A 72089-nucleotide genomic window follows, 5' to 3' on the forward strand; every position below is an offset into this window, starting at 1 on the left:
ACTCCTATGGATATTGTTTACCAGCCAAGGGAATACAGGGGAATATTACCTGTGTCGTTAATGTCATGTTTTTTGTTCTGTGCTCCTTTCAGGCAGAAGTTCAGAAGGCTGTTTTTTGAGAGAATTCCTGCCTCTGGTGAAGATAAATCATATGCTATTGAGAGGGGAAAAGGGAGAGAGAGAGAGAAGGAAGACATTGTTCTACATCTTAGATAGGACAGCTCCCCTTAGAATAGAATAGAATGGTTTCAGCTGGAAAAGACCTTAAAGATCACCAAGTCCAACCATCTGTCCAGCCCTACTAGCCCTACTGGACCATGTCACCAAGCAATACATCTACTTGTCTTTTAAACACCTCCAGGGGTGGTGACTCAACCACCTCCCTGGGCAGCCGGTTCCAATATCTGACGACCCTTTCAGTAAAGAATTTTTTCCTAATATACAACCTAAAGTTCCTCTGATGCAACTTCAGGCCACGTCCTCTTGTCCCTTTCTCATGCAGAGCAGACTATTCAATCCTGAGCCCTTTATTCTGCAGTCCAGAATATTTCAGGACACCATTTTATGAAAGAAAGTGGAGGGGGAAAACCAGCTGCATTAAAGCTGTCATTTCAGGTCCAGTCTCAGTTTCAGCTGCTTTTTCATTGTGTTTCAGAGAAGGGATTGCATGTAGTTCAGTTGATAGGGCAAAAAAGATGCCGTATCTTGCCAGCATTGTTCTTCTATAACTGAGATTTTACTTGCTGAATGTGTAGTGCATTGCTCTGTCTGTCTATATCTCTCAGTATTTAACAAAACTAACTCTAAATGTGAGTGGAGCAACTAAGCAGAGAAAAAAATACCAGAAACTAAGTTTAACCAGTAAAATTAAAATATAAAGACTATGCTTTTTGAAATTAACACATACTGATTGGAGCCCCTATGTTCATAATACACGTGGAATTGTCCTTTAGTTTTCTTCTTTTCCTCAGAAGCAGGGAAACTTATCAGATGTGATCCAAATCAAATGGTAGTTATTATACATAAATACATCTGATTAAACAGTTTAAAAACTGAGACAATCTGTAATCCTAGATCCGATACTTTCTGAAGGCTAGATTCTTGAAGGTATTGGAACACATAAAATCCACTGATATCTAAAGAACTTTAAAGACCCAAGCATTTTCCCTACTGATGCATCTAACAGGAAAGGAAAAAAAGTGCATACCAGCAGGACAATGCACAGGAGTAGTCTGAAGCATGGTGATTTGTATTGTATGAGGTTTTGCTGTACCCTTTTCTTCCCTTCTACAGCAAGTCTTGTGATCAGAGTGGTGAGGATTTGACAAAGGAGATAAACAGACTAGATAGCATGATCTAGAAGAGAAGGTCTTGCTTTCTCATTGTGTCTTTCTCCTGGCCTAAGGGATGACCTTGCCCACAGCAATGCTTTTCCTAACACTTTGGTTACAGAGATAGTGGTTATTCTAAGCAACGATATTTTTCTTGCTGCATATATATATGCATATATATATATATAAACATTCCATACATATATATATATATATATATATATACATATATAGGGAATTTAATACAATGGGCTTTGGCCTCATATGAAACTCCTATATAATACTGTGACATGTAATACAAGTGCAATAATAGTTATGGTAATAGAAAGATATAAGGAATGTATTGCCAACTGTTATTGGCAGGAACTTTGAAACTAGCTAGAAATGATTATTAGTGACGTGGATTTTTTCCAGAAAAAAACCCCACTCTGTGAAGTTGGTTGAAATAGGACTATAATTTTCAGATACAGAACAGATGCTTATGTACTGGAGGATATGAAGAAGAAATCAAGGAAGGGTGGCAGAAGACCTGTGTGGATGAGCAGAGAGCTCATGTGTAAACTCAAAGGGAAGCAGAAGGTCCACGGATTGGGGAAAAAGGTCTGAGACTGCCAAGGAGGGCATGGTAGCAGAGCCTCCTCCTCCCCCCAGACAGAGAGCAGGAGGGGACAGCGGAGTGTGGTTGCAGTCGCCAGAGCATCAAATAAGAGAGACCAAAAGCATTTTAACTGTTTTATTGTTGATTCTTATCCGGCCAGGGAGGTGTGGAGGCTAAGCCACCAGGAGGGATCTGGGCAGGTGCTCCTTCCAGGCTGTTGCCAGTGTCTCACGCAAAGGAGCCTGGACGGCTGGGGTACTGGCACGTGACCCCTGAGGCAGGTGGACCTGCTGCCACCATGGGTGATGGTTCTGGAGGTGGATCCAGGTCCGTGGGCTGCACGCTGCTGTCTGGTGGATTAACAGCAGTCAGCCCCAGGCCATGCTGTGGTGGAACCACCCCCATGGGCTCCACTTTGTCCTTTGGTGGGCCGCCACACCCAGGCAGCAGGCCGTACCTCATCAGATAGGCACACCAGGGCCCAGGCTGTTCACCTGTGTGCTCACAGCCGTCGACTGGCTGGTGATGGTCACATGAGCACAGGTGGTGGCTCTCATGGTGGAGGGATGATGTTTCTCCTCCATTGCTTCATCTTCTGCAGGCTTCTGGGAAGCACATTCCTGTTTGGCAGTCACGGGAACTGTCTCTGTGCTGTCCCACACAGAGGCGAGCAGCCACCCACTGGGCTACTCCAGGGGTCCTCTGGCAGGCAGGAGTGCTTTGTCTCGAAGATGTCCTGAGGTGGGCAGCCCCCTGCCTTGCTGCTGTGGCTGATCCATGTCAGACAGAAATATTTCCGCCTCATGGTGCTCTGTGGTGGGCAGCCACCCACCTCGCTGTTCCATTGCTCCCTGGTAGGGTGAGACGTCTTGGCCCCTTGGCATTCCCTGGTTGGTAGCCACCCTCCACACTGTTCTGGGGGCTCCCTGGCAGGCAGACATGCTTGGGCCCTTACGGGCCTAGAGTCAAGCGCTGCATGGCTTCAATCAAAGGAGTGAGGTCAATTCTGGGCTTGTGATTGTTCCTCCTCCTTCTCCTCCTCCTCCTCCTCCTCCTCCTCCGCCTCTGCTTCCTCCTCCTGGGAGGTGCATTTTTCTGCTGCGCTTGCATGTAGCAGCTTTGTGGCCTGGCAGGCAAAGGTGGGCAGACATCCTCCTCGCTGCTCCATGCCCTCTTCCTTCCAGGCATGCTTGGCACCTGAGGGCCCCGAAGCTCAGCAAAGTAGCAGCTTCGTGGCCTGGCAGGCAAAGGTGGGCAGACACCCTCCTCGCTGCTCCGTGTCCTCTTCCTTCCAAGCATGCTTGGCATCTGAGGGCCCTGAAGCTCAGCAAAGTGTGGGCCACCTGCAGGGGCCCCCATATTTATTCGGTGCCATGGTGACGTTGATTGTGATGTCACATGACCAAATACAGCAGGTTTGGGCATGGCGGCACTGTGGCCTGAAGGATGTCCAACTGTCAGTGGAGGAGCAGAGTTGTGGGGGCAGGGGCTCGTACTGATACGAGTAGTTATTCCTTCCCAGGTGTAAGACTCCACACTTTATGTATTTCCTACCTAACTGTAGGGTGGCTTGTGGAGCTCCACCTGCAGACTTGCTCATCCTGCTTTAGAATGCAATGCAATGCTTCAGCTGAAGACCCCCTCATAGAGGACATAACTGAGGACTTGTCTAAAGATTCACCTAGTTATTGCCAATCTGCTACCTGATAACAGCAGTAGTGGTATCATTGCTGGCTCTTTAGAGATGGGAGTTGCATGTCCGGCAGTAGCTGCAGTGCAGACACTGCCATCAGGCACAAATTAAGATTTTCTTTTGCGCAACTATAGATTTGTTGTGGTTATTCCTGTTTTTGTTTCTTTTCCCCTCCTTCTATGACCGCACACAAAGATAGTCGGAATAGTTTTCACTTTTAGCAATGAACAGGATGCCACTTAGTGGGAATAATGCGGTACTGCAAGGAGTAGAAATGGCCTACCATGACGTAGCGAGGATCACTACTGGGTATAAAACTCTGTCACATAACTCCTCTCTTGCTGCAGCTGCACAGACACATACCACTGCTCAGTGGAAAACAACCAGTGGGTCGTAACAACCCCAGGCAATGCTAAAGGCTTGGGGCAGGGTGGCTGGAAAGCCGTACCGAGGAAAAGGATCTCGGGCTGTTGGTTCACATGTGGCTGAACATGAGCCAGCAGTGTGCCCAGGTGGCCAAGATGACCAATGGCATCCTGGCTTGTATCAGGAATAGTGTAGTCAGCAGGACCAGGGAGGTGATCATCCTCCTGTACACAGCTCTGGCAAGGTTGCACCTCGAATATTGTGTTCCATTTTGGCCCCCCTACTACAGGACAGACATCAAGATCCTGGAGTGTGTCCAGAGAAGGGCAACAGAGCTGGTGAAAGGTCTGGAACACAAGTCTTATGAGGAGCAGCTAAGGGAACTGGGACTGTTTAGCGTGGAGAAGAGGAGCCTCAGGGGAGACCTTGCTCTCTACAGCTACCTGAAAGGAGGTTGTGGTGAGATGGGGGTCAGCCTCTTCTCACAGATAAGTAGCAATAGGAGAAGAGGGAATGGCTGCAAGTTGTGCCAGAAGAGGTTCAGGTTAGAAATGGGGAGAAATTTCTTCTCAGAAAGAGTGGTTGGGCACTGGAAGTAGTTGCCCTGGGAGGTGGTGGAGTCACTGTCCCTTGGGGTCTTCAAGGAAAGGTTGGATTGAGATACTTAGGGACATGGTTTAGTTAGTAACATAGGTGATAGGAGAATGATTGGACTAGATGGTCTTGGAGGTATTTTCCAACTTTAATGATTCTGTGAAAATTATACTAAACTGATTTCTGCCATTGAATGCAACTCACTAATTTATTAAGTATTATTATCTATCAACTGTGGCAAAGCAATATTCTGCTTTAGAAAACAGAACACAGTGTCCATATTGCACATAGGCACAATGGGAAACAAGAACTAGAAATATTAGTAATAAGACTTGTAAGAGCTACTTTGGCAAAACCACAAGCTATTCATGTAGGTGAAATGTGGGGTGGAAATGTCCAGAAAATAGAAAGCAGGTACCAGCCCAGCATTTGGGAGAAAACAAGCCAATAGACAAACAGAAATTAGGCAGTGTTGCGAATAAGGTAAATTTATTTTGCAAACATGGTACCTATAAGAGGAAAATCAATAAAAATTCATGGAAAGGTAAATTTTTTCTGAGAAAAGTTCATGTGTTTGCTATCTTTGCCTGCATAAACTTGTTTTCTTTTCCCCACAAAATGATCCTACAGTTACTCTAGTAATTTCCTGACATTAGTTCTTGGTAAACAAAGAACAAATTGAAGAACACCTGCTGAAGTTGTATGTTTTCAGGCGGCTTAGTTTGATTAACTTCACACAGTGTGCAAGTTTTAAGAGCCATTAACAATTCTTTTTGCCAGCTTGTGGAAATTGAATGGAAAAGGCAAAACCTGAGTCCTTTAGTAGGAAAAACAGCTAAAGAATTAGAAACAAGTAAACTTATCTTCCACCACAGGGCAAAAAAAGAGAAGTTAATATGTTGGAAAAAATGAGAAGACCAACAACCCATCAAGAATAGCGTCACACCAACGTAATGTCCTTCTATAGCAAGTTAGCCAGTCTGGATGGACAAAGAAAACACAAATGTTGAGCATTTTGGATTTAGCAGACCTTTGACAATGTTTCAGTTGGGAGGCTCATGGACAAAGTATTTTTGTTGAAAAGATTGTAAGATTGATGCAAAACATGTTAGAGATCTACTTTCAGAAGACAAACCAGTTAATAAGGGCCTTCACTTTCTAAATGGATATGAAGATACATTAAAAGGGTTTCTGCTGAGGTCTGACTAGGTTCCGATATATATTAATACCCTCCATTATTATTATGCACACAGTAAAACAGGTGGCATCAACCTGGGAAATGCCACCTGTTGAACATCCATGTTAATATTCTAAATATTCCTGATGAACTGAAGAAATATTCTACAGGAGGGGAAAAATAAAAAAGGGATAAAGGTAAGCTATTACAATTAAACCTTGTAGGCAGAGTGCCCCGGGTACAGGAAGAACCTGCTGCAGCCAGGGAATAAGCACAAGTGTAGGAAAAGCTCTGGGAGCCACAACCAACCTCAAGCCAATCACAAGCCAAGACTGTCAAGATTTTGTAAAAAAGAAAAAAAAAAAGGCAAACAAAAGAGCTGTCGAGGCATTGTGTTCAGGTCACTGGATTACAGCTATAGAGGCGAAGGAAATTAGCTGGGCTTCTTTAGCTTGGAGGAGATTGAGGGGTGACCTTATTACTGTTTATAAATACGTAAAGGGCTAGAGCCAGGAGAACAGAGCCAGAGTCCTCTCAGTGATGGCCAGCAATAGGACAAGGGGCAGTGGGTGCAAGCTGGAGCAGAGGAAGTTCCATGTGAATAGAAGGAGGAAATTTCTCACTGTGAGGTGACGGAGCCCTGGCACAGGCTGCCCAGAGAGGCTGTGGAGTCCCCTTCTCTGGAGACACTCAAACCCACCTGGGTGCGTTCCTGTGGGATTTAGTCCGGGTGATCCTGCTCTGGCAGGGGGGTTGGACCAGATGATCTTTCGAGGTCCTTTCCAACTCCGAATGTTCTGTGGATCAGCCATCTGCCGTGTTCAAGGCAGCCGGGACGCGAGGTGCAGGGAGAGGAGCTCTCACCCCCCCTCCCCGGGCCTGCGAGCACCGCCCGCTCCCACCCGCCGGGAGGGGCACGGCTGCGGCACACGGCGGTCTGCACAAAGAGCTCCGGGCGACGCTTTCACCAGCTGCCCCCGTCCGCTCCCGGCCCCAGCCCTCGCGGGGTCACCCAACTGCCCCGAGTAGGTGCAGCAGCGGAAACGCCGCTACTCAGGACCCGGGAGCGGGGCTGGCCGGGTTCAGCCAGACCAGGGGCGCCAGGCAGCGCACAAGGAGAAGCGCGTCCGCCCCTGCGAGCGACGGCAGCCGGGAACAGCAGCGGCGCGTCCCCGACACGGCCTGACAAAAACCCGCCGCACCCCCAGCTCCACCGGCCCACGGCTGCCCGGACAGATCCGATAGCTCCGCCCCGCCGCTGACGGAGGCCGGCATGGGCCGGGCTTCCGCTGGGGGCCCTGCCGCGCCGGGCAGTCGCTCCCCGTGCCTCCGTCGCGCAGCCGCCCGGCCATGGAGCTGTGGCAGGTGCCGTTGCTCTTCTCCCGCTTGCCCATGTTTCCCTTCTTCGACTTGGCGCACTATGTGGCATCCGTCATGGCGCTGAAGGAGCAGCGGGGTGAGCGGGCGCGGTTAGCGGACTGGGTCTGAGCCACCCCACACCCCCGTGTTCCCGTCTTGTCCCCGCGTGCTTCCCTGTCCTTCCCGTGTCTCCCGCCGTGTACCCCCGTGTCCCTCCCATCGTGTTCTCCGTCCCGCGGTCCAGCTAGGCCAGGGGCAAGGGCCGCGCAGTCCCCTGCCGCCGGCTGCCCCAGCCGGGCAAGAGTGGCTGCCGCGCAACATGGCGGGGGGTGCCTGAGGGTAGCCGGGGTGCCGGGAGCGGGGCTGCCTGCGGGAGCGGGTCCGGGCCGGGGGTGCTGGGCGGTGCCCGGGCTCACCAGCCTTTGCCTGGGCTTTGCCACTGTGGAGCCGCAGGTGCCTCGTCCGGGCCAGAGTGTTGGAGCACCTCCGGGATCGCTTGCCTCCAGGCCTGCCCACCCTGCCAAACGCTACTGTGTGAGGGGGTTTCCTTCCCCCGCTGCTTCTGGATTGTGTGTATTTGGGGTGACAGCGAGCTCCTGTGCAGTACGCCCACAGAATCTCGGGTGGGTTGTGTTCGGTTTGGTGTAGTGAGAGGTTTGCCGGCTTCCCTCACGGCCCCAGAAGCAGAAGTTTCGGCTTTTATGCCGGAGCGTTGCAAAGACTTAACGGCTGCGTGCTGCTGGAGGTCTTTGCTGGAGTTGGCCTGCCTCTCCTCGCCCAGCCCCCGCCGGGTCCGGCTCCTGCATCAAAACCTAGGTGTTCTCTGTTAGTCCCTAGGCGTGCAAATAAGATTTTCTGCCCTCTTCATTAGTCCGTCGTAAATAATTGACTGCAGAAGCCACATGGGAAGCACCCAGCTGAACTTTTCCTCCCTTCTCAGAACTAGAGACACTGGTGAAATCAACCAGGAGTTTTGTTAGAAAACTTTTTTGCAGTTTAAGATTTTGGAGGTTGCAAGAGTAAAAGGACTGAGCCCCCTAAAGTTAGGTTTCTGCACACACAGAGAAGGAACTCAGGTCACAAGCCCATGACTCACTAAAATGCCCAGTAAAGGACACCTCTCTGAGAGGTGAGAGCACCGCTCCTCGGTTCATGGGTTTATATCCTTTACCCTGGATATGCAGGAATCTGTTAAGGCACTTCTGTCATCTAGGAAACAGAACCTGGGAATCTAATAAGCAGGGTGTGTGCTGGCGACTTTTCATGCTGTAGCTGTTGGTTGTAAGATTAAGCGAGGAAACCTTTTCACTCCCAGTGACAAGGTCATGGATTTTATTTGTGTGCACATAGTAACACTTTAATCTCTACATGCTCTTTCCTAGAAGAGGTTTTGCACTATGGTTGTTAGTCCCAAGCCCAGTTTTTAGTTGTGATAAATGTAAAGATTTGCCTTGATTTAACGTTTAGAGTAACTACCTGGGTGTGTCTTTGGACAGGTACCGGAAGTGTACATCCCAGCTGATAACGGAGCAGGAAACTAAACTGGCTTTCAGGATTATACTGCAGCTTTTGGAGCCTCTGCTTGCTTCAGATTTTTAAGGCTCTGTACTGTTTGTTTCATGAGACCTTGTTCTTTGGTGCCTCTGAATGTCTGAAGGTGAATTTTTACTTCCTGCTGAGTAAGTGCACTTAGCAGACTGTGTGAAGACTGAGGTGAAGTGCTTATGTACACTAGCATTTTGTTAACTACTGCTAAAAATGTTTCTGGGTGCTGACCTGTGGCATTGTGTAATATAATCATTCCATTCAAAATGGGGCTTTCTGTCTCAAGGTATTTGACGCTATTGAACACTATCTTTAAATTTTTGTCTGGAAAAGACATGAAGTGCCAGGGTGAGAGGAGTCTCTGCTACTATCAGCATAGTTTTGGTGAGAAAGCACTTCTCAACAGTAGAAATGCTGTCAGAAGTCTGGTCAGATCCGTGCTGATAATTTTTTTTTTATCAACATAATAGCTGGAAAGTTCAGGACTCTTGAGTATCCTCTAATACGTGAAATTAATAACTGTAATTTAGGGGACCGCATGCTGGTCTGTTGCTCACCTGAAGCAGTTTAGACTGCATATTAAATCATAATTGCAGTAGAAGTCATTATTAAATACTCAGGATGGATATATTATGACTGATTAATATTCTGTAGGCATTACTGTATCTTTTTGGATACTTAAAACTGTAACTATATTTCACTGGGGAGTACGTGGGTGACTTTAAGTGGCTGGCAATACAAGGGTTGTAGAAGAAGTCAAGTTAGAGCCACATTTATTTTATCCCAGATTACTGTCTCATTAAAAGGCCACCTCCACCCCCTCTGCTTAAGATCACATTCACTGTGGATAGTTGTATCATGGATGGGTGCACACTAATGGGGACTTTACCAGTCCTTTTAGCTCGATTTTCTTGCTCACTTGCAAGTACTGGTGAACTACAGCAGTGACAACCAACGTGCTGCCTTTAGTTTTAAACTAGATGTTCTTGGTTAGTGCATTTGGGATTGCTTAGGAGTTTCTCTTTTGTAACTCCAGTCAGATGTGGAAATGGCAATTTTCTTTTTGGGGGATGTAGGGACAGAAAAAGGTGTTGGGTGTTGAGGCAGTATTGTATTTTTCAGGAATATGTTGGGTCTGTTCTTACAAGTTTTCTGTGATGTTTCTGGTGATTTGAAGAAAACTTCTTTTTTTGGTCATAGTTTTGCTAAATTAAATCTGAATCTATAAATCCTTTAGCTTAATCTGTGTTATTACATGTAGCTGAATAGGGTTTGAAAAAGTGCTTCAAATCCTTCTGGATTGAGACTTAGGTGTGTCTGTCTGTGTCCTGATTGACTGTTTGGAACATGTTGGAAGGGTTAAAGCAGGCCTTATCCTGCTGGCAGAAATAAGTTTGCTGTCAAAAATTGGGGTATTTTATTACTATTGTCGAGAAACAACATTTAAAACTGTATTCAAAAATAGTCCTTACGTCTTGAAACCTTATCTTTACTTTCTAAAGTATACCATTTGGGGGACTGGTGGCCTTTGGCAGATCATAGTTTGCATGGTTGTATGATGCCTCATTAGTTTTAGAGGATGCATCACAGGACAAATATAAATGACCACTTGTTAAACAAGTGACCCACTTAAAATTGAGTTACTTTTCTGAAAGATTACATCCCAGTCGTAATTTAGGTAGCAATGCTAAGATGAGCTTTAAAAGAAGTATCAGCATTTTTTGCCCCATTGCCTTCTGTGTTGTTTAGAAAGCAGGTATGAATTGTTAAATACTGGTGTTTTAGTCAAGAAAACTGATGTTCAACAATAGAAAAGTCTTGAAGTCCCGTTGAGTTTCCCTTCTCTTGTTATTTTGCATGTAATAGCTTAATGAAGAAATGTACATGCTTTCTTGTAGAGCCTGCTCATAGAAGGCAATTTGGTAATAATAATAGTAATTCTTACAGGTTCCTCAAAACTGGAAACCACTTGCTGCCAATTATAGGGGGGAGAGGGGGGATGGATTTAAAAAGAGAACAGATAACTGATTTTAAAACAATTCCGACATTTCATTGATTTTTTTAAAAAAGTTTTTAATTTTTAAAAAATCTGCCTAATAGTATAGGAATTGAAAAAATAATGAAAATATTTTCATAAAGTATATAGGAGAGAAAGGAAGTTGTTCTGGAGATTATGTCAGATGTACAATAGAAATCAGTTCAAACATTTTCAAACCCAGTACACGGCAGTCTTCCATTTTGTCCTTAAAACTAGTTGTTACTAGCTGTGTTTCATTAATAGCTGTCAATGCCTGTGTGTGAAAAATAAAATACAGTGTGTTAAATTCAAAGACACAGCACTTGAAATGGTTTCCATTTGTTATGTTAGAAATCTGACCAAGCGCCCGCTGAAGAAGTTTTGTTAGTTAGCTCTCAGTCATGCTGCCTGCCTTTTGTGGAGAGGGAAGAGAGAGCTTGATACTCTGATGAAGGTTGCTGGTAGGATGTTAAGGTGATTACTTCTCTGCCAATGCAAGGTGAGAAGCATCATGCTAATGCAAGAGGTGTTGGTGTACACCCATCTGTCAGGGGGTGTCTGAATTTGAAGGTTGTTTTTTTTTTTTTTTTTTTTTTGCACCTGGTCTGGAGACTGGCAGTTCTTGGATGTGGAACCTCCTGACATGATCTGGTTACTGGTCTTGTTCCAACACCAGATTACTGTGCAGATTACATCCTGTATTACATCTGTCTGGGAGTTCAAAGATTGTGCATAACACAACAGCTGAACTATTTGCAGTACCCCCAAGTTCCAGTAGTGATTTGTGACTTATACCTCTGTTAGCTCATTGTCCTGTAAAGTTTGGGGGACTTTCTTCTCTAAATGGTCACTTTGTGCTATAATGCCACAGCAGCTTTAGTGGAGCTGCTCAGCAGAGAGAGTACTGCCGAGCGGGGATGGGGGACAGCATGTGCTCTCCTTGCTGCAAGAGAAGGAATTGAATCCTTTAGTGATAAAGTAGGTACACAGTAGCTCTTGTAGTGGGGCTGTGTCATCAAACAAGTGCATAGGTGTGAGAAGGATGTTACCATGGACCAGCGCACATGTACTTGATACAATTTTGCCTTTTTTTTTTTTATTCCTGAATGGCTGTCAACTTTTTTAGGGTTTGTTTATTTATTTTAAATTGACAGAACCTCAATGCAGTAAGCAAAACCCACTAATATTCTGGAAGTGTTCTACCCTTTTCACATGTGATAATGAAGATAGGTCCATATTGAGTTATACGGGTTCTGGATGTAATGGCCTACTTTGTATTTTTACTTTTGCTATTAGGTGACTTCAGCAGGCATTAGAATTTTGTCTTGTTTATTGTATGCACACACATGTAATTTATAGCTGCTTTGGAGAAGTGGTAATGTAGAGTAACATAGCTGAGCATAACCAATTTGGAGCACCAGGTTCTGCAGTATGGCAAATAAATTATGCAATAGTTAAAAAAAGTCTATGTTATTAAAACAAATAGATGCTATTTTATATACTGATATTTTATGATACTTAGGAATGCTTATTTTCATAAATTGGCTGTTACATGGGAATTTAGATAGTGCTGCAATATCTGATAGCTGTGCCAGCACCAAAACTGAAACAATCTTATTAATACTTTTGTATGAAATGAATTGTATTGTGAGAACTGTATTCTCTTTGATATGTTTGAACTTCTTGTCCTGGGTGAGAAGCTGCTTTTCCTACAGAAATGCCTGGAAAACCAAAAGCTTTTCCTCTGACAGATGACATATGTCATTTTGGGTCAGGCACTAGGTTTCATCTCTGCTGTAGTGAATGTCAGCCTTTGGACTGGAAAATGGAACTAATTCAGGCAGACAGAGGTCTGCACCTGTGTAAAGGGGAAAGTGGCAACACTGGACTTCCGAGATGGAAATAAGAAGTCAGAACAATTAATTGATGGTATTTCTGGCTCTAATAAAGTGATTTTTTCCCCCTGAAACTGGTTAAGGCTTCCCATTACTTCCAGTATAATCTTCTAATATTTTTCTTTTGGTGTAGTTCAATTGAAATTTAAAAGGCATAATTAAGTTTACAAGCCAAATTTACAATTATGGCTTTGGGTAACCTTTGTTCTCTGTTCAGGATTGCAGGTGAAACTGTTTAGTGTTTGTTTTGGATACTGCTTTAATTTTGGTCAGCAAACACAGTGAGCAAAGGCATTATGAGAAAACAAACAAGCAGTGACCTTGTTTTCATGAACATTCAAAAGCAGAAATGCAATTTGCAGAATAACCCCCAAGCAGTTACCAAGACCAATCTTGTCTAGGTTATCAAAGCCACTTGTGTATTTTTAATACACATTTGAAAGCCAGATTACTATGGACCTCTCAGCAATGCTCTGAAAGCTTTTCTTTCAGGGTAGCCAAACATTTACAATAAAACAACACACAAAAGATGTTCAGAGAACACAATATCAGTCTTTCACTTTTATTTCAATAGCATATACTTAAGTCAGTATGCTCTGAAGTTTTCTGCAGGATTTTTCATTATCTAAAGTAACAATGCTGGACTGAATGGTTTGAAAAATGCTGACTTTCCAAACACGTTATGATTCTCAAATGTTTATTTCTATTTATGCATCTTTTCCCTTTGTTTCAGGAGCTGTGGAAGTGGCAGTCTGCAGTCCAATTGCTTGTTGGTTTAGTGCTATGCTTTATTGCTTTGGTGGTTCAGTTTTGTCTTCTCTGATGCTTGCAGAACCTCCAGTAGCATTTCTGTCAAAAGGCACAAATATTCTACTGGCATCTTCAGTATGGTAAGCAGCAACAATTGAGTTACATGGTTGTGTTGGTTTTGAGGAAGCCATATCTCGTAAACTGCTATTACAAAATCATAGGACAGTTTGGGAGGGGACCTCAAAGATCATCTAGGTCCACCCCCCCTGCCATGGGCAGGGACACCCTCCACTAGACCAGGTTGCCCAAAGCCCCTACCAACCAGGCCTTGAAAACTGCCAGGGATGGGGCAGACACAGCTTCTCTGGGCAGCCTGTGCCAGTGCTTCACAGCCCTCACAATGAAAAATTTCTTCCTAATGTCCCATCTAAATCTACCCACTTTCAGTTTAAAACCATTGTTCTATCACTAGATCCCCTGATAAAAGAGTTCCTCTCATTCTTACCTGTAGGTCCCCTCTAGCTACTGGAAGGTCTCCTCAGAGCTTTCTTTTCTCCAGGCTGAACAAGGTCCACTCTTTCATAGGAATGCTGCTCCAGTCCTTTGGTCATCTTTGTGGCCCTCTGGACTTGCTCCAGCAGCTTCGTGTACTGGAGACCCCAGAGCTGGATGCAGTACCACAGCAAGTAGAGAGGCAGAATCACCTCTCTTGACCTGCTGGGTCACACTGTGTTTTTGCAGCCCAGGGTATGGATGGCTTCAATGTAAGTCAGAAGCTTAACTTTAAAATGCTGGGGATTTGGATCCTTTCTCTTCATCCAGAAAGTCACTGCACTTTACTCTATAGGAGTAAAATGCTGTTAAGAGAGTAACTCTTATGGGCTGCTGTATAACAAAATGCTCAGTCATTAGGCTGTGCTTGCCTTAAATTTTTATGGTATTCCTGGTCAAACAGTTGAAAACATGATCTTGAAATAAAGTGAACTTCAGTTTTTTGGATCTAGGTAAGTCATGAACCAAGTCTTGTTTTTCAGCAATAGCTCTGGGGGACCAGAACCTGGCAGCTGTTAAGTTTCATATTTTTCTGAAATTTGTGGTCAAAGACAGAGATGGTCCTTCCTCTTCTCTAGTTGCTACTTCCTGACACGATTATTTTTTTCTTTCTATATTTTGCCCTTTCAAAAATATGAATGGGCATTGTAGTGGAAGAGAGTAGAGGGCTGAATGGGTAATCAGGTATGTGAACAAGTCAGTCCTTTGGCCTGTTCTGTAATTCAGAAAAAGCTGTGGGGTAACTTTCATATATGTATGGACTTCAGTTGTTCCAGAAAGTGATCTTCTAAGGAGCCTTCAAACCTAACAGAATTTGTGAGCGGCAGTGTGGTTTTGAATTTAAAAGTCAAAGAAGAGTGTTAACTACTTGAAATCCTTTAGTATCTGTTGCTTGTAGCCCCTTACGTTTTGTAATTGGAAATTCATTAAAACGAAAGTGTTTGTATCTGCAGGTGTATATCTGCATACAGTTAGTCTTCCGGTCTTCGCATTGCAGCAGAAGAGACAGATTTCATTTGGGAAATGAATAATGTGCAGTAAATAGTGCAGTAGTAGCAAAGCTTATAGAATCTGCTTATGGCTCATAGTCTGGTACAGGCAACATGACTGCTTGTTTTAACAAATGTCTTGAGTTAGGCGTACACATAAACAGAATATGATTTCTCTTGAACTTAACGTGGTCAAATGCGATTTGCTGTGCACAAATAAAATGAGGATTTAATGTGGAGCTATGTATATTATGAAACCTTTTAAGCTTGTAGCTTTACAAAGTTCGCACTTTGTGGGTATAATGACATTAATTCTCAGTCCCAAATCATGTGAAACAAAATTCCCCAAGCCGTACATAAAACTGGAAAACAAAAGGGGTTGTGTGTGCTTGAGAAATGCTCCTAAATAGCCTGTAGGACAGTGACATCTACTGTTAGCAAGTGTTGCTTGCAGGAACGACAGGGAAAAAAATGCTGTGGTGGGACTACCAAGGCTAGTTTCAATCCAGTTACACGTGCTTCACAGTCCTAAACCCACATTCTGGAATTGTAAATCAGTTCTGGTTAGTGCTCTCTGAGTACATGGCTTGAATGGCTATTTGCAGTAGCCATTAAAATACATGTTTTCTGTATGCCTTTGACTGGTCTTGGTTGAATACAAAGATAATTGACTTTACAACAGCAGAAAAATGAAGGATGCAAGTCATTTAACAGTTAAAGCTAAGACTGAACATCAGAGCAGTAGTTAGCTATAATGTGAAATCCAATAACTTTTTAATATGTGAGGAATAGGCTGTTGCATACTCCAGTCTGGGAGGTCTTTAAGTGAAGAAGCTTTAGAAGTTTGCTGTGACGAAGTACTATATCCATTACAGAAAAAGAAGATACAGAACTAGGACAGGATTCTAGCTAAATTTTGCCTTTCTGGGCAGGAAGCTTCCTGGCATTCAGTAATAAAGGATTGGCAATTTTTTTTTATCTCCCTCAGAAATAAAACCCCAAACCTTAAGTGCTGTCCTGATTCTAATCTCTAAGCAAGAAGCATGACTCCTCCTGGTTGTGACATCTGCTAATAGCTCTAATGAAGTAAACTAGATACAAGAGGTATATCCCTATATTGCAGCCTAGTAAACAGGAGAAGGATACAACCTTAGAAATTCTTCGTAGACAGGATCGAGCTCAGAAGCCTAAACCAACAAGCATCTTTTATCTTTTTTCTCTTTTTAATATTTTCCCCTTTTTTATAATTTTTTCTTTTTCTCTCTCCCCTTTTTTCTTCCGCTCCACTATACCCTCCCCCTCTTCCTCCCTTTCCCCTCCTTTCCTCTTTTTTCCCTCTCCCTTTTAAATTTTCCTTCTCCTTTTCCCCTCTTTTTTTCTGTCCTTTGCATCTTTTAAAAGGCTTTCTCTGCTTTTACTTGTTACTCTCTTATTCCTGTGCTGAAATATTCTAGATAATTAATCTTAATTTTTGAGACATTGAATGTCTCTACATACTGAATTTTGTTTATAATTGAAGGGATACAATAAAGCACCACATAATTTAATATTTTGAAATTTACTGTCAGATTAGGATTTAATTTTTAGCCATCACTAAATTTATTCTATTTTAAAAGCAAGTTGATAAAAGATATTATTAAATTTTGAGTACTGTGCTTCTAACTCTCCAACAAAAGAAATGTGCTTGTAATTGACAAGCTGGACAAGTTATTGGGGGTTATTAAGATGTGAAATATGTTTGAAAATAGCTGGGCATTTCATCAGGCATGACACTAAGTAGTGGAGGCATTCTTGCAGTTATGTAATTCCATGTACCTATCAGTATGAAAGCATGTTGTCAGCATGTAATTTACTGCCCTGATGTAATACTATTGAAAACGAACAAACAAAAGCCACCACCAACAAAAAAAAGCCCACAAAAAACCCACACAAGTCAGTCAGACCCTAATCTAATAATGGCAATTATAAATGTAAGCTATCGAACAGTTGATAAAACTGTTTCTCATGGACTTTAATAGATTATTCTCTGGCACAATGAGGCAGTAAGAACAACTTCAAATAACATTGGGTTATTTTGGTGCCAAGACCTCAAGCATGCTCAGAAGCATTTCAGATCTGTTCTGATATGTCTACCACACAAAACAGTGAGTTATCTGTAGTGTATCATGCATTGTTAGTCATATTCCAAAAATATCTTCAAAGTTTGTTAGAGAGTAAATTCCTTAGCAAAAAAGTTTTGAATGTTGCTAACGGGCTTTCTCATGATTTTCAGGTACCTTGTGTTTTACTGCCCACAAGACATATTCTACCAGTGCTTTGCCTTTCTGCCTCTTCGGCTTGCAGTTGCAGGCATGAAAGAAGTGACTAGGACTTGGAAGATAACAGCTGGCATTGCACATGCAGACAGACACTTCAAAGATGCCTGGCTTGTCATGGTAGCTGTGGGCTGGGCCAGAGGTAACATGCATAACATCTTGTCCTGATGGATTGTGATGTTTTGGAGTGGTATTTAAGTGTCTAGCCTGTCAGCGTAACTGTAGCAACATTTCTTGTGCTGGATAAGATAGTCCTAACACAGTCTGTTACCTCTTCAAAAGAAAAGCCTGTGAGGCAGGTTTCTGCCTGGATTAAAGGTGACATTGAATGACTTTGGGGGAAGTTCATCTTATTTCTTCAGAAGATCTTCCAAGGACTTGTAGGGTGGGCAATGGCTGGTAGTAAAGAAATAGATCTAAATAAATAGCTTCAGTGCTTAGTTAACTTCCGGACAGAGTATTTCCTCAAGAGTTTTTCTTGCATGTGCTTCATGAGTCTGGAAGCTACTTTTGTAGCAGCTGTTATTTGTAGGGACAACCTTAGAACCACTTCAGGAAGTAGTAGCATGTCTTGTTTCTATTTGCTTGATTCTTTTCTACTTTGAAAAGCAAGGCATGTTAATGTGATGTTCTCACGTACTATTTTTTCAGGTTATAAGACAGATCAGTCTCATTGGCCAGAGTGGCTAACACCTTCTTATGTCTTGTATTCTTTTAATGTAAAAATACATATTTTCTTTGTTGCAGAGTGTCCTCATATAGTTTATAAAGACACTCTCTGTACTTACATGATGACATGAAGAATGGAATTATATAAACCTCATTGTAGATTTGGCGTTTGCCTGTAGTGATAAATGCATCAGTTCAGATGCTATCACATAAAGGTAAACCTGAGGTTCTTCTAAGTAGCTAAACCTCAGAGTTTTCATGTTGGTTGCTCAAGTCATGCATGTATAAAAGATTGGATTAGTCTGAGCTTTGGGTTCTACGTTTGGCACCTGATGTAACAATAGGATGTAATAATAGGTTGTACAATAATGGTAGCAGTCAGTGGAGGCCTATCATAAATCTCTGCAATTTCAGGAGCTGGTGGTGGCCTAATTTCCAACTTTGAGCAGTTGGTGAGAGGAGTGTGGAAACCTGAAACCAACGAACTACTGAATATGTCCTAGTAAGTTTTTCATAAAGATTGCAATGTGTTAACTGCTGTTTTGCCAACACCTTGTGTTGACATTCCCTGTAGTGGTTCAGATTAAGCAGAAAAGCAGCAGGATGCGATTGTGTTCCATGCTTTGGTGTGTATGTTGTGAAAAATTGGTTGATGATCTTGAGTAATTTTAGCAGATGTTTTAATCGCTTTAGGTTTACAGCACAAGAACTCCAAATGGGAAGATGAGTCAACAAAAATTATTTGGCAGAAAACACTGTTGAGTCAGTATGAAGCTGATGGACAGCAGTATTGACTTGATTTCTCTTGCCCAGATGTGGTCCTCTATCTAAAGTGAAAGGACAGTGGTGGCAGCAGTATAAAAGTGAAGTCTTTTTTGGTGCATGCTCTAAGCATTACTAAGATGACTTCTTTTTCAGCATCGTCACTCTCACTTTCTCTGCAAGTACTGTTTTCCTCCATAGATAGCAGTTACATGGAAAGGTGCAAGTTGGTTATTCAGTATAACAAAAATGTACCACAAGACAGAAGATGTTAATTCTGTTGCACAAGCAAAGAACGGGAATGTTACATGGTTCCCAGTTTAGTCTGTACAGTAAAATGAGAATTGAGCCTGGCTGGAAAGCTGCAAGCTGCTTTCTAAGTCAAGATAAGCTCACAATGGTAATTTCATTTTTCCCATCTTACTCTCAGGAATAAAATTATAACATGCTTTTCTGCAGCCACTCTTAACAACAGAGTAACAGAAAAAAAATGTAGGTATAAATTTCTTTGATGGTATTTCAACTTTTTGTGGCCTGTGTCAGTTGTTGGCTTTTTCTGAGGTTCCAGATATTTAGAATTTCTCTCCCTCCATTGGTGCCCAAGCAGCACTCTTGAAAGCAAACTTCCAGAAGGAAGAGGTCACTGTCAGTAATAACTAGCAGTGGATTTATCACCACAACGAAGACAGCTCAAAGATGTCAATCTTTGTGTGTCCCAGATCAACACGGCTGTGTTGGCAAAACCTGGTAATGTAGGCCTGGCTCAGGTAAAATACGAGCTGACTACAACCTTTGAACTGCGGGATTGTCACAGTGGACCAAAACTTGGACTGTGGTGCTCTTCAACATATTAAACACCTCCTCAAAGTAACTAACACCTGGAATGTAGGAGAGGAACCTATTTTTAATTCTAGTCTGAGTAGCGCAAGTTTTGTGATTTAGCTCTTTGGAAAGATATATTGGGAGTGAGCAAGCTCGCATGTAGAGTCTGAATAGAGGCATTATTTTGAGGAGGATTTGTCAAACATGAGTTTGCTGGGTTGATAAAGTAGTGCTGATCTTCATGCTTGTCCATATTGTGGACAGAAGGCATAGAAATAGTATATAAATAGTATATAAATTGAAAATATTAGTTTAATTATAGCTAGGTTTCAGGTCTTCTTGTTGTTACTACAAGTTTTCATTAGTTCTATTCAGAAGTAATTCTTTTGCACACGAGGAATGTTTATTCCTTTCCAGGCCATGGCAACTTTTACTCTGAAGAAAAGAAACTAACATTGTTTGTTTGATTTCCAGCCCTGTGAAAGTAACTTTGATAGGAGCGGTTCTTTTTACCTTGCAACGCAGCCAGTACTTACCAATAGCAAGACACAACCTCGTGTTTTTATACACCATCTTTCTTGTTGTCTCCAAGGTAAGAATATGAACCTATTGCAAATAACTGAACAACAGAAAACATCTTTATTTAATTATTTCAGAGCAAAAAGTCATAGAATCATAGAATGATTAGGGTTGGAAGGGACCTTAAAGATCATCAAGGTCCAAAACCCCCATCATGGGCAAGGACATCTCTCACTAGAAGAGGCTGCTCAAGGCCCCATCCAACCTGGCCTTGAAGACCTCCAGGGAGGGGGCAGCCACCACCTCCCTGGGCAACCTGTTCCAATGTCTCACCACCCTTGTAGTGAAGAATTTTTTCCTAATATCCAATTTAAATCTACCCCCTTCCAATTTGTAACTGTTCCCCTTTGTCCTATCACCACATGCCCTTCTCAAAAGTCCCTCCCCAGCTTTCTTGTAGGCCCCTTCAGGTACTCGAAGGCTGATACAAGGTTTCCCTGGAGCCTTCTCCAGCCTGAACAACCCTAACTCTCTCAGCCTGTCGTCATAGGAGAGGTGCTCCAGCGCTCTAATCGTCTTTGTGGCTCTCCTCTGGACCCATCCCAACAGTTCCATGTCCTTCTATGTTGGACTGCAGGTGGGGGTCTAACGAGAGTGGAGTTGAGGGGCAGAATCACCTCCCTCAACCTGCTGGTCACTTTCCGTTTGATGCAGCCCAGGGTATGCTTGGCCTTCTGGCCTGCCTGCATGCATTGTTGGCTCATGTTGAGCTTCTCATCCACCAGCTCCCCTAGGTTCTTCTTTGCAGGGCTGCTCGCTATCACTTTTTCTCTCAGCCTGCATTGATGACAAGGATTGCCGTGACCCAGGTGCAGGACCTTGCACTTGTTCTTGTTGAACCTCATAAGGTTCATATGGGCCCACCTCTCCAGCGTCTACACATCCCTCTGGATGACATCATGTCCTTCCAGCGTGTCAGCTGCACCACTCAGCTTGGTAACTGCAAGCTTGCTGAGGGTGCACTCAACCTCATTAAATATTCTACCACAAGTTAGATTACAGGTTGCTGGATGGGAAGGCCAGCTCCTACTGAAGTCTTAAACCTATGTCCAGTCTTCTGTACATGAACAGAACAGAAGACTATTCTACTAGCATTACTGTTCAATGTATGGGAAGGAAAAAAATAAGCGGGGGGGACGACAGGGGGAGGGATTTTGGCATCCAACAGTTGAGAATGCAAGGCTTGTGTGACCATATATCTCAACAAAGCATACACTTAAAGAAATAAACTCTCCTGTTCTCTGCCTTTTGTTAGTTGCTTAATATCGTCCTTTTATCTGTGCAGTCATCTGTGGGTTTGCAAAATAAACCAACCATCTAGCATAAAGTGTTCACAACATAAGCATTTAGGTAGGCAGAGAAAGTGGATCAAAAGCCCTTTGAAGTAGCTGTAACTACTTTTATAATAAAATAGATACTACTCAATTGAATCCTTTAATCCTTCCAGTCTTGTTCATTTTCAGGATGACGCCTGTCTTCAGGATTATTTGCTAATAAGAAAGTGTAGTCTCTGTGTTAGCAGAAGTCCGGTGATTTTAAGAGCTTCAGAGCTGCTATCGAACAGACTAGAGACGGTCTTAAAGTAGTGGTTGCCAGTCTCCTTTCTGTGAAGGAGCTGACAAGTTTAATTCTAGTGAAGTTGCTGTAGGGAGCCAAGACATTAAGCTGATGCTCATGGTTATCAACCTAAAACAATAAAGGCATTGTTGAACTCCAGATATCGGAAATGGAGCAGGAATGGGATGCTATTCTAGAACAAGTGAGATATTTCAGCTGTCTGCAGAAGCTGGCTGTCAGGCTGCAATGAAGTTCTTAAACTGATGGTCATACGGACAATCTGGAACTTAACAAATAACAGAAGAGTTGTGCATCTGCCATAGTCCTGTAGTAGTGTCTTGGTTTAGAAACCTGTAGAAAGCTGTAGTAACTGTTGCAGTATAGACTGGTCTAGTACCTGGATCTACAGAACCATTTTTTTCTGTTCTGATGCCAAGTTATGTATTCTAAAGAATCTCCACCTAAATGGTTTTTCAGTTTGTACAAAATGTAGATGCAGAAGTTGCTTTTCACCTTAGTTGTATGACATTAAATGTGGTTATTTTAGTAAACACGTAGGAAGTTTTTTGGCATGTTGTTTGTGTATAGCTGTATGAAAAGCATAGGTCACAGGGAAAAGTAATCTTTGATTAATTCAAGGTAAAATTAACCAATTTCTGTTCTCGGTGGTATGGCTTCATGGTCATGTAGAAAGTTAGAAATGCCATACATCCATTCAGATTTGAACTTGTTTTCAGTTGTTGTGAAGTCACTATAACTTTTATGGTAACTTGATCTTTGTTCTTCATAGGTAACAATGATGTTGACAAAGTCTGCAACTTCTCCACTTGCTCCCTTTGAGGCTGCATTAGGCCATATGTTCTTTGGCTTGCAAAAGACACCACCCAAAGCTAAAGTTGAAGGTGCTGCATCTTCCAATGGCTCTTCAGTCTGTGACCCGTCTTCTTCTGAACAGCACCGTGAAGGTGTTAAGAAAAGACAGACAAAGAAAACAGAATAAGCTTTAAATCACTGAAGGTCATGACCTTTGAAGATGTTTTTATTTCAGATTAGACTGGCTGAGAAGTTGGATTTTTTAGAGAAGTGCATGTGCAGAGAGAACAGGGCTGTATGCTACTTCAGTGGTGTTCAGCTTCCGAATGTGTTTTGTAAGCTACTGTTCAGATGTCTAAATGCACATGTTGGCTTTGTAAGGTAAAACCTACAAATTTTTATAGTGATTATAAGTTTACTCAATTTTGTATTTATTATAATTTTTAATGCTTACGTGCTAAAACAATAGTTTCAAAATGTGTCAATCATCTTTATTTTTTCTGACATATTGCTTATTTCACATCTTCCCATCCTCACCCACCCCCAATTCTTCTATTTTGTTTGTATAGAATGGATTTGCACTTCCAAGCGTTCACAGTAGCATGTCCCAAATAAGAAGGTCATCCTGTGAGTCTTAATCGCATTATACTGCAAAAAAACACAAAAAGCTACTGAACTAATGCCTTTAAGTAGAAAAATAACTGGATTACTGTTGTAATTCATGTTGCACTGATGTAGAATTTTGTTGTTTACTTAAGTAAATTTTTTCACATTTTTCTATTTTTTAAAATAAGAGTGAATCACCGAATCACAATTATCTGGCACTTTCAGAAATCTTTACAGTTAGCAAGTAGAAGTGTTTCAGTATTTTAATTGTTGGCTTACTTGGACACTTTATTCACAGACATTTGATACACAGCTGTTTTTGATGTTATATAGGTGTTTTACACATGCCTTGTAGTTATCTTTCAGTTTGATGTTGTTAGACATCTCCACATGTACTTCTGTGCAAGCATATGCATTTCTTTTTTTGAAGTCATACATCCTTTTAAAAAGAATACTGGACTGTACATTTACCGTGTGTCTCATAAGTTCGGCCTTATTATGCCTACTGTTAACAAATAACAGCACTAGTTTGTAGCCATTACCTCTGGTGCTACTGGGGAAGAGGCCTGGTGTCGCCAGCAGAATTTGGGGTTTTTTGATCATGAGTCAGTTTACACGCTACCAGGCCTGCTGAGAAGGTGCCCCTCTGGACCTGTTGTTTATGAACAGAGAAGGACTTGTGGATGATATCATGGGGGCTGCCTTGGGCATAACAGTCACGAAATAACATAATTTTTGATTCTTAACAAGGTAAGGAGGGGGGTCAGTGGCAGACTTTGGCCAATTTAGGAGGCTGGTTGACACAGTCTCTTGGGTGGCAGAGTAGTCCAGGAAGACTGGACACTCTTCAGGGAGGACCTCTTAAAGGCACAAAAGCAGGCCATGCCCATTTGCCAAAAGACAAGCTAGCCGGGAAGAAGACTGGCCTCGGACTTGAGTACTGTGTTCAGTTTTGGGCCCCTCACTACAAGAAGACACTGAAGTGCTGAAGCATGTCCAGAAAAGGGAAACAAAACCAGTGAATGGTCTAGAGAACAAGTCATCTACGGAGAAGCTGAGGGAGCTGGTGTTGCTTAGCCGGGAGAAGAGGAGGCTGTTCTTGATCTCTACAACTTTGCCAATAATAGAAAACTGGGGAGAGTGGCAACAAGTTATCCATGAGCCAGCAATGTGCCCTGGTGGCCAAGAAGGCCAGTGCTGTCCTGGAGTGCATTGAGAAAAGCATGACCAACAGGTCCACCAAGATTCTCTTTCTCCTCTACTCTGCCCTGGTCAGGTCCCACTTGGGGTATTGTGTCCAGTTCTGGGTTCCCTGGTATAAAAAACACAGGGATCTCCTGGAGAGAGTCCAGAGAAGGGCTACAAAGATGATTAAGGGCCTTGAGCATCTCCTCTATGAGGAAAGGCTGAGTAAGTTGGGACTGTTCAGCCTTGAGAAAAGAAGACTAAGGGGGGACTTTATTAATGTTTATAAATATCTGAAGTATGGGATGCAGGGGGAATCAGCCAGCCCCTTTTCAGTGGTCTGTTGGGACAGGACAAGGGGCAATGGCTGCAAGTTGGAGCACAGGAAGTTCTGCACCAACATGCAGAAGAACTTTTTCCCAGTGAGGGTGACAGAGCCCTGGGACAGGCTACCCAGGGAGGTGGTGGAGTCTCCATCTCTGGAGATATTCAAGACCTGTCTGGATGCCTATCTGTGCAATATGAGCTGGGGAGCTGCTTTGGCAGGGGGGTTGGACACGATGATCTCTTGAGGTCTCTTCCAACCCCTATGATTCTATGATTTCTGGGCTCCTCAGTTCAGGAAAGATGGGGAACTACTGGACGGAGTCCAGCAAAGGACTACAAGGATGAGGAGGGAACTGGAGTATCTCTCATACAAAGGAAAGGCTGAGTCAGCTGGCTCTGTTTAGCCTGGAGAAAACCGAGACGGGGTCTGATCTGCACTTATAAATACGTGAAAGGTGGTTGTCTAGAGAATGGGGCTAAACTCTTCTCCATGGTGTCCAGTGACAGTACAAGGGGCAATGGACACAAACTGGAATGCAGGAAGTTCTGTCTGAACACAAGGAAAAATTCCTTCGCTCGGAGGGTGGCAGAGCACTGGCACAGGCTGCCCAGAGATGCTGTGGATTCTGGCAATATTAAAAACACAGGGGAGTTGGACTAGGTGATCTCCAGAGGTCCCTTTTTTTGGAGATATCAAAAACCTGTCTGGACATGATCCTGTGCAATGTGCTATAGGTGATCCTGCTTTAGCAGGGGGATTGGACTAGATGGTCTCCAGAGGCCTCTTCCAATCCCTACTGTTCTATGAATCTGTGAACTATGTGAAAGGAGGTTGTAGCATGGTAAGCATTGGCCTTTTCTCCCAAGTACCAAGGAGCAGTACAAGAGGAAAGGGCCTCAAGTTTTGCCAGTGGAGGTTTATATTGGCTGTTAGGAAAAATGTCTTCAAGCAGTGGAACAGGCTGCCCAGGGAAGTGGGTGAATATCTATCCCTGAAGGTATTCATGAAGACCTGTAAATGTGGTGTTTAGGAACATAGTTCAGAGGTGGATGTGGCAATGTTCGGTTCATGGCCAGCTTTGATGATCTTAAGAGTCCTTTCAAACCTAAGTGATTCTATGATTCTACTGTATTACAGAATCATGGGGTTGGAAAAGACCTGTAAGATCATCAAGTCCAACCATTCCCGTCCTAAGCTAAACCATATCCCTAAGTACCTCATCTACCCTTTTTTAAACACACCCAGGGAAGATGACGCCATCCCCTCCCTGAGCAGCCTGTTCCAGGCCTTGACACCTCTGTCAGTAACAAATTTTTCCTAACATCTGATCTGAACCTGCCCTGGTGCAGCTTTGTGCCATTTCCCCTTGTCTTATCTCCTGTCACCTGGCTGAAGAGACCATCGCCCACCTCTCTACAACCTCCCTTCAGGTGATAAGGTCTCCCCTCAGCCTCCTGTTCTCCAGGCTCAACATCCCCACCTTCCTCAGCTGCTCCTCATAGGATTTGCCCTCCAGCCACTTCCCCAGCCTGGTTGCCCTTCCCTGGACTTGCTCAAGGACCTCAATGTCCTTATGGTGAGGAGCCCAGAGCTGGATACAGTACTCGAGGTGCAGCCTCACCAATGCCAAGTACAAGGGGCACAATCACCTCCCTAGACCTACTGGCCACACTGTTTTTGATACAAGCCAGGATGCCATTGGGCTTCTTGGCTGCCTGGGCACACTGCTGTCTCATATTCAGCCTGCAGTCAGCCAACATCCCCAGATCCTCTGCCTGACAGCTCTCCAGCCAGTCTCCCCCAAGCCTGTAGTGCTGCATGGGGTTGTTATGTCCCATGTGCTGCACTCTGCACTTGGCCTTGTTAAACTTCATCCCATTGGTCTCAGTCCATCAGTCCAGTCTGTTCAGAGCCCTCTGGAGAGCCTCCCTACCCTCAGGCAGATCAACACTTCCTCCCAGCTTAGTGTCATCTGCAGACTTACTGAGGGAGCATTCAATCCCTTCATCCAGGTCATTGATAAGGATGTTGAACAAGGCCGGACCCAGGACTGAGCCCTGGAGGACGCCACTTGTGACCGGCCTCCAGCTGGATTTTTGGTTCCATTCACCACCACCCTTTGGGCCCGTCCATCCAGCCAGTTTTTAACCCAGCTGAGGGTCCACCTGTCCAGGCCAGTGACAGCCAGTTTCTCAGTCAGAATGCTGTGAGAAACCGTGTCAAAGGCTTTACTGAAGTCCAGGCAGACCACATCCACAGCCTTCCCCTTGTTCATTAAGCAGGTCACCTTGTCATAGAAGGTGATCAGGTTAGTTTGACAGGATCTACCTTTTGTAAACCTATGTTGACCAGGCCTGATCCCCTGGCCATCACACATGTGCTGCATGATAGCCTCCAAGATGACCCTCTCCATGATCTTCCCTGGGACTGAGGTCAGACTGACAGGCCTGTAGTTCCCTGGATCCTCCTTCTGGCCCTTCTTCTATGTGGGTGTAACATCTGCCAGCCTCCAGTTGAGTGGAACTCCTGCAGTCTGCCAGGATTGCTGATAGATCATGGAAATGGGTTTGGCAAGCACATCTGCCAGCTCTTTCAGTACCCTCAGGTGGATCCCATCTGACCCCATTGACTTGTGTGTATCCATGGGAGCTTTGTTATTCTTCACCTCCCTGTCAGCCAGTTCCTGAGAATGAGTACTCAGGGAATATCCATCTTTACTGTTAAAGACTGAGGTAAAGAAGGAATTAAGGATCTCAGCCTTGTCCTCATCTCTTCTCACTGATGTTCCCCCTGCATCCAATAAGGGCTGGAGATTCTCCTTGCCCCTTCTTTTACTGTTAATATACCCGTAGAAGGACTTTTTATTATCTTTTACAGAACTGGCCAGTCTAAGTTCCAGTTAGGCTTTAGCCATTCTGACTTTCTCCCTACATGATCTCACTACATTCCTAAAGCCATCCCAAGACACCTGCCCCTTCTTCCAAGTCTCATATTTTTTCCCTCTTTTTGCTTATATCTTCCCAGATCTCTCTACTCAGCCAAGCTGGCTTCTTTCCTCACTGACTCCTCTTCCAACACACTTGGACAAACTGTTCTTGTGCTGCCAAGATTTCCTTCTTGAGGAGCATCCAACCGTCTTGGGCTCCTTTGCCCTCAAGGGCTGCCTCCCATGGAATCTTACCAAGCAGCTTTCTGAACAGACCAAAGTCAGCCCTATGGAAGTCCAAGGTGGTTATTCTGGTGTCTCCCTTCCTTACTTCTCCTCCTACTAAGAATTCTAACAGTTCATGATCACTGTGCCCCAGGCATCTTCCAACCTTCACAACTCCCCCTAGGCCTTCTCTGTTTACAGACAGTAAGTCCAGCAGGGCACCTTCCCTGGTTGGTTCACTCACCAGCTGGGTCAGGAAGTTGTCTTCCAAACACTCCAGGAATCTGCTAGACTGCTTCCTCCCTGCTGTATTGTACTTCCAGGAGACATCTGGTAAGTTGAAGTCCCCAATAAGGACAAGGGCTAGTGATCATGAGACTTCTCCCAGTTGTTTAAAAAACAACTCATCAGCTTCCTCCTCCTGGCCAGGTGGTCTATAGCAGACTCCCATCACTATATCTCCCTGATTTTTCCCCAGAGACACTCAACCCTGTCTTCACCATAACCCAGCTCCAGGCTGTCAAAGCGTTCTCTGACACACAGGGCTACCCCACCTCCTCTCCTACCCAGCCTGTATAGTTTATAACCAGCCATAGCAGCACTCCAGTCATGTGAATTATCCCACCACGTTTCTGTGATGGCAATCACATCATGGTCTCCTTGACTTACAAGGACTTCAAAATCCTCCTGTTTGCTGCCCATGCTGCGTGCATTGGTGTAGATGCACTTCAGCTGATCTATTGATCTTGTTACACTCCTAAGGAAAGCCTTGCTTCCCAAGAGGCAGCTGGTTAAGTTACCTAGCCCATCAGTAATAGTTACATTTCTACTCTGAATTAGCACACTATCCCCCTGATTAACTAGGGTGGCTGACCAGGGGTCATTGCCAGCACACCATCCCTCAGTAACTGGACCAGCACTCCCAGGCTCTTTTCCATCTAGCCTGGCCCTGTCCCCCTCCCCCTTCTCACCTAGTTAAAAGCTCTATTAATGAGCCCACCCAGCTTCTTTGAGAGTATCCTTCTGTCCCTTGGGGATAAGTGCTCCTCATCCCTAGAAAGCAAGGCTGGTGATGCTCAAGCCAGCCCACTGTCGAAGAATAGGTATTAACTCCTTGGTTCTTCTCATTCCACCCCTCCCCATTCCCTGTAGTAGGAATGATGGAGGAAAAAACTACCTCTGCTGCAAATCATGTGTCCCAGGGCCCTTAAATCCTTATTAGGACTGAAACTCTTTATTAGTGTTTGGTGAAATCTGCTGCATCCTGCTCATTGCATCTTTCTTGCAAATGACGTGGAGCAGTTCTATATGACATACAGTTCAGGACTGAGACATTTTAGAGATGTTACAGAAAGAAAATTGTGGCAATTTTTAGAATAAATTTAACTGTTTTTTACAGAATTAGATTATTTGTTTTCCGTGACTACTGCTTTGAAGAGAATTTCTCAGCAGGAGGAGGTTGGTTAATCTTTGTGCATGGATGCCAAGAAGAATGTGGAGGGAGATCTGATTTGAAAAGACAAAGTTCTAGTTCCAGGTACATACCTAAATTTAGAAAAGCTGTCACCAATGCTGTGCTTTGAAAAAAGAAAAGGAAGTACCCAAGAAATTTTTTTGTGTCTGTCTAGTCACATTTCTGTGGTAGTGACCAAAAATAGTGAACTCCTCAGTTTGGAATTCAACTTCAGTATAAATGTGCTGTACTTTGAAAAGTAAAAGTAGTATATTCCTCAATGGAAAATAATTTTAAATAAGTAAATATAAAAGAACCTCCAGCTCTTTGGACAAAATAGCAATCATGTTCCTCACATTTTGCACTGAAACTCTGTACAGTTATAAATGCACTTAGTATTCACTTGCAAGGTGCCTAAGGTTTTTGTAGCTTGGTATCATGGATATATGAATAAGGCTGCCAGCTAACTCGTTAACGATAACTAGTTATCCAGCAACACCAGCAAAAGTTGTATGTCAATGTTTTTTAAAACACGGATTTTTAAATTGTTTTTTTAAAGGTGTAATTGTGTATACTAGATCACAAGAATGGTACAGAATTGGATTATGGTATGAAACTGTTTTGCACAACTATGAAATGCTGGCTGACAATTGTCTACTCTTAGCCTAAATAAATGTGAAAATATGCTTAGACTAACTCTTTAACAATGTTGCGATTTGAAGGAAAATACATGGTTTGTATTTATTTTGGACTTAAAGACAACAATCTAAAAAAAATGTGTTTTTCTTAACTGAACACCTTAAGAGACATGCACATCACACTAAAAATGTATGTTGTTGTGAGACAGAATGCAAGTAACTCTGAAAGAAATCCTGTTGTAAGCACTATGAAAGCAAACCTTCATGTTTAAAGATCTCACAGCCTTCTGAAGGATGGGTGCTCAAAAAGTACTCCAATACTGAAAAGTAGTGCATGTGTTCTGAGAACTTTTTTTCATATTACAAAAAAGATAACACAGGGTTTAAGTTGAATTCTATAGGAAACTTTAATACAGTCTGTCCAAAATGCCTTAAATGAACAGTTCTTCCTAGCTTTCATGCTGAAAGTTCTGTATCTCTGCTAAACTTCTCTGTGAGAGATTGGTAAGAATTCCTTGTAACTGTTGTGGTAAAGCATATCAGATTCAGTGGAACTGGTTGGCTATATATAAAGTTTTGTTATTAGCCTGGTACCCTTAGGAATAGTTACCTTGTGCTAATACAAACTAAGATAAGCTCAAAGGAGTTGTTTTATCAGCTCAATTCGGAAGCTGGAAGGACCTATTCCTGATTAATCCAATTGCTGTTCTCAGTCTCCATTTCTATTAAGCATGCCCAATTACTGTAAAAAGAACTTCCTTAAGACATGATTCACAAACAGAACAAAATTGCTTTAAATCATAAACGCATTTTGCTTTCCTCTTCTGTATTTTCTCCATTTCATTTTACTGGAGAAAAGTGAAGGTAGGAGGATATCATACAGACAGTGCCTTCATTTTCACCTTAATTCTTCAGTGTATGGTTAAGCAAGACACAGTTGTTCAAGACTTCCAAACATCTGTCTTCTGTAGGAATTTGCATTTGCTCAACCTAAGGGCCATGCTGAAATTGTGACATCTTCCAACAATCCAGACAGTGAATACAAGCTTGGCTCTTAATTTAGAAGGTGAGTCCTCCTTTCTAAGGTCTAAATGAAGTCTTACAAAGAGTATCAACATAGAATCAGCATTTGACACTAAGATGAGAATCAAAAATGTGTTGTAAATAGTAATTTGCATTTGTTCTGATAAAACTGCCCTGTTAGGCAGTCAAATGCCTTTTGTGAAATGTGTGAAAATGTCCAGCAAGGAACAGATAGCAATATGAACACTGCTAGGGAAACACATTAATATTCTCAGTCAAGAGCATCGTGATCTGCAAATGGGTTTTACCTACAGTCAAGAAGTAGAATATGATGATCAAATAAAACCTAAGCAACTGTCTGAGAAATTAGTGCATGCATATGTCTAACACCTTCTATGAAGGTGAAACAATAGGTTGCTAATAGAAAAGGAATAGAATTTGGTTGTCCAGGTGGAGATGAGTTAGGAGTGGTGTTCCTTAGAGGCCCATGCTGTGTACTGCTACCAGTGCTGTTGAGTGTCTTCATCAATACCATGGACAGTGGGATTGAGTGCACTCTCTGCAAATTTGCAGACAACACCAAGTTGAGTGGTGTGGTTGACGCGCCTGAGGGACAGGATGCCATCCAGAGGGAGCTGGACAAGCTTGAGAAGCTGACCCTTGTGAAACTCATAAAGTTCAACAAGACCAAGTGCAAGGTCCTGCACATGCGTTGGGGCAGCCCAGGATATCAATACAGGCCAGGTAGAGAATGGACTGAGAGGACCTGGGGGCTACTGGTTGATGAGAACCTCAACATGACACTGCAGTGTGCTCTTGCAGCCCAGAAAACCAACCATGTCCTCGGCTGCATCAAAAACAGTGTGACCAGCAGATTGAGGGAGATGATTCTGCTGTTCTACACTGCTCTGTTAAGACCCCACTGAGAATACAGCACCCAGCTCGGCGATTCCCAGTATAAGAAAGACATGGACCAGTTGGAGCAAGTCCAGACAAGGACCCCAAAGATGACCAAAGGGCTGGAGTATCCTATGAAGACAGGCTGAGAGAGTAAGCCTTGTTCAGCCTGGAGAAAAGAAGTCTCTGAGGAGACCTTATAACAGCCTTCCAGTATGTAAACAGGGCCTACAGTAACACTGGAGGGGGACACTTTTTGCCAGGGACAATAGTGATAGGACAAGGGGTAATGCGTTCAAACTAAAAGAGGGTAGACTTAGACTGGACATGAGGAAGAAATTCTTCCCTGTGAGGGCGATGAGGCCCTGGCACAGGCTGCCCAGAGAAGCTGTGGCTGCCCCCTCCCTGGCAGTTTTCAAGGCCTAGTGGAGGGTGTTCCTACCCGTGGCAGGGTGATGGGAACTAGATGGGCTTTGAGGTCTCTTCCAACCCAAATCTGTCTGTGATTCTGTGATTCTATGCTGTCAAGGTAGTTCAGACAGCCACACTGACCCAGAAGCTGATAGACCAGTGACAGGTAGTTCACATGAAAGGACCCTAAAAGCAAGAAACATGCTTCTGTCTTTGGCTGAAAGTTTATCACAATACATTTTAGACAAATTGCTCCTTATAGTCACTTCAATAAGTCTCACTTTTGGTTTGGTCAGAATTTTTCTTTCCCTTAAAAGAAGACCGCTGTCAAACTGCTGAGTATCAAGGCTGGATTAGATAGCTTTACAGATTTTTTGGTGGTGGTGGTGGTCTTTTTTTTGGGCCAAATTTGGAGCAAAATGAAAAAAAAAATATTTTTTTGATCCAAAGCTCTTTGGCACATATTCTGCTTTCTGAAAATTACATCAGTTTATCGTCCTGGGATGTTTATGGAATTATATGGAAGTATTTTTGAGTGGCTGTCAGTTGAATTTGAGTATACCTTCAAGGCTTTTAACAAGAAAATTATGCTGAGAAAGTTGAAGACATAAATTTATATGATTCTTTTATTGTCAGAGCAGAATGTCAGAAAAATCCAAAGTGAAGAAATGAGTTTTGTATTGGAGAGAATGTGGCAACTTCTGTCTCACAGAAGTGACTTCTGTAGTTCAAATGTATAAACACTTCTCTTCTTACCAGTCACCCATCATGCACCAAAGCTTGCTTCTGGCTCTCCCAGAGTGAGCTGTTGTCTTGTGAAGGAGGTGATTTTTCCTTTGGTGTTTCTTTCTAGCTCAACAGGAGAGAGGCTTAGTGCTCTACTTGATATTTGCAAATTGAGCCAAAGGAAAGAACGGAGCATGAGGCAGAGACCCATCATTCTGAGCAGGTGCCTTTGTATTAGTTGAGGCATGTTCTTTTGCTCAAATCCAATTATCCAATGTATTTATAGACCACTTTAATTCAGTGTAGCGGCTGAAATCAAAGAGAGGGAGCTCATATGATATGTTTAGCTCATAGCAGACCACGCCAGTGGTGCTGAGAACCATCATATATCAAGAAGGATGATCAGCAGTGAATTGCCCTGTCAACAATAGCCTCTTCTATGGGGTTTGTGGATTTTCAAAATCAGTTTAGGCTACAGAGTCTGATAATAGGCAAAAGAGAGCTGGTGACCTCATTGCCAAATTTCTATCCATGTTTTGAATCAGTGTTGTATGGTTCTGAAGATCGACATTCCATTAATTTGGGTATCCTCTCCTGTAACAAGTACACATAGGATTTATTTTTATACTGGACCTTCTGGATTAAAAAGTTCAGGATCAGGCTGGATTATTCTGAATCCATCTCTCCCAAGCAAATTCCAGATGTCTTGTAGCTGATGTTGGTTTAGAACTGTCTTGCAAAAGAATAGTTTCTTAGAAATTAAATGTTTTGATAATTTTTTCATTCCCTTATCTTTAACAAAATCTCATGCTTATTTCAGACTGAAGCTTTATGTGAGTGTGATTGGCAGGAATTGGATCATAATTGAGTTTAGAAGAAGATGAAACACAAAGGCTGTTAAAAAAAACCCACAAAACTTTCAATGCTGATATCTACTAAGTAAGAAGATACGGATGCCAAATGCGGAAGAGTTTGTCAAAAACTAACAAAGATTTAGTGCTAAAAGGCAATATTTAAGCAGAGAAATTTCAGGAAACAAAGCCATGCATTGCCATTGAGAGAAGTTGCTGTATACAGACACAGGAAGCAAGTTTCCAAATTGTGCATTGCTAGATACGTGTTCTTGTCCTCAACTGCAAACTGAGTGGAGCACAAGGTTAAGGAGCTTTGGACCAAACTGAAGCAAGCACACAAGGAGTCAGGACAAAGAGGATGAACTCCTGGAAATGCTATACTATGTGCTATTACTATAGCAAGAGGAGGAAACACAGCCTGCTGTCAGAAATGAGCTAGGAATATGGTTCTAACACTACTACAACCATATTGTTGCTGACCTAAGAGGTTACATGCTGTGTTTCTGAGACTGTAGCTGGTCTATATGGATGTCTATGAAATTAGAGCATCAATGCTGTAAGGAAAAGCAATGATTAAGAAGGTCAAGCTGGGTAAGACCCCTGGGGATATGTTTGCAGCATGAACTACAAGAATGCGATCAGGCATTTCAAGTTATTAATGAGATGTGCTTCTGATATCTTTAAACAGTGTTGATTTTTTTTTTTTAACCTAGGCTGAAATGATGTGGAGAAGAGGGGAATTATGTCTGAGCAGTTCACTAATGTCAGAAAAGAATAAAAAAAGGCGTTAAACAAGATAATAAAAGGCATAATTGTTTCACGGTACACAGTAAGTAACCATGTCAGGCAAAACAGAATTTAACCACCTGTAGCATGGCCAGTATGGAGCTTCTCATTGCTCCTCCAGAGGCATCAGACTAGTGTGGTGTCACCGTTCAGCCCCCAAGGCTGAGGACCATACCCACTCTCTTGCTTCCCCCCTCACACGGAAGAAAGAAGCAGGAGGCAGGGGGAAAGAAAACAAGGGAAGACAAAGGCAAGCCTTGTGGGCTGGGATAAGGGCAGTTCACTGAGACAGCAAAGGGAGGGAGAAATAACAATAACAGGATTTTAAAGCAAAATGTGCAAAACTAGTGATACACAATGGAGTTTCTCTCTGAAGCGCACAGCTCAGACCATACAGCTCAGAGCCATTCCAAAACCGGACTGTCCCCTAGCTACACATCCCACAGCCATGTGTGCCTACCCCAAGAGCCCCCCTTTCTGCTAAGCATGATGTCATGGTATGGAATAGCCCCATTGACCAGTTTGGGTCAGCTGTCCTGGCTGTGTCCTCTCCCAGCCTCCTGAGTGCCCCTTGCCTTTGTGTTAGCAGGGCAGTGTGAGAAATGGAAAAATCCCTGACTGCTTGGCAACAACTAAAACATCAACATCTTACCAAAACTGCTCTCATCCTGACTCCGAAACATGGCACTGCTCGAGCTGCTAGAAAGACAATTTCTACTCTAGCCAAACCCAGGACATGTGGTAACTAGATCTTATTTATGGTGAAAGGAAATAGCAAGATACGTTATAAAAATTGTGTGCAATTTTTGGCACAAAGAGTGACTGGGGCAGTAAATCAATACTGATAGAGAAGAGAGAGGCAAACACTGGCTATTGCAAAGGTCTGTAAAATCAAATTTGAACTTGATGCACATGGAATGATTTTTGCATAATACAGCGGCTTCAAGGGAAACTGGTAGGTAATGGACACTGAGAGAACCAAAAAGAGGTACCACTGAAGTAGCAATTCACAATGTATAATTAAGCTGCGGGACTCATTGTATCAGATAGAAATACTAGAAATGGAAAGCAGTTAGAGACCAGTTCTGGCTCAGGCATGCCTCGCAGTGTTCTGTCAGACACTGGAAGAGTGTTATGGGTACATTACTTAGTACATGCCTGACCTATTCACAGATTTTTCTCTAGACATCTATATCTACTCTTGGCACACCCTGTTGGCCAGGGAAAGGTACAGACAGTCTCCTTGCACCAAAAATTTCACAGCTGACGTTGCTTGGAAGGGACAGGGATCAGCATCTGTGCAATTACAGGGATCAGCACATCCAGAGCATGAAGGATCAGCTTCACCCTAGAAACCCACCTTCTACAACCATGGTGTGTCCTCTGCCAGGCAAACAAAAGGCTTAGAGAGACCTGATCCTGTATTGCAGTAGTAATGTTTATATTTTTGCTTCTGAAAAGTGGGCCCTTGCTTTCTTAGTATTTCCTCTCTTACAAAACAGAAGTAATTCTTTTGTTTCTTTGCAGTTCTTTCTGCTACTTGCAGAATGTTTTCAGGAGCCCAGGTGAAAGGGTATTCTTGATGTGTGAATTATTACTATTAGTACTGAGCACAGCTGTTTTGTTGAAGGCTTTTTTCCAGCTGAAAATGGGTTTGACTGAAAGGAAACATATTTTTGCAAGACAATTGCACTGTTTTTAACTCCAGGTAACAAAGAAAACCAATAAAACTATTTTTCTTGAAAAAAAAAAAAAAACCAACCTGATTTCCTTATGTGAAAATGATCTTCCCCTTTATTTTAATCACAGCTACTATTATTTATGGGGAAATTATGCTTAATTAATCATGAGAAAATGTTAAAACCTTCAAGAAATTTAATAGGTTTTGGGAAACTAATCTCTTCAGTTGCATTCTATGCATTTGCTTAGGTATTGACAGAAAATTTTCTTTGAAGCTGTCATTTCATTCAGAAAGCAGATTTTGAGATTAATGAATATTTTCAGCAAATATCTGCTCTGTGTGAAATGCATCCATCTTTTCGTAAGCCAAGTATGTTTTTGAAAGAATCACCATACTACAGCTGGAAACTTTCTGTGATAACACAGTATTTTGAGATCTTGGGTAGTCATGGCAAAAATTCTTACCTTTTCAGGTTGTGGTCATGTGGTAATACTACTGATGACTTGTCTTAATTCTTTAGGTTGCAGATAAAGAGTTTTATTTCAATACCATGATCATAAGAGTTGGTTTGTTTGTTTTTTTTTTTTTTATTTTCTGATGTAAGCCACAGTTAAATAAGCATTGTACTCGTGTTGGAGGGCTTCAAAAAGCTTCAGGCAGAAAAAAAGAAAAAGCTTCAATCTTCTTTACGGAAGTCCTATCCCCTTTCCCTGCCAATGTTAAGATGAATCTAAAAGTATCCGTTTAAGCCATAGTGCTATTAATAGTGAGATGATATTGATTTTTTTAGCTTGTATGAACTCGTGCCATTCTACTACTCATTTTAAGGAACAGAGAATCCCAAGCAAGTGGGAAAAGCGTTTGTTTACCTGCCTTGTGGTTGGTGTTACGGAAACACAAACACTCTTGAAAGACAAAGTAAAATAGGGAAAGTGTTGAAACCACCATGGATGCAGGGCTAAGCTTCTACCTCAGTGTCGAAACCTCAGCAAGCAGGAGGAACATCTGCAGCAGAGGAAGGCAAGTTTTCTTATTCTTTGGTCTGTGGTGCCGCACTCAAGTGTATTACCTCATGGTTGTCAGGACTGTGACTTGTGTGATATGAAGAGGTTTGGCTGCTTCCTGTGTTCCTTTTCTCACAAAAGTGTGCTTTTTCATATGGCAAATATATGCAGGACTGTTCAGCATGAAATGGGTGGGTCAGGCACTGCCCATGTAACCTGTGGAATAGCCTGAGTGCTATTGTTGAACGGTCTGGAGACCTTGATGTAAACAGTTTTGCTGTTACTCCCAAAGCTCTCTGCCAGGGAAATTACAGATAAACCATGAGAAAGCTTGAATAGAAATCTCTTTTGGTAGGATCATCACTAACTGTGATGGCATTCCCACAGAAAAAAAAAAAAAAAAGTCCCCATGTGCCCCAAAAACATTTAAGATGTGTTATAAATAGCAAGATCAGAAAATGCAGATCCCATTTCTAGTTCTGTGTGATCAGGCATTAGCGGTACACTGAAGGCTCTAGATACGTCTATGCTCATTTAAAGCTTTAACCTGGACACTTAACAGGAGATGCTTGGAAAGATGCTGAGTGCATTCAATGTTTTGTGGCCCATGGGTGTGCAAATTTCCTAAGTGGCTTTGATAATCTTGACCTGAAGATGCAGTGCAGAGCGTATTGTCTGTCCTTAGATCTTAGTCAGGTGAGGAAAAATGCTGGGTTTGCATATGCCTCTGCTTTTAGAAATGATTTGGGAAAGTGGAAGGACGGCACTCTGGAGCCATTACAGTCTCTTCTATACGTGTATGTTTGGGCACATTTTCAAGCCTTTATTTCCTCACCCATGAAGTCTTCTTTGAGTGGTTGCATTCTGTCTTGTAAGCGCTCTATTTAGGGCTTTTCCAACATGTATTTACAAGCCCATATGGATGTGCTGAGGATCCAGCTGGAGAATAGGCCTTGCTGTAGCAATTCCTGGCTCAAATTTATTGTGAACATCTTGCTACTCATAGGGATTTGGAGAGGGAAGGAGCACAGTGGGAAATGACATCCACAATTCCTAGTGACATGGGCCAAAGCTGGATGCCTTTTGAAAGTCTTCCTCTTTCTATGGAGTAGGCATTCTTAACATTTTCTCTGCTGCTATAAATAACAATAATAAAATATATAAATAATAAAGCCAATCTACTTTTATGAACAGATACAACTGTTCTCATTTTACCTGCTCCCTCCCTTCACTGTCATCATCTAAGACAGTCTTTAACCAAAAATAGATTAAAGTAACCTGTTCTGGGTTGTATTTGCAACTTGCCTAGTTGAATGTGTTTTGACTGATGAGCTGTAGCTTGTTAAGCCATGGGAACCCTTTGTCCACAGTCTGACTGGTAGATTTTTAATTGCCTGCTAAAATAAACTATTCTTTCCACCTTCACATGGTTATTTTCCTTTATCTCCTTTGACATCCACATTACGAAGTAACAGCATCATAATTATTTTTAAAAAGAATGAATATAGTTTGCCTGTGAGACATTCAGGCCTAGGAGCTCTAACAGCTCAGGACATCACTGGGTGGCATCCTGCAGAATATGGGAGAACGGTACAAAAGGTAGGTGAAAGTAAAGCCATGAGTGGGTTAGGACACAACAGAATGGAGGGGGCATCTTGACGTCAAATGTGACAGATGTGAACCTGAAGATCAGCGTGTAGATCAGAGCTGTATAGGTTTTGTGTGGCATGATTACAGCTCTGATGAAAGAGACCAAGAAAGTCAGTTACCCAGGACAGAAGGTACTACACTAGCACAGGTACACTTGTAATCCTTAATTAGGACAGCATGGACCAGAATGTGTGAAGTGTTATCTATGGAGTGGTACTCCATCTGCAGTGACAAACAACTTGTCTTCCAGTGCTCACCTCCACAGCTGAGCACTCCCATCCCTCAGAAGCTGAAGTTATGATTACCAAGGTATGAACTTTCCTGAGAAGCAAGAGAGATGGTACACATGCTCTCTGAACTGTGTAAGACCTGTGTAGGGAAGAGGTGGAGCTTGAGGTCGTGCAATACACGACTAAAGTGCTCTCTTCATTTCAGAAGGAGATCTCCATTCTTGGCTCTGTGGTTCCAGTAACTGTCCCAGTATCCCAGTCCCTCAAGGGGAAGAAGAGTCTGCAAGCTGTTTCCTTGTCTGAGCAGTGTTACTCCTTGTCGGTGCTGCATCACTGCGCTCTCTGCACACACAGCCTTGATGATGTCTTTCAACTTTCATATTTGAAAATATATTAGAAACCCCCCTGCTTGATTGTCTCTAGTTTCTCAGCTGTTCTGCCTTATTACTGTGCTTTCTGCCACACTCTGGGGTGTTCCTAGATTGTTCCTATGGCTCTGAGATTACATGGATTAGTCCAGGCATTTCCAGCCATCCCTGGCGTATGGGCAGTACAACTGACAAAGCAGTGTACTCCAAGCAACACTGTCCCTACCAGCCCTGAAAACAGGAGAAGAGAGCTTGGTTTGGCTTTTTAACTTGTCTGACCACAAGCAATTGTGGAGGACATTGCAAACAAGTGGTGATGATGCAAACAAGTAAAAGATGCGTTGAACTGACTAGACTCTCCCCTAACACGTTTTATATGCAGCAGTCGTGCTGCTGAAGGACGTTGATTAAAGTTTCCGCATGTCACATCCTGGAATTGTGTCAGGGCCTGTAGCTGTTCACTTTCCTTCCCGTCCTTCCACGCAGGCTTTCGGGCTGCGCTCCCGCACAGCCTGAGAGACATCTGCTGGTAAAAGGTATGGTAGCGTCCTGCACGGGTGCCGAATTTGAAACGCCGGCCAGCTGTCTAGACAGCGATGACAGAGACGGCAGAGATGGCAGCGGTACCAGGCATGCCAAGCAACCGAGGGAGTAGAAGTTTAACAGAAAACGAGTGGGTACTTAAGGTCCAACTTAACAAACCGTCCAGTTGCGTAAATGGACTTTTTGCATCTGTCGCTGCTGCTCTGGTCTGAAAGCAAGCGGGTATGTTCAGGGTCCTGTGTATGCAACTAAGGGGTACTTCCTGACCCAGCTGAGAGGGTCATGGAATCTATCAGTGTACTGTAGGATTTATTACCTCTTTTGGTAACAGTAGGCACTGATTCTTAAATTTGTTTTCCAAAACAGAGTATTTGCTTTTAAGGAGCCGTGTTAGTTCAAGTTGGTAATGATGACCCAGTCCAACAGCTGTCAGGTTTTTATTTTCTTTTCCAAAACTAGGAAAATAGGACTACCAAAAAGCATGGAGGTCCTGTTTCATGGAAGAAACCCCTTGCATTTCAGCTCCTGCATTTGTTCATTACTTCAGTAGGAAACAGGCAAGGTGAAAATCAGTAGGTGGTTTGCATGCTTGTTTAACTGCTACTAACAAGGAAGAGGTTTGCGTTAGAATTGAGACTTAAATATAATTTAAATTTCACATAGCTTGTTTATAAATTACAATTTAGCTTTCACAGAGCAGCTTTGCTAGCTAAAATACAGTCTACCTGCCTCCAACCATACATGCATGCAGAAGTTCTGCTTCTCTCACTGAAATTTGATGGGGATAGAAAACTGCTCTATCAGATCTAGGTGAATCATACCCAGAGATCAGAGATATTCCACAGGGCAAGTGTCCAGACCTTGGAATAATTTCCCCCAGCACATATTTAAAACCAGTCTCCCCTGACAATAGGAATCTGGATGTGAAAATGGCCTTGTGAGATCTTGTCTCCAGGAGCCATCGTGCCTCCCTCGAACTGCAGTGTTATACAAGCAACAGTCACCTTCTCTGTGCCTTCCTGTATGTATAGAAAACTTGCCGTGATAGAAGTCTGTCTTTTGGGAAGTTCCAGAGGTAATTGTCTGCAGTTGACTTACAGGGCTTCTGTCAAAAGGAATTAGTATTTCAGCAACTCCTTGGCCAATTCCAGGACAGTACTAAAATAGCTGACTGCCTTACACATCAGCTGGCCTTACTTAGGAGGAAAAACTCAAAGGTTTTTAAAAGCAAAATAGTTATCATTCTTCCATTGCTTCCTGCCAGGAAGTTCTTCTGGCCCAAAAGGTTTCAAGGGAATGAGTGTCTTTATTTTTCACTCCATCTGTCTCTATTTATAGTTTATGAGCATTGGAAAATATGTCAAGGAATTGGGAGCAGAATGGATTTTAGAACTTCAAGCCCAAATATTTTGTTCAAGGGAAGCCCAAGCTTGTCCTTCTTGGTGAGAAGGACATCCTGAAGGCAAAGCCCCGAGCAGGAGGTGTGTGCTGTTCCTAAGGTACACAGCTGAAAAAGGAAGAGGTTAGTTTCAGGAATAAATCTTCAGTGGACGCAGAGGGTTCTCTATCATTTCCAAGTGTTCATCTGGAGCCCAGAAGCATCTCTTGAATCTCCCTTTTAGATATGATGAAATTCAGCAGTCTCTCTTTGTGGAGAGACATTGTTCATGACACTAGTTGCCATGTGAGAAAATATTACTCAGCATCAGTAAAAAGTATCCAGTTTAATTAAGTACAATTAAAACTGTTCCATCATGAGTTCCTTTTCTCACAACACATTTTCCCACAGTCATTTTGTCCACTCAGAACCAAATCCCCAGCTGGAACAGGCTAGCAAAAATGAATCCAAAGTCCTGAAGTCAGGGTGATTTATATGCACAAGAGATCTTTTATTTTCATTGTTATCAGTTTAAAGATATTTGGCACTTGGCCTTCAAACGCTTGAGTTGTATAATGCTTATCTTGGTAAAATCAGCAGCGACATCTTCACTTGCTTCAGCAAAGTGGACCTTACATCATTACTGCTCAACTATGATCCTTTGAATCATTTCACCCTCTACAGCATACAGCTATGTGTCAATGTGATTATCCCATTGCTTGTTATTTGTGTTTTCTCTCATTTCTTTCTGCTTTTCTATTGCAAATGATATTTCACCTTCACTGTTTTATATTCTACCAGAATCTAATTTGAAATGCATTGATCTTATTTACAATTTTTAACACTACTTATTCCTCCGGCTCCTTGTAATTTTCAGTTCCACAATCTGGGCTGGGGTATAAAAACACCTTTCCTATAAGTGTGGTAGTACTTCATCTGGGAACTCGCTGGGGGCAACGTCCAGTCACAAAATCTCAGTTTAGGTCCAAAGTTGCTCAGAACTTGTACCTAGGAGCTTGATTCCTTCTGGGTTTCTATTAAAAGAGGTAAAAATGGATCAAAATATTTAAACTTGGATTATGTCGTACAAATTTTCCTGAGGTATTGTTCAAATCTTTTGTTTTGCAGTCATCCTTCTCCTCCCCTATTTATTTAAAAAAGGACCCAAAACCCAAACAACCAATAACTAAATCAAGGTAAACAAACTTAAAATATGTCTGTGTCACAAGGCTCATTTATAATTCAGATGACAAGGCTGGCTGATAGCAGGGAGGATGGAGATTAGTGAAAGTAACTTTCTACTGCTGTTATGTCACTTTGATTTGCATGTGTTCATGAACGCATTCACTTTAGGTACTGGTTATGCTTCCTTGTTAACTTTAATTAGAGGAGGCTTTGGCTTTGTGTCATTCTCTTTGGAATGGTTGTTCATGTTGGATCCTGCAAGAGTAAAGTGTCTATGTGCAATGTATAATATACGTATGCAAAGAGAATTTGACTTAAAAATCAGAAAGTGATACCCTGTATTTCTTGAAATATTTAAAATTGAGGACGAAACGATTGCTTCAGCTACTTTCAGCTGGGTAGATGGTGTCAGTAACAGATAAATTTGGCCTGATGCCTGTATATTGTGATACTTGATATTTTTGGCAAACTACATAAACAAATATTGTGGTATTATCCTTGGCAAACAACAGGAATACCACTCTTGCTTTATTCTTTTTGTCTTCACAAACACTTTATGGCAAGTATTCATCACCAAATAAAATATGAGACCATGTACACTGCAAAAACCATTAGGTCATGCATTCTGGCACTCAGCTAGGCTGCAAGGTCTGCCACAAACTTGGCGGAGCTCTACATAATGCTGACAGTACTTCCCATGCAGTGTAAGTCAGATATCCTTTTCCCTTTGTAAACAGAGGCGTGTATTTTGACTTAGTTGTAGTGGTGGGGTGGCACATTAATCCCAGACTCCTTTACTTAGCCAAGACCCATGTGTAAAACTGATGTGTAAAATTAACAATGTTTATACCTTTGCTGGGACTTTTAAAGAATATTCACACCACTACTGCATTCACATGCTTCCTTCCCACCCTGCCCTTGCCCACCAGCTAATGCAGACCCTTAACACCCAAGCACCTGAAGAAATTAAGGTTTTTGCTGTCACAGCTATGCTAGAAGTTAATTGCATCAACGCCTATTCTACCCAGCCTTCCTTCCTCTCACAGTATCTCCTCCTGCCCCACAGCTACTTCTGGCTCCAATCAGCTGAAAGTGCCATCAGTTATCATCAGTAACAGGATCTTCTTGGAAGATCTCCCTGGGAAGCCTGAGACTTTTGCTTCTCCATCAGTATTTTGTTCTGCAGATGATGGCTTTGGCATATGTCCCTCAGTTATCAGGGTAGAAGTCAAGGATTTTTGTGCACACTGAAGCTCCTTTTCCTGCAATGTCCTGGGGCTGTGAATAGGAACCTGCCTGCAAGTTTCTTTTGATCCTCAAACTCCCACTAACTGATGGATGAATGGAAGGCAGTCACTTAATATCTCTGTGGATGTGACACTTGATTTTTAGGAATGACTGTGTACTGGGATTTCAGATGAGTTGCATGTACCATTTACCTTAGTTTTGGCTTTCTAAGTATCAGGCTTAATTAACTCCTAGTGACCCAGGTGATCGTTATACTCCATATGTGAATTCAGTTGTTTTTCAGTGCTTCTAAGCAATGCTCAGATGTCAGGTCTCCTAGAATCAGTGGAAAGTGTCCATCTAGCAATGTGTACTCTAAATTAGTGGTGAAGCCAGGAAGTGTCTGTGGGCAACCTGATGGCCAGAACAATTCTGCAGTAGGTTACTAACATCATGTTAAGGGGGTTGTGTCATGGACCAAGACACTGTTTGAAAGAAGTAAAAACAAACAAACAAACAAACAAACAAACAAACAAAAACCCAAACAAAAAAAGTACTGCCAGAGGTACTTTCATAATGTTTTCTGTTACTAAAAAAATCTTCCTTTTCGTTCACTTTTCTCTAGACTTTCCCTATCAGAAATCAGCATTTGCATCTTTATACTCTGGTCACTCCCCACTCACGTAAATTGTAACTCTGAGAAAACTAAACAGTTTAAGGTAGGGCTTGAAATGTTTAGGAAGGGAACTGTAAGATGCAGTTACCTACAATAACAGGGACTCTTATTAGCGAGCCAAAGGGAGCTCTTTTTAGTCCCGCATTTCCAAGACACTGAAGTGTGGATGCCGTAAGAATTCAGAAGATACAAATCTGCATAAACCTGTTGCAGTTTGTTTCCCTGTGATTTTAATGTTATTCCAAAGTAGCAAGAACTTTGTGGAATTCTTTTTATTTATACTGGGCGCTGGCCATACCTGGCCCTACATTTTCACCAGAAATCTCAGAAGATATGGAAGATGGAGAACAATATTGGGATGCCTTGGCCATGTTATTGCCATCCTTAGGTAATCACCTGGAACTGAACATCGAAAGAACCCATCTGTTCTGTCATGCCCAGAGGGGAATCAAGTACAGGTGGGTTATCAGCTCCTTCAGTGCAGGTGGCAATGTGACAGAATTGTTTACATAAATCTTTCTGCATGGGGATGTATTATGACATGGTACAGATTTTTAAGAAGAAACCATGTAATAAAGATCTCAAAAGATGGTTACCATCAGAAATAATTTCCCCATTAACTCTTGATATTAAGGATATGCTCTAACACAGCAGTTGTTGATCGTTGAAAGTGTTGTCCTGATATAAAACAAGTGGGACTCTGGAGCACAGATACTTCTCTGTGAATCCTCTTACATGGTTCTGGATTAAACCTAAAAAAACCCAGCTTTGTTTAAGTCCCATCTAACAATTGGCAATAGGCTTGGTGAGAAATAACCTGCTCGGCTACATTTCCCATGTTGAGTTCTTGTCTTCTTTGGTTTCGTCTTGCAGAATTTGGTTTTTTTTTTTTTAATTAGTTTTACACACTCTCCTCCCCAGAAAAACAAACAAAAAGTTGTTTCTGGATGTCAAACTGTGCCATAGAACCTTTTTGTGCCCATCTATGCAGATAATATAGATGGCTTTTGGGGCTTTTATTTGTTTTGAAGCTCAGAGCTGTTAGTTTTGGAAGACAAATATGTGTGTACACTTTGTATATAAAATATGTTTGATTTTTAGAAATTACCGTGTACTGGAATTTCAGATGAGTGGCATGTACCATTTACCTTTATATACTTCACTTTTACACTTTATTTATAAAGTATATATATATATATATGCCGTGTACATATAAAGTACATCCGAAGTCAATCAAACCGAAGTCTTCAGAGTACAACTGGTGCCAGCTTGGCCTCTTGCATCCAGGCTGACCTGACCGCAGGGGGTGAAGCGGAGGTCCCCACGTTTGAGGCCGCCTTCCGCGGGAGCGCCGCTCCGCACACCCCTGGGAACCCCGGGGGGCGGCGGCGGCGCCCCCCGGCTGGTACCCCCGCTGCATTGGGCACCCGAGCGGCTCGCGCGGGAGGGGCACCGCGCGCTTCTTTGAGACAAGGAGAGGCGGGGGCTGGGGCTGCGGGACCCGGCAGCCCAGCGCGCGTGAAAGCGTCTCCCGCCCGAGCCCTTAACAAATGTGTAAAGCGCTACGAGAAGTTTTGGGCTGGGAACCGAGGGGGAAACTTGCGAGACGGTTGGGGAAGGGGGTGTGCCCCCAGCCCCCCCCTCTCCCCCCCTCGGCCTTTCCGCACGGTGGCTCCTCGGGAAAACCTGCGACATTCCACACCTCCCCCCGCGGGACCATGGAGCCCGCGGCTACCGGGGGACGGAGAGGAAGGGGACTGAGGGGGCGGGGGGGTGGGGGGAGTGGGAGGGGAGGGGCGGGAGGGGTGGGCGGGCGCGGGAAAGCGCGGGCGCGCCCGGCCCGGGCGGCGCCACGTGGCCGCGCCGCCGCCCCGCGCCCGCCGGCAGGTGGCGCGCGCCCGCTGCTGCCACCGCCCGGCCGTCCCCGGGGCACGGCGCCGTTCCGGTCCCGCACCCGATCCGACCGGGCCGCCCTGCGGGAGGCACCGGAGGCGGGGTGGCCGCGGGGGTGGAGGCGCGGCTGCCGCGCACCTCCCCGCCGTCCCCGCAGCGAGGAAGCGGGGCCACCTCCCCCCCCTCCGCCCCCCACCCGCCGCCGCCCCGCCCCACCCGCCCGCCGCCGCCGCTCCGCGTTGCAAGCGGGAGGAGCCGCCAGCGGCGGGAGCGGACGCCGCTGGGGCTGTCCTGCCCGCTCCTTTTGTGCCTGCGCCGCAGCTCGGCGGCCGGGCGAAGCGTTGCTTGCCGAGCGCTCTTTGCGAGCCGAGGAGGTCTGAGTGCCGGGGGCGGGGGGGGGACACGGACCCTGCGCCCCTTTGCGGGGACGCCGCGTCCCCCCGCCGCTGCCGCGCGCCCGCCCGCGGGCACGTGCTGTGGGCAGCGACCCCGCGAAGAGCTGGGAGCGGCTCGGCGGGGCGCGGGCGGGCAGGCGGCGGCACCGGCACCGGCACCGGGCCCGGGCCCGGCTGCGCCACACGCGGCTCGAAGCGTCTGTAGCGAAGTTGCCCGTCTGTTGGGTTGTTTTTTTTGTGGTGGGTTGGGTTTCTTGGGGGTTTTTTGGGGGGGGAGGTGGGGGGAGCTTGTTGCAATTTAACGATCTTTTAAATTTCTTAATGACTTTTTTAAAGCATGGATTTAATGCCCTTACACCGGGCTGCTTTTGATGTGCCAGCATGACTCCAGACACTAGTATGTTGTCATCAGGCCTGGTGCCGCGCTGTGCGGTATTACATGGCGCTACGTGTTGTAGCCCCACACTTCATTCATTCTTTCCCCTGACCATGTCAGTGACCATTGGCTGGTCTACATGAGGAGCCAAGTTACTCAGACAAATGCAGTTACCTTCTCCATCTCTGCTATACACGTGCACCCATGTTCTACATGTGCTGCAGGGGGTTTCTGCTGAGTTACATGAAGTTCTTCTGCTACTAATGTGTTAAATTGAATGGTTATGCAGATTGGTAGGGATTGGAAGAGGCCTCTGCAGACCATCTAGTCCAACCCCCCTGCTAAAGCAGGATCACCTGGAGCACATTGCACAGGATCATGTCCAGACAGGCTTTTGGTATCTCCAAAGAAAGAGACTCCACAACTTCTCTGGGCAGCTGCCTCCTCTGCTCCACCATCCTCAGAGTGAAGAAGCTTTTTCTCATGTTCTTCCCCTACTGACATGTAAAATTGAACAGTTAGCTTTGACCTCCTGAGATTTCATCTCTGCTGGGCAGACAAGCCTAATCACAGAACAGAAGGCTGGGGGTTGGAAGGGGACCTCTGGAGATCACCTAGTCCAAGTCCCCTGCTAAAGCAGGCTCAGCAAAAGCATGTTGCACAGGAACACGTCCAGGTGTGTTTTTAATATTGCCAGAATCCACAGCATCTCTGGGCAGCCTGTGCCAGTGCTCTGCCACCCTCTGAGCGAAGGAATTTTTCCTTGTGTTCAGACAGAACTTCCTGCATTCCAGTTTGTGCCCATTGCCCCTTGTACTGTCACTGGACACCATGGAGAAGAGTTTAGCCCCATTCTCTAGACAACCACCCACAATCACTCCATTGTATCTGAAAAGTCATGGTGGTCAGGTGTAGTCCCTGGTGACTGGAACAGAGGAAACATCACGACCATTAAAAATAGGGTAGGTAAGAGGACTCTGGGAACCACCGACCTGTCAGTCTCGCCTCTGTGCCTGGGAAGATCATGGAAAAGATCCTCCTGGGAGCTATGCTGAGGCACGTGGAGGACAGGGAGGTGATTCAAGACAGCCAGTGTGGCGTTACTAGGGGCAAGTCCTTCCTGACCAATCTAGTGTCTTCCCTCAATGGAGTAACTCCATTAGTGGACAAGAGAAGAGCTACAGATGCCATCCATCTGGACTTCTGCAAGGCTTTTGGCATGGCCCCCCACAACATCCTTCTCTCTAAGTTGGAGAGATATGGATTTGGTGGGTGGACTGTTCAGTGGGTAAGGAATTGGCTGGATGGTCACATCCAGAGGGTGGTGGTCAGTGGCTCCAAGTCCAGTGACAAGTGAAGTTCCTCAAGGGCCTGTGCTTGGAATCATGCTGTTTAATATCTTTATTAATGATATTGACAATGGGATTGAGTGCACCCTCAGCAAATTTGCTGATGACACCAAGCTGAGTGGTGAGGTTAATATGCCAGAGGGATGGGATGCCATCCAGAGGGACCTGGGCGGGCTAAAGAAGTGGTCTCAGATGGTTCAATAAAGCCAAGTGCAGGGTTCAGCACCTGGGTTGGGACAATCCCTGTTATTCATACAGGTCAGGAGACGATGTGCTTGAAAGCAGCCCTGCGGGAAAGGCCTTGGGAGTACTTGTGGATGAGAAGCTGGACATGAGCCACCAGTGTGCACCTGTAGGTCAGAAGGCCAACCACATCCTGGGCTGCATCAGAAGAAGTGTGGCCAGCAGATCAAGAGAGGTGATTCTAACCCTCTGCTCTGCTCTGGTGAGACCTCACCTGGAATACTGAGCCCAGCTTTGGAGCCCTTAACCCAAGAAGGACATGGACCAGTTGGAGTGCATCCAGAGGAGGGCCACAAAAATGATCAGAGGGCTGGAGCACCTCTCCTACGAAGACAGGCTGAGACAGTTGGGCTTGTTCAGCCTGGAGAAGAGAAGGCTCCGGGAGACCTTATAGCAGCCTTCCAGTACCTGAAAGCTGCCTATAGGAAAGCTGGGGAAGAACTGTTCATGAGGGCATGTAGCAGTAGGATGAAAAGAGATTTAGGTTGTATATTAGGAAGAAATTCTTTACTATGAGGGTTGTAGATCACTGGAACAGATTGCCCAGAGACATAGTGGAGGCCCCATTCCTGGATATGTTCAAGGTCAAGCTCGATGGGGCTCTGAGCAACCTGATCTGGTGCAGATGTACCTGCTTACTGCAGGGGGTTTGGACTAGATGACCTCTAAAGGTCCCTTCCAACCTTACACATTCTATGATTCAGTGATTCTATGATTCTGTGATTCCTGAGTACTCATGTGGGCACACCATTGGGGCCCTTGGTTTTGCGGCTGTCGAATTTGCCTAAATGATCTCTAAACACCATCCTCCTTAACCAAGGGAAAGTCTTTCTTTTTCCAGTCTTTGTTTCCTACCTCCATGGTCTGGGATTCCTGAGGGCCAGCCTCATGCAAAGAAGGCATTCAGCAACTCTGCCTTCTCTGTATCCTCCACACTCACCTAATTCAGCAGCTGGTCCACATTTTTCCCTTGTCTTCCTTTTGCTGCTGGTGTATTAGGCAGCTGTCCAACCATCTTTATTCTTCTTTTGTTTAGGATGTGGGAGTTTTAAATCTGTGAATTTTCAGGGTTCCTGGGTTTCAGTTCTGCAGAGTGAAGTAATATCACCTGTCATTCACAATGTGACCTTTTCGTAGTCATTGACTAATAAATATATACACAACAGTAGTACTTTGAAGTCAGCTGGGTTTAGTTTCTTGTGTATTACCAGTGTACGACAGCAGCATTCTCCCCAAAAGCTGATTTTTTGAATAGCTTAGGGCCCACACTGAAGACTGATTGAAGGAGATGTTCACTCCTAAGTGCATGGCAGTCTTTGCTTACTCTTAATGACAAATTATTAATGTAATATAGGCAAATGCATAATTTCAGCAGCTCCTTGTTTTTTGCCATTCTCTCTGGTCTCGTCCTTGTAAATTCAATTTCACAGGCACAATCTGTAACGCAGCAGGTGCCAAGTGTAGCCTTCTTGTTTCATAGGATCCAACTAACTGTCTATGTGGGATTCATTTAAAGAGTAGCACAGGCAGCAATGAAAAAAACCTTGTGTTTCTGTTATATTAAAAAAAGGATGCTTCTCAATTAGACCACCCTTGTAGCTTGTTCTGGGGTTGTTAAAGACCACCTACCACCCTGCTTCCATGCAAGCTGGTTCTGAAGTCTTTATGAACTCAATGGAGGAAACAATTATATTATCCACGAGTATGGCCCTGCTCTTGCAGGTGAAGTTTTGTAGGTCAGGCCCAGATACTTAGAAGTGCTGAAACCAAAGGAATGTAAGCATCTGATTACTTTTGAGGATTTGCACTTCTTTATTGAGGTTTGTTATTAAGACTCCAGATCTTGGGCTATTAATTACTGTTTTATGCATTCTTTGGCTTACACCAAACAAATTTACCTATGTGCATGTCCTAGTCCTTTCCCTAGTAGGGAAAGGAGCTACCTAACTCATTGCCTCTATATTGTCTCCTGACTTTTAGAGCAGATGCAGGTTAGTAGTTATTCTGTCCTGAGTAATCTCATGGAGATTTCCCTTAGGAAGGCCTTTGTGTAGATACACACCCATGATAACATCTGCATGACAGAAGCTACCTCCACAGTAAATTAACACTAACTGGCATTACAGTGGTGATGAAGAAGAGCTGGGTGATTGGTGCCACTGAACTACAGTTTGCTGTGCAGCTGGAGTTTGGATCTGCAGAGCTCAGATGCAGAGATCTGCCCATGAAGTCAGCAGAAGAAGGAGGATTAAACAAAGCTGAGGGTGCCAACACAGTTAAAGGTGAAGAGAAGTGCATGGCCAAAGAGAGAAGTGACTGCTTCCTATCAGCACCCTGTACTGCACACTCGAGTAGCAGGTGAAGCAGGGATTTGCACCATGGTGGGTTGGCAAGCATTAAGATGACACAACAGCTGCTTTACTTCTGGAGGCAAAATTTTGAGCTTTGGTCTATTTGACTGTCCTGGGTCAGGTGCCACAGCCAGAGCTTTGCATTCCAGTATGCAACATGGCACAGGGACCATAAGGAAGCTGCATGCTCGGAGAGGGATACCCAAAAGGCAGCTCACTGTAAGCTAGTAAGCACGAGAAGTTGTTGCAATCTCTTCTTCTCTGGTGATGTGCTGGTGGTGGACTCAGGCCTTTGAGCAGGCACTTCCAAAATCCTCTCCCAGCACGAAACGGTTGTGGATCTTTTGAAGGAAGCACTGTTTTGAAGTCAGCGCTGTATCAGGAGATGGCAGCCGCTCTTCTGCAGCTCAGAACCTTTTCAGTTACCTTCAGCAGGGTAGCTGCCGGTGCTGTCATCTTGGACACCTGTGTAGGGAGTGCAGAAGGCCCTTTGGAGCAGAGATGGTGGGACACCCCAGAACCCAGGTTTCCTGTGCGCTCAGCTCTCAGAATGACTCATCTGATGCGTGAGTTGCTCCCTGCTGCTTCTGAGGGGCAAAGTGTGCAGGGAGTGGGCTGCACCGGTGGCCAGACGGTGTGGCTGAAATGGCGAAAAGTATTTGGCTGCTGGTCCGGCCTCTAATCTCTGCTTCTACAGTTACTTCAATTTTTTAAAAAAAGTACAATTAGTGCTGTAGACAATGTCCCCAAGTGCCCTGGAGAGTGCTGAGGCTTTGCCTTTTAGCCCTGAGAGACTTTACACAGTATGTTAGGAGGGGCAGCATGGCACAAGCATTTATCTGCCAACCTTTTACAGGAGTGTGCTAGGTTCAGGCAGCAGATATTGATGGTGATGGGCTACAAGCAAGTGATAAAGCATTAGTTGCTTTTTAGGTACCTGGTTATGTGTAAGGCTATTTTAGCCTAAGTGGGAGGAGAATGGTTTTATGGCCTTATAATTAGCAGTTCTGTGAGATTAACAGCAAGACTTATTAAGTCATTTCTGATAGCACAGTTTCCTTTTTATACATTACTTAATTAAAAAAAAGAACACTTCAGCATGTTTTATAACACATCCTTAAATAAACAAACAGACAAACCTAATTTCAAGGGATGGTCCAGAGGTCTCTGCTACTGAGATTCATGGTATCTGAAGTGTATCTGAGAATCTAAAGAAACCTGATGATCCGGCAGAGAGTGGATTGGGAGAGGACACAGAGGCGATACTTAGGAACATCTTGTGGTGATGATTAGTGAAGCTCGAATGCTGTGAGAAATGACTGGCCAAACTGGTAATGGTATGTTAACATGCTGCACTGTATTTTTCTTGTCAGTTTTTCCAATGATAGTGAAGTGCGGTTCCGTTCCTGTCTACTGCCTATGAGTTCATGATATGTTTACTCCCTGCATTAACATATCTTCTGTTTTTTTCTGCCTTAATTTCCAGCTTGATGTGCTTGTAGCACAGTCATCTCTGATGATTTCCCCAAAGACTGGGATTTTTCAGGAAGTCTAAAGGGAATTCCTTGCACAGCTACCAATGAATTCCAACATATCAGGCAATCCCACCCTCATTTTTTAGCACTGCCGCTCTGCCCAAATGCTGCTTGTGAGTTGTTGTTTTCATTTTCAGGGTCTATCGGCAACTTCTTCCCAGTGACTTTGGTCACTGATTGCTGCAGCAGCCCCACATCATATGGGCATTGAATTTATGTCTGAAATTCCCAACAGGAGGACAGCTCAGACAGGGCCTGGAGAAACTGCTGGGGGACCTCTTGTTCATGTTGATTTGAGAAACACTTGAGAAACTGGGAGCTGAAGGAGAGATGCTTCTGTTGGGTCCTGAACATTTCTCTATCTGACAGATGTTGGAGGCTGTCTTCTGCCTTCATGTTTGTTTTTTTCTCTTGTAATCCCTGGTGCATCCCAGGCACATCGTTTATTTCCTTTTCTGAGGAGAGAGGCTTCTTTCTTGCCAGGGTCATATCAAAGGAATCGCATTCAGAAGACGACTGTCAGCAGTTGCTTGGGACCGCAGAGCTACATGATACTTTATAAACAGTAAGAAACATGCCTCACACTGAAGTTTACATACTTTGCACAGAAATAGGGCTTTCTTACTGCCTTCTTTTTGAGGAACAATCTCCCCCTCCCTGCCAACACTCCGTAGTCTGTTATCAGCTGGTGTAAATCATTACCTTCCCAGTAATGTCGAAAAGAATGATGCTCATTTAATATGTGTCTCCTTGTTTTCTGTGTGGGTCTCTCAGGGAGGGGCTGCAAGTCTGCTGAAGGAACTGATCCTGAAACAGAAGGTTTGTGGACACCTACAGGTGGTGAGTACTCTTTCTCCTACTTGGCCCTGTCTACCCTTTACCATCTGCTATCATTTTTATGTGTTTTGAGATAGCCCAGATGTTTTCTTGCTTGAATGTTTGTTGCAGCTGACATGCTGGTATGCTGTGCCTTCTGGTATCCCGCTTTTGAAATTTGGTGCCACTGTGACCTCAGAGTGGAGGCTTTATTGTGCGGGTTTGTGAAAGGGAGATCTGGAAGATGCACTCTTGTTCTGGAAGTAAAGAGTCCTGCCATGCTCGTTGTCTTCTCTGGGAATAATGGACTTCACAATCTTATTAGATTATTAGGCCTTCTGGTCTTTCTGGTCTTTTCTGATCTTCCAGCATTTAGGGATGCTTTATTGGGTTGTAATACCATCATGGGTGTTAGGCAGAAAGCAGATAAGCATGGGTGCTTCTGCTGGTGGTGCTTGTCTAAAAAGCAGGCCTGAGCAACTGGCATCTGTTTCTTTTCTCTACAGGGAGTAGAAGACTGCCCAGTGCAGAACACGTGCATGGTCATAGCTCATGCCTCTTGCAGTCTGTATGACCAGGAACAGGCACAGATGAATAGTTACCCAAGGCTGTGGCAGCAGACCATATCATTTCTAGCATCCACCAAGCAAAGGATACCACAGACTTTTGCATAAGCTACTTTTCCTTCCCTGCAATGCTTCATTTGCTGGACCTTTTTGGAAGTGCAACGTGAGATCTTTAACACTATTGTCATTCTAGAGACATGAATGGAGGCATTGGGTTTCACTTGGGCAGCGTGTGGCAATTCTCACTGGAGGCTGCAGGACTCCCTGATGGATTCAGTGAAGTTTCTTTTGACTTTTAAAGCTTTAAATGACTTGGGATCTGGCCACCATGGAGGCATGATCTCAGCCATCTGACAGTGTTTGAGCTGAGGCAGGCACTTGAATCAGTGGCTCCAGAAACGAGATGGCAAGGTGTTCATTACTAATGAAATGCTTCCAACTGTAATGCCTCCTTGTTGGCCTACAGTCCATGCTTTCTTTGCAGCTACCAGGAAGGACTGTAGATTTTGTCTAGATGGGATGTTAAACCTTTCTCGTTTTGCATCAGCTTGAACTGTGACTGAAGTTTCATCAGGATGCAGTATTTATATATGGGGACACCAGTATATAACAAGGGAGGAATTAATATTTTCAGAAGCTGCAGGTGGGTAGTTTCAAGCTATTAAAAGACCTGGGGGCTCAGTTTTCACTGGGGCTGCAGTAAGATGTGGCCACCAAAGTTTGTTCATTCTTCTGGGAGGAAGTTTCCATTGCAATCTATAAATTATATTTGAAGAAAATTCTATTCTTATTGCAGCAGCTGTATGGGCTGAAGACACTTCTTTTTGCACTGAATAACAAGTAAAATGTTGCTGATGGTGTGACCCAGCACCTGGAATGCAAAATGCGTGGGTCGTGATGTGCTGGAGAAGCAGCCAGCATAGCATCACTGTCTTGCTGAGGTCTCTGGATTTTAGGATCAGCTCTTCAGTCTAAAATTTTAGAGGTTTTGAGGAGAACATGTCTTATCTTTCCATTTTAAATTTTTCACCATGCTGAGAGAAAAAGCAAGGTTCTAACAGGTGAAGTATGTTATGCTTATGAGCATCTCCCAGCACTTTCCAAAGCTGTGTTTTAGCCACATCAGCTTTTTTTTCTGTTGAGACAGATCAGATTGAAATTGTGATTATTTTTTTCCCACTTGTGTATGCTGAGATGACATAGCTATTCTGACTCTGGCAGTCCACTCTTAACTTAGTGATACTCTTGAGAGGTGTGAGTAACATTTGGGGAAGCTGATGTAACCATTCATAATGACAGTCACAACATCTTAAAACAAAGGACCCAGTGTATCTTACCAGTAGAAGCCACAGTAACAGGTTTCAGTGCAAATGAGAGCTGTATTGCCTTCCATCAGAGATGACTTGAAAATAAAGTACTTTGATGGCAATACTGCAGATGTCTGCAGGAACCCCAGCACAGCCTTGAACACTGTAGTTAGATAGCTGTGCAAAAAAGTACATGAAGGGAAGAGCTAATGTGCAATACTTCTATTTAAGATAGAGGGAGGAAATAGAAATTGTGATAGCATGCTATTTCAAGTAATAATAGAAAGTACTTGATGTTTACATGGTGAATGGATCAATACTAATTCTGTAGTCAGGGCACATACAGTAGTTTGGATTATACAAGTGATAGATGCACTCAGTATAGCTGAAATTTCCACCCTGCAACATTTATTTCTCACTGCGTGTTAGATGGAATTTTCCACCCAACTATCTGAAAGGATTTGCATAAGAATGGTGATAGAGCAGTATTCTTTAATGATGTGCTTTTCTTTGTTAAACTTCAAAAATGTCTACGATGCATGATGAGGTTCGGATGAATTGCCAAGCTAATGCTTTTATATTTTCTTTAAAGAGCTTATCTTCACTGTGTTATGGGAGTTACTTTATATTGTTGTCATAAAGGCAGTAGCAGTAAAGCTGACTTTGTAGCAACCCTGGTAGGTGCCCCCTCCTCCTTTACCTTCAGGTCTTCAGTACCGCTGAAGGAGACAAGTCACAACACCCCTTACCTAGCACCTGTTTGCCCTGCTGTTGGCTCATTTGTACTGCTGCTGTGGTGCTGTACATGGCATCAGTCACTGATACACCGTGTCATTTTACTTTTAAAACAATGACCCTCTTGGCACTTAACCTGCATCAGCCCAGGTTGCTGTACTGTTTATTGGAACTGGGTCATAACCAGGCTCTTCCCAGAATGATGTCTCGATTTAAAAGAAACTCAGGATTAAACCAAATGTTAAAATCTTCTGCCAGTCGTGATTTTTGCAAAATGATAGAGAACACTCTTTCATTTTTGTCTTCAGCCCCATCCAACAAAAGTCTAATTTTTTGAAAGTATGAGGGAGAAGCTGCTAGCAATCGCTGATTTTTAGGAATGCAACTTCATGAGAAGCAGTATTTCCTTCCTTAACCACTGGGCCATTGACTCACCTTCTAACCTACACTGTAGTGCAGCTATTCTGAAATCTTCACCAGCAGGAAAAATAAGCAAGAAAAGTGACTGTGAGGTTTGTCATCAAATCCAATTTTATGTAGGGTGCAAAGATTCAACTTTCACAACAGCTATTAGACAGAGTGGGGCTAATTCTGCCCTGAATTGAGACTTCTGTAGCACAGCGTGAATGTAACTGAGAAATAATTTGGATTTTGTCGGGTTTACTTTCTTGTTTTGTTTTTGCCTTATTAATAATAGGCTTTAATTGAGACAAATATTAAGAGACATAACTTTTTGTCTAATGATTGAGGTTCTGCTGTGATATTGGAACACATCAAATTCACCTTCATTTTATTTTGCTTGTGCTTCAGAAAAGATAATAGTACCTATGTATCCTGTACATGAACAGTCTAGCTATGTAGAAGAGCCCAGCACATCCTATATGTGTGCCTTGGTAGTCAGTCAAGCCCACAGGATGATCACTCACCCTCCTGTGCTCTCCACACTTCTTCAGCCTGTCTTCCTCAGTGCCACAAACTCTAGGATAACTCTGCAGCAGGAGGAGAGCACAGGTACCTGAGCTGAAAGAAGAAAATTTTTACATCACATCACTTTCAAAACTAACATCTGTGGCAATGTCTGCAAAAATAAGCAACTGAAAATTGAAATCTGCACAGCGACTTCCTTAGTGGCAGCTGAAGAAAACGGTGTTTTATTACAGCACAGTACTGCACATGTACACACGGACATAAATATTTGCGTGTGCATCCACAGCTATACACAATGTCTATACATATATTTATTTGTATTGACAGTTATGGTATTAGATCACGGGATAATCCAGGCTGGAAGGGACCTCGGGAGTACGCTAGTGCAACCTCCTGCTCAAAGCAGGCTCATGGTACTCGTGTTTTTATTCATCTGGGTCTTGAAAACCTCCGTGGATGAAGGTGGCACAACCTCTCTGGGCAACCTGCTCCACTGCCTGCCCATCCTCAGGGGAGAAGTGTGTCTGAACCTCTCTTAATTTCACCTGAGGCCACTGTGTCTTGTCCTCCCATGAGTTACACCTGGGAAGATTGTGGCAGTCTTCATTGATCCTTTGCCTGTCAGGCATTCTGAAACCACCTCTGGTCCATGCTGAACGGCCCCGGCCCCACATCCTGTCCTCACAGGGCAGTCCTCCAGCCTCACTATCTTAGTGGCATCCACTGGTCCCCTCCAGTTTGTTGACATCTGTCCCACCAAGACTTGGTGCCCTGGTGAAGCCAGATGAGTCTTCACCAGTCTCCTGCTGGCTTCACTGCTGCGGAAAGGCTGACTGATGGTCCTGCTCCAATTGCAGGGGGTCCCTGTTGGCCCCTTTCTCCAACGTGTTGTGCATTTATGTGCAAATGCTTGCATAAACTGATTTTTTTAAAATGTTCTTGTGCTGATATTTAAATGAGCATGTTTAAGACACAGAATGCTTAAATTCAAGCTTGCATTTTTAGTGTTTTGTTGAATTTTTGGGGAGTCACATCTCTGAGTTGCTATTACTCTGTCTCATGTATGTGTCCTTGCTGCAACAGGAGCCTTGTTCTGCCCCTGGAAATGTTTCATCATAATGGCACAGTTTGTTTAGACCTGACATCACTGCATTGGTTTAAGAAGGGGAGATATCGTAGTTGTGGAGCCTCTTGCTAATGGGGCATACACAAAGATGACCTGATGGACTAGCAAGTTTGGAGAGGAAGGTACTGGAACAGTTACTACCTGATGCTAAAGCTGAATGTATGGGGAAAGAGGCCAGAATGTCAGATTTAAATCACACTTGTTTGTGTATTGATGTGATTTTACATTAATTTTTTTTTTTTCCAAAAACGTGCAGAGCTGGTTTCTGCAAAACTCTTCCATTCACATGACAAAAAATACCTCTGTGGTTTGTTTCATTCATCACTGCCCGCTGCATGCATGTCCATCACATGGTGTTGCTCCGTAGTGTCGGGTGAGGTGTGCAGGTACTGGGGTGGCTGTCTTGATGTAGTGTGTCTTATCAGATGCTACAGGTAATAGCTGACTGGCATTGCTGTTTCTGTCTGCTAACTTCAAAGAGCATCTAGCATCAGAGCATGAGATAAAGTTGCATGTGCTTTTCTTGCTGTATTTTACACTCTACTCTTAGTTGCTATTCTGCTACAGCCCTGTCTGACACCTCAGCATGCCAGCTGTACTCATTTTACACAACAACCAAATCGCCAATTAGTGCAATTGATGTAATTTTGCCATCTACACCTGTTTTCTGGCTACAGACTTGCAAGTGTCCCTCTCCCCCCAGTATGTGCCTGGTGACTCTGGGCCAGAGTACTCTGCTGTGGCTGAGGAGCCCCAGCCCTAGGTGTTTTTTTATGCCAGTGTCCCACTCTTAGCTGCAGGTGGGCAAATGCTTCTTCCAAGGCAGGTGGGAGGGCAGCCCCAGGCTCACACACAGGCTGTGGCTTCAGATTCAGCTGGTGTAATGGGGAGGGGTGTACTGGGAGAGTTTTAAGTTTGGGTGGTGTTGGGTATTACCGCCTCAGCTCCATGTCCTAGGAAGCCTGCTTTGGCAGGGGGGTTGGACCCAATGATCTCTCGAGGTCCTTTCCAACCCCTACAATTCTATGATTCTATGATTCTATGTCTCTTTGTTTTCTGGATTTTTATGTCCACTCTACATGTTATTTTAATTTGCGTATTGTGTTTAATTAACCTGTGTGGTGGGACTGTGAAATAACCGCTGCCTTTGTATCTGCAGAAGATGTGGTATTTGTGAAGCTATTATGGTGAAGATAAAGCTTTATAACAGTGCAGGAAATAAACCCCACAAAATTATTTGAGAAGCCACACTATCCAGGATAAATGTTACAGGAAGCATTAACCTTCCATAAAAATTCCTTTGCCAGTGAGGAATTTAATACACAGCCTTTGCCAGAGAAGATATTATACCTCAATCATGTTCTGAAATGCTTTATTTAAGAATTAGACATGAGGAAAACCTTGGTTTTCTGCAGTTTAGGCTATTTGCATTTAGATATTTTAATTTTTTTTTAACATTGATGCCTAGTAGCACATTATGTAAATAATATTTAGATATAGATGATGTTTCCTGTATTTTGTATATATTCATGATTTTTTACTTTCTCTCTGTCTTTCTGTTTGTACGGCAATCTCCTGTGTATTTTTTTTTTCTTTAATAGGCACCTGGAAGCGGATATGATCACAGCTGAATTGTACAAGCCTGCCTCTAACTATGTTAAATAACACTGAGGTTTGTATCATGGCAATTTGGAACCATAATTCTTTCTAATCTGAAAAAAAAAAAACCCAAAAAAACCCCCATTTTTTTTTCCTTCTGATTAGAGACCTTAGCTGGGCAGTGCTGGAGAACTAAGCTGCCTGAAGAGGTGTGATGCAGTGAGGGATGATGCCATTTACCACTGCCTTTGCGTCACCTTCTTATGACACTTTCCAGCAGTCTCTTTAACAGGGTCCTTATGCTGGCACCTACCATGGCTTCAACCTCCTCCTGATAGAGCAAAACAAAAGAATGAGATGGAGGCCTCCAACCTAGTTCACCAGTTAATAAATGGTACAGTTTCTTCACCAGCTGCAGTTGGGACTGGGATGGAACCAGTATTTAATGTGTAAGTCTCATGTCTAACTGCCAAGGTGGTATAGTTTTAGACTTTTGTCTGGTCAAAACAAACTTGGCATGTGGATTGTTGGTTGGATTTTTTTCTTTTCTTTTGGATGGGCACAACTAGATATCCAACTTACTGACTTTTCTTGCTACATTTGTCTTGTCTTACAGTTGCATTAGTGTGTTGTGAAGTTTTCATAAAACACAAATCTATTTTGGATTAAAACAGTTAAAAGGAAGGAGGTTTTTTTTGTAATTAATACTTTTTTCTCTAGTCATATTTCTGAAGTCTAGAAAAAAAACTTGTCAAGTCTCACTCTAACAGTCTCTTGAATGCTGTACTTAGTTTGCAGTCCTTTATAGGATTGGTCAGTCGCTATTGTCAATTTCAGGCTCATGTTTGGTGCAGAAATGGCTGATAGAGAGTGTAGGTTTTGGAAAGTCTTTCCCGCAGTAACTCCGTGTGGTAGAGTCTCTGTTGTGGGAGATTCCAGTCTACTTCTTCCGTAAAACATTTCTATAGTGCACCAATTCTGCCACCTACCTTTGCCCAAAAGATAAAATCTACCTCTCCACGGTTCCCAAACCATATTTCATCTGAGGCTGTGTCCTCAGCTACACCTTCTGGAGGTTTCTGCAAGTTGTAATGGCAAGACAATTCTTTGGTCAGTAAATACTTAGAGCTATCTGTCCTTGGTATGCAATTAGAACAAACTGCAGATATATGCTTATAAATAATGATCTGTCTTCGCTGTTGCATGAATCTTTCCAAAAATAGCTGTTCAAAAGTAATCCTGAGGTTGTGTATTAATAGAATGATGCTTCAGGTCTCCTTACTGCTGGTGAAGAACTAAAAATTTTTAGAAGAACTAAAAATTGGAGATCTAACATACTGTCAGAGGAGACTACTGATGTGAGGGGATCGTGGTCTAAAAATACACAATCTCTTGAAGGGGCTTTCTTTTTGAAAGCATGATGAGAATCCATCTTGTGAAAATTGAGTGGGTTTGTGGTGATTTAAGTTTGTCATAAGTTGATGTTATCTTATTCAATGTCTTGGACAGTTTCTGTATTAATGTGTTTTCTCAGATGCTGCGCATCATAACATGGTCCGTCTAGCTGATTTTCCACTTGATTTTAATGTTTTTAAAGTTATGAAAATTTGTAGTAGATGAGTTATTAACATCAAGGACCAAATGCACATGGTTCTTTCAAAGTATCTCCACCTCCACCCATGAGACTTTTGTGGAAATAATAATTCTTATAATTCTTATTTCATGTATTTATCACTTGCTATGAAATGCTTGTCTTGCTTGAATGCCCGGAGGCTCTGATTGAAATTTCACTCTATTGTGCAAGGTGCTGTACAGATGGAGACTATTAGGCATCTTCTGTACCTAAGAGCTTGCATCTGACAGGGGCAAAACAGATGAAGGACAGGATGAAGAAAAACCAGAGGGGTTTGCCTTGCTCTGTTTTTTACATGCTGCCCTTTATCACTCTGCTATCTTCCAGAAGTACATTAAGTGATGTGATTAGTACCCTTTGTGTTTGGTTATCTATCTTTCCTTTCAAGGAGAAAAATACACAAGCTTCTTGATCTAGGGTTTTAAACACACTTCCATATTGATCCCTGCATGGAGTGTGTCAGCAGTGGCAAGGTCAGAGAAGGGATTTTGGCACATGGAAGCTGAGGCAGGGTTTTTGCCCATCTACTCGTTTTATCTGCAGGTGGTTCTGCAGGCTTCTCTGGGGACATGGACAACTGACATGAGACAGGAAATTTTGGAGCACCAGGCAATCTGCTAGGTACCTGGGGCTCCAAAGGCCAAGGATACAGTCTCTGGTCTCTGTTCATAATCTTAACTCTGCTTTGTGAGACATACTGGTGAACGTAGGGGAGAGCATGCATGCTGTGTTTGTGGGATACTGGTTGCATTATGTTCTCCATGCCTTATCCTGGGGACAAGTTGGCTCAGCTGCCTGTTGCTGAGGATAGGGTGTCCCACTCATGCCAGGCAGCTGTGCCTCAGCCTGGTGGACCTCCTTAGACTCTCCTACAGCTGCTGGTCACAAAATGATTGTGCTGTCCCTTGATGTAAAACTAGCTTAGGACACAGTTTTGTGACGTTTTCCTCACTTTCACTAGGTTGTAGACTTTATCTTTTTCCTTCTACTTTCTTCCTACAGGCAATCAGTTACCTCCTCAGTCAAATAAAGGGCCAGGACCCCCCGCTGCCTTTGGTTGGGGGCTGGTGTCTGGAGGCACCCATGCCACTTAAGTGTGTTCTCTCCCAGTGGTCTGCTTTGCATGTGGTTTTGATTTAGTGTTTACCTTTTCAGCCTTGTAACAAGTAGGCATCCCAAAGACCTTTAGACACACTGCATCAGATAGTCTGAGAGGTCATGTACAGGTTGAGACTGAACAGTGAAATATCTGCATATGCTTAACCTTGCTTCACTTTTGGCATTGCTCTTGAGTGTTCTCTGGGCTTTGATCAGACCTTTTTAATCTGTCCAGTATCTTTCCTTTTCCTTGCACACGCCTGCTTCTCCAGAGTCTGGCATCTCGTCATTTTCCTGAGGACAGCTTTTGGTTCTGCCTTTTCACTCTTAATCTAAAATGGCTAGTGAGAACCAGCATGTTCCTATAGCTGCAGGTCCTCTTTGTCAAGGTAGTCTTGGTTAGTTAAGAAGACAATCCATATACCCTCAGGAGCTGATCTGTTTGTTATACTTGAAAAGCTGATTCATCATAACAATAGACATTTCTTTGTGCAAAGGTCTCTGTCTGAATGGCATGATTAATAATCTATTTAAAGAGGGCAAATAACCTCCATTTTCATAATAGAGTTTCTAGTGTGAAAAACCCGATCCGTGATACATAGTTTCCCGGATCATGGCACCTGGCTTTTGAGTTTCCAGCCATTGTCCTATTAACTGTTTTCCAGCATCTTTATCTCATGAGGTATGGACTTTTCTGTCTTCTATGTGATGAAAAACCACACAAGCTTCAGGCCCCTGAAAAGTTTCCAAATAGAGCATTAGATATTTTTTTCAAAGACTAGAGTAAAATCTTTCACCGATAGACTGAAGCCTCCTAGGAATGAAATTTAAAATACCAAGGTATCTTGATATGCATATATCGCTTGCTACAGTGTCCTAACTAGACATACAGTTCATTTTATTTGGTAGAGCTTTCTGGTAAATTATTTTCTTTCTCAGTAATTTCTCCGTTTAGGAACCCTCCTGAGACATCTTTACTGTATTAGCTTCAGCTTTGCTACATCTTTATCTTTAAATAGCTCTTTTAAATTTGCTTAGGCAAATCTGGGGTTTCGTCTGTCTTCAATGGTATTAAAATAGTATCTGAAGGGAGTGTCACCTGGGTAAGAAGACACACCACTAGACGATACTATAAATGAGAGACAGATGGATTGCTGCTCAGAGACAACAAGATTATGGATAGAAACCTGTTTACCTTTTGCAATACAGCCACTGAGCTGAACAAGTCATCAGAACAGAACTGAGCTGAATAATGCATATCTGTACCAGTCTCTAATTCTCTGAGCTGGAGAAGGGTTTCTTAGACCAAAACTACTGTTGAGCATGCTTGCAGGGCTATCTTTCCAGATTTGAATTCTGGAAAGCACCTTTGCTTTGAGTTTTGCTTAGGCATTTTTGTAAGTGCAGATAATCTAGCTAACAGGAAGACTCCAGTCTTTTTGCAAAGGCTACCTACCTGTTTCTTAAATCAACTGGACATACATAATTATTTACCTAGTATGGATGGTCTCTCCTCAGGTTGTCAGAATGGTTCCTTGCTGCAGTCTCTGTGTGGCACAGGCAGGAACCAGGACGACTTGCAGACAACAAAGAAGAAGTTAATCTGAATGAAATTTGAATCAAGACCTGACACAGCTACTCAGTTGCACTGGGCCACCACAGGCCAAAAAAACCCCAGCAAAGCAGTACCTGTTAAGGCTGCTGTAGTGGATGCTGATACTGTTTCCTTCTCTTTTTACTGAGCTGACTTTTAAGCTCTAGAGCATTGTTTACCGAATCTTCATGCACAATTTTTCCTTTCTACAGGTGAAGAAAGTGGAAGATCAAGGTCACTTAGGCTATTTTGGGGACTCAACTTTGCCAGGCAGGTACCGAGTGGTAGTCTTTGTGCCCGAGGCTAGACCTGAGGGACCAAGTTATGTGTCAGCCACAAGATTTTTTTTTTTGCACCAGCCCTTTTGAAAGCATCACTGAGATCAGAGGTTCAAATTTTGGCATAGATAATACTCAGCCTGTTGTAAGGTGATAAAGACAAGACTTCCAATAGCTTAGGAGACTTGCGGAAACCCGTGTGACTGCAAAGTGAAGGATCAGGGCAGTCAGAACCCTCATTTTGTGCATCTGGCTTTCTTAGCAGGAGCTGCCATTGCAGTGGTCCCCAGTGGATGGGTCCTCATGTGGAGAAAGAGCACCACAGGATGCAAACCTCCCCCAAATTTTGGTCTGCTCGTAACAGCAACTGAGAGAGATGTGGGAAAGGAAGTCTGTGACTTAATAATAAAACTGAACACTGCTCTGCAGCCCTTTAAATATGGGAGATCAGTGCTGAGCCTCAGTTATAGGTGGATAAAGTATGTGGATTCTGGACTACAGGGGTGAGAGGTTTGGCCTTTCTGCTGAGCAAGTGCAGTCAGTACTATTTCAATGGACAAAGAGCTCAGAAAGTTGCTGTGGACATTTACATTTTCTCTTCTTGTTCATCAGGCCAAACGGTTCAAAGAAGACAATTTCCCTAGTTGTAGTAGAGCAAATTTGTCCTAGTTTTGCAGTACGTACATCTTGATACTGAACCTCTCTTCAAGAACCAAAACCCCAGGTGTTTTGATCAGTTAAGATCGGATGTCAATATCTTGCTGGGGTCTCAGAAGAGCTCTAAAGTCAAGGTCTGTGCATCCTCTGCCATAGGTACAGGCTCAACACGCAGTAGCTGTGAATGTTTGTAGAGAACAGCAGGATCTAAAACCATGCCTAAGACGTTTGTCCTCCTGATGTAGCAACAAAGTAAACTGACTCTAGCTCTTCCAAGCGAGGAAGAAAGCAGAAACTTGGAGTAATAGGACGGAGTAATGGCATCATTCTCTTTATAATGAGGCATTCTCCAAAATATTAGTCAAAGAACCCAGCTTAATTCTGGTGCAATAACGTACTTCTTGGGCATTTTGATGATGAGACACTTGTTGGTGTCTGACGGGTGTGCTTTTGTCTTGCCACATGGCAGTGTGGTGCTGCTAGAGGTCATCCTGGTGGTTCTCCCTGCCCTCTTGGTTGGTTACAACTGGTTGGGCTAATTCTGTCTAGGAGCAGCAACACCACATAGAGCAGCAGTGTATGGCTCAGGGAGGGCCCTAGCACACCACAGTGCTAGCAGCACGTCACGTCTCTTCCAGGGTGCATTGATCTCACCCTTCACAACAAAGGATATTACAATACCAACTGGTTCTCCAACTGAGGGAGGTGTTCTGCTGTAAAGAAGTAAATTTGCTCCACTCTGTAATCAGAGGAGTGATGCAAGGCTGGTATCACAATTGCTGTCAGGCAGGGGAGCCCGGTGGGGCAGTGTAGATCCCAGGTCCCAGTCGGTGCTGGGACTCAACCTGAAGGGCCAGGATGCATCTGTGCACCTGCTGGCAGCTCTGGACCATCATCAGGGACAGGTTTTTTTGGAGAGAACATCTCCCCAGCTGGCATCAGTGAGGTCTTTCTCTCAAAGTGAACATTAGGCAGCTATCAAAGTGCCGTTTATGAGCAAGATTCATGAACTAATTAGTCACTAGGCCCATTAATCAGAAAGACTAGAAATAATTCAGCAGAATTCATGCTGTCAGCAAGGATGAGAAAAGCCCTCTCTATGACAGCTTACCTTGCATTTTGATCATTAGGCGATTCGGAGTTTAGCCCATCCGTCTTGTTTATCTGCCCTCAGGGGAAAATAATCCCTGCATCCTAGCCATCTCGACAAGTTTGGAATTCAAACATATTTTCAGTTCTGTCAGTAAAATATCAAATGGGCACATTCAGATGAGTATTGACACACAACAGTGCCAGTGCCTCTTTTTCAAATGTATTATCAACAAATCCCTCCTTTTCCTGCTGCTCATCTGTGCATAGCAGCTCGACACTATCTTAGGGAAAGTGAAGGGTGAGGTGCACACACGAGGTCATTAAAAAACAGTTAAATTGAAGCATTCTAATTATCCTTAGCAGCCTTCCCAAGACAAGCCAAAGGCATTCCCCGGCGCAACTCCACCTTCTTGTGTCTTGGGTGAGATTTATTTATGCGCACTTTGAGAAAGAGATACATCTTAAAATAATCAAGCCAGTGTTTATTTTGGCTTTTTCTGCGTCTTTCCCCCACATCAGAAATCCATCCAGAGCCTGTGCAGTAAAATATTTCTTTAACAGATGCATACCACACTGTTGGTATGAAGTAGATTGGTCACTCTAGAAAGCGTACACTAACAAGATAGTAACAGATGGTCTCAAGTCTTGATATGGAGTTGTTGTGGCTACTGTTTTTTCATTGCTGGAGGTGGAAATTATGCTGCTCTGTGTGACAAAGCTCAGAGATGGGTCTCACCACATAACTCAGATGCAGAGAGTAGAGCAGAGAAGGGAGAAGTCTGTCTGGAAACCTGGGATGCCTTGGCTAGAAGGACTGCCAGTCATCTCTGCTTTAGGAGTCACTGTCTGGGATGCAAAGGAATTTCAACATGGAACAGGGAAGGCTCACCAGGAACGGAAGCAATTTGGGAGGTAAAATTGTTTCTCAAAAGCAAGGCTTCCTAAAAGGAACTGTTGGCCTGTTTGAGGTGAACTGAACATACAGTTGAAACGGAAGAGAGGTAATGTAATGGGAATGTGGTCAGGTCAGAGAATGTTCTGTTGTGCTGTATATATTCTGTGTCTTGTATTTTTAAAGTTTCCAGGTGATGCAATGGATCCTGATCACTGGATCACCTTAAGACAGATGCACCTTAGGGGGTGGCATCTTTTGGTTGCATGTACACATCAAGTGCAGTGCTACTCTAACTTTGTTATACCTCTGGGTAATACTTCGGGTCTCTTCTGCTCTGAAAAAACTGAGCTTTAGCTGGGGTAAAATCTTCTTTGCCTGTAACCTTGTTTGATTTTTCATATAAAAACATTTGATTCCATGCAGTACATCTAAACATAGTCAGCCTGACATATCTAAGAAGGTCCAGATGACTTAAGTGATCCATAGCAGAACTTAAAAAGCCAGGCTTGGTATCCTGGCCATGTTCCTGTTTCTGCTGTTACATACTGCCTTCATCAGCCGCCTGTGCAGTATCACTTTTGGAGAACTTACCATAACGTCATTACATTTTTCATCTGTCTTGAAGTCTTGATAGTTTCATCCAGTTTCATTTTGAGATGGTGGAAGGAGAACAAATCAAAAACCTCTGACAAATATCAAAATGTCCTCATATTGTCAAAATGAAATGTATCATCGCTTCAAAAGGTGGGATAAGAATTTTATGTTTTGACTTTTTAATTTCATATTATGTATTATAATGTAAAATAAAAAACTAGGTCACAATTAATTTCATACTAGCACAAGCTAGTGGAATTTTACCTGTAGGTTGTAATTTTTTTAAAGCGAAAGGTTTCATATATGTGTAAGAAGATACTGTTCTCTCTTTTTGTGATTCCTCTTATCAGTCTCATTGTATCTTTGTGTGATCCTGCTTTGTGCTATATCTTACATTTTGTTAGCATTTATTTCTTGTAATACACAGAGTCTGATAATTCAAAGTTACCAAAGTATTTTTTATTTTTAGGATTATTTCTTCACCCCTTATTTTTTTAAAAAAAACCCACACCCTAAAAATTACAGATTAGTTTAAAACTTAGAAGATTCTTTGGTTTTAAAGCTTTAAGCAGTGCTGTTTGATTAGTTTTGGGCTGTCAGAGTACAAACTGTCCAAACCAACATGGTGACTGAGCTTTCCTGGTGATATTGTAAATATGCATCAGTTCCCAAAGGTGCATAGCTCAGATCTCTTCACTGATGAATAGGAAAACCCTGCTGCTGCTTCTGTTACAGTAAATTAGCAGAAGGAAATGTGGTGAGGTAAAAGGAGAAAAAGAGAATGACCTGTGAGACTGATGATGGTGGAGAAGAGGGGAGGGTAGAAGGCGAAAAATAGGCACAATTGGTTTTAATAGAAAACCTTTTTAATGGTACTTAGAGCTGTTTTTTACAGGGAAGGATGTTTAGTATCAATTATAGCAGAGGTGCCTTTTTTTTTTTTTAATTTCACTATTTGTTTAAGGTAACTTATAGCATTGCTTTTATTCCATTAGCAGCCAGCCCCTCCAGCTAGGTGCAATAGTCAGTTGTTAGTGCACATTTTGACCATTCATCTTCATTATCCATTAGTGCTTTCTCACACAGTGTGCAGAAGGCACACACCGATGGCTAATGCACATTCCGTTGTTGGCACTTCTGTGACCTTTCATCTTTCCCTGTTAAAGCAGTGGTCATCTAACCACCTGAAATGTAGGTTTGTGCTGAAGTCAGTGGAAGAAGGCTGGCACGTGCAATCGGTTCCAGCTCTGCCACTGGTGTTCTGGATGCCCTTGGGTGTCTTGCTTGCAGCTTCCGTGTGCCTCAGTCCCTCTCTGTTCAAAAGGGGGTGATGGCTGTTTCCTTTGCCTACTGATCTTGTGGGCTGTTCTTTTGCAAGGGCTGCCATTAAGAATTGTGACCTTCATGGAGCCTTACAATGTTACAGCATAAATAAGATTGGAAGAAAAATATTTGGTGGAGTAACACAGGTTTCCCCTCAGAGTAGTGGCTATATGTTTCCCAAAGTAAAGAAAAGCAATTGTTTATTTGCACTTTAACTGAAGATTTTGTATTCAGTTTGGATTGTGAAGATTTATGTCATGTTATGGAAATTTGAGATGACCAAATGACCAGAATATTTGGGTGACACATATTAGTTGGTTCAAAATCTATTCTGACTTTCCAGGCTAAAAGGTGATGACCTTCCTCTTTCCCTTGGAAATTTTTAGAGCAATCTCCATACTTTTCTTACTGCAAAACATATCAAACATTATTTAAAGCTGCTGAGATGCACAGTGTAATGGAACCATATTGCTCTCCTATCATCTGGCATAATGGTTTTCTTTTTGCCATTTAAGATTAAAACACATATGGAACTTGCTTTAATTTGTCACTTTTATTTTCTGAGCTGCTGAGTTCCAGCTTCAGCTGGGATGTCACATTAATTCTGTTTAAATCTTGGGGAGCAAGCAGGTTGATCTGAGTTAACTGTATACTGTATAATTCTGAGCTTAAGCGGTGTTATCTCCAGCAAATGTCTTTGCTGCAGTAGTCATCTGTGTGGAGCCCTGGAGCAATTCTTGGCTTTTTCACTTGTATCACTTCACTATCAAAGCTGAAATGATTAATATTCACAGAAAAAAAATAGATTTTTCTCACAGCAAATCTTTCTTTCTATTTCTATTTGGTGAGAACCAAGCCTTGTGCATACATTATATGGATCAGCTAGAACCAGTCTGAGGAGCGAGGGTGCGTATCTGTGAAAGTGATGCAAATACATCACTGTGATTATCAGAAAGGAATTGTAAACATGCCCATATTCCTAGCTCACACACCTTTTGTTTACTGAGGCCAAAATCCTGCCTGGCTTTTTTGTCCCAATTCTCCTCTTGGCTATGGTAATAAAATAAAAATCAAGAACGGTACACTTGAACAGGATGGATTTCTGGTGTGTGGAAGTGGGGCAAGTGAAAATCAAATTTGCCCCCTTCTGTCACCGTGACAGCAATGCTGCTCTACACAATACTTTCTGACAGACAACACCACTACACTGCATCTCCACCTGGAAGTGGGGGTTGGCCATACCTGTGGTGTGACCTTAGCCCTGGCGTATTCAGAACCTGTCAAGTCTTAGACTACTTATAAGGACTGTGGTTTTCAAGAGTAGATGCTGGCTGAAGTGCTCCCAAGTGCTCCCTAGCTCTGAAAGTGTTCAGGACTTCTAAAATAAGACCAGTCTAAAACAGGTTCCCAGATACCCATCTAGGAATTTAAGATGTCTGTTATTTAAAACCAGAAACAAAGGAGCCCAAACATGGTTTAGGTTCACGAGCTCTTTTTCCAAATGCTGGTTTTAAAAGACAAACTTCAGCTTCCTGCTGAAGTTAGTAGTTATCTTTGCACTGGTGAGGTGGACCTCCCAGAAGTCAGTGCTTCACAGGGGGCAAATTTGAATTTGAATTATTTGAATCTTCTATTATGAGAATGGTGAGTGGTCATACATTTAATCAGGGCACTCTTTACCCTGCAAAAAACAAAAAACAAGTAGCCTGTTTGCTTTTGTTGTCCACCCATATCCCCCTAAAGTCTATGTGTACTAGGTATCATATGTATGCATAAATACATATACATATACATGCATTTTTGCTGGATTTTATCTGATACCAGTTAATTATTAACTATTGGATGGGCAAACAGTTCTAATGCTTCTTTGAAGTACTTTGAGATGTCTTGGGAGGATAGAGTGTAGATATTTCAGATGCTGTAATTCTTCTTGATGCAAGAAGTCTGCCATGAACTGTTTCCAAAGCGTAGTGCCTAATGGGCACCGTAATGCTGTCTGGCTACATGAAGAAATGCTGCGGAAAAGGAGGCTTGCTCTGCATGAGAAAGACAGTTGGAGGATTTAACTCTAAATCTGGCCTGGGCATAGAGCAGAAACATGGCTGACCTGCTGACAAACCAAGTACAACTCTTACCTGAAGAGTAGGAAGGGGTGGGTTGGAGTCAGTCACCTCACCTGAGTCTGGTGACACAAAGAAGCCAAGGTACAGCTGCCTGTGCAAGGCTGCTGATGGAACTAAGAGCACGGTTCCTTAAGCAGGTTGTTTCAAGCCTTTGTGCTGCTGGATCCCTCTGAGCTGGTGTCCAACATGGGGAGTTTGTTTGTGCCAAATTCCTCCTACCTGGACCAGCTACACTCCGCAAAGGTAGTCTGTGCAGAATGGAGGCACCTGCAGAGGGACTGGAGCATCCAGGTTTTCCAGGGAGCTTATCGCGTATCTACATGAGCTACCTGTGTGAGGAGCTGGTACAATCACCCTTCATCCCAAAGAAAGAAGAATCCTCAGCTTTTGCAGGTATGGTTGTAAAATGGTAACTAGGAAGTTGTTGATTAGACTTGCAAGCTGGATTTCTTTCCTTTTCAGGAGGTGAAACGCCTTTGTCTCCATGTAGGAACATCAGAGGATGCCTCCTGCTATGGCTTCCCATCTAACAAGAGTTGGGGTTTGGGTGAAGACAGCCTCTGAGGCCAAAGCATTTGTGATTCAAAACTGCTGTACTGTGTGCCTCTCCAACCACACATTCACCTAGGGTTGTGATCCTAACTGATTTAACTGAGACCAGTGAAGAGAAAGAACGGCTTCTACTGATAGTAATATTTTTTTTTTGGTAGCAGCAGTATAAAAAGAACCCATCATGAATTTGAATCTCTTTGTCAGTGAGCCAGCAAATAACCCGAGCAGATAATGTGGACAAATATAAATCAATAAAAGCTGTGATCAATAAAAAGAACATTCTGTGTGGGGTGGAACATGTTTGCCACAGATCTAGAAAGACAACAGCCAAGGATACCTTCCCAGTCATCACCATGTCCGGTGAAAAAGGCAGTCTGAGCATCAGGATGTATCACTTCAAGGGGTAAAATACAAAGTGAGAAGCACTGCTTTGCACCTCATCAAGAATTTTATGATGTGTTCAGAGCCCTCTCTTTGGGGTTGCGTAGAAGCAATGTAAGTGCCTTTGGAGGAGGTACAGTGAGTGTGAGGAACCTTTAGAGGAGGTACAGCATGTGAGATTCAAATACAGGAGCATTTATTTCAAGAAGAGGCTAACATAGTTTTGTAGAAAGCAGTATCAGTCAACCTGGGTTATGTTCTGCTGAAC

General features: G+C 43.3%; 1 protein-coding gene across 1 annotated transcript; it reads left to right on the forward strand.

Annotated features, from left to right (window-relative positions):
- The first annotated feature begins 7100 nt into the window (after window positions 1-7100).
- On the forward strand, window positions 7101-23453 carry TMEM38B (transmembrane protein 38B). Its single transcript, XM_084278133.1, has 6 exons — window positions 7101-7215; window positions 13309-13465; window positions 17139-17323; window positions 18265-18352; window positions 19909-20026; window positions 22361-23453. Exons 1-6 carry the CDS (start codon window positions 7110-7112, stop codon window positions 22568-22570), a joined length of 864 nt encoding a protein of 287 aa, XP_084134259.1. The 5' UTR covers window positions 7101-7109; the 3' UTR covers window positions 22571-23453.
- The last annotated feature ends 48636 nt before the right edge of the window (window positions 23454-72089 follow it).

This window comes from Gallinula chloropus (assembly GCF_964237585.1).
Source record: "Gallinula chloropus genome assembly, chromosome: Z".
Lineage (NCBI taxonomy): Eukaryota > Metazoa > Chordata > Aves > Gruiformes > Rallidae > Gallinula > Gallinula chloropus.

Excerpts from the sequence above, each read along its gene's own strand:
- TMEM38B (XM_084278133.1), top strand. The coding sequence starts at position 7,110 with ATGGAGCTGTGGCAGGTGCCGTTGCTCTTCTCCCGCTTGCCCATGTTT. Across the intron at positions 17,324-18,264 it reads AGCTGTGGGCTGGGCCAGAG|GAGCTGGTGGTGGCCTAATT; the intron begins GTAACATGCATA and ends CTGCAATTTCAG. Across the intron at positions 20,027-22,360 it reads TCTTTCTTGTTGTCTCCAAG|GTAACAATGATGTTGACAAA; the intron begins GTAAGAATATGA and ends TGTTCTTCATAG.